Genomic DNA, 63,801 nt, shown 5'->3' on the forward strand with positions numbered 1-63,801 from the left:
TATTACCTGAAACATATCACACGACATTACCTGAAACATATCACACAACATTACCTGAAACATATCACACAACATTACCTGAAACATATCACACGACATTACCTGGAAACATATCACAACATTACTCTGAAACATATCACACAACATTACCTGAAACATATCACACAACATTACTTGAAAACATGTCACATGACATTACCTGAAAACATATCACACAACATTACCTGGAAACATATCACACAACATTACCTGGAAACATATCACACAACATTACCTGGAAACATATCACACAACATTACCTGGAAACATATCACAACATTACCTGAAACATATCACATGACATTACCTGAAACATATCACAACATTACCTGAAACATATCACTCAACATTACATATAAACATATCACAACATTACCTGAAAACATATCACACAACATTACCTGGAAACATATCTCACAACATTACCTGGAAACATATCACACAACATTACCTGAAAACATATCACATGACATAACTTGGAATCATATCACAACATTACCTGGAAACATATCACACAACATTGCCTGGAAACATACCACACAACATTACCTGAAACATATCACACGACATTACCTGGAAACATATCACAACATTACCTGGAAACATATCACACAACATTACCTGAAACATATCACACAACATTACCTGAAACATAGCACACAACATTACCTAGAAACATATCACACGACATTACCTGGAAACATATCACAACATTACATGATAACATATCACACAACATTACCTGGAAACATATCACACAACATTACCTTGAAACATATCACACGACATTACATGGAAACATATCACACAACATTACCTGGAAACATATCACACAACATTACCTGGAAACATATCACACAACATTACCTGGAAACATATCACACAACATTACCTGGAAACATATCACACAACATTACCTGGAAACATATCACAAAACATTACCTGGAAACATATCACACAACATTACCTGGAAACATATCACATGGCATTACCTGGAAACATATCACACAACATTACCTTGAAACATATCACACAACATTACCTGGAAACATATCACACAACATTACCTGGAAACATATCACACAACATTACCTGGAAACATATCACACGACATTACCTGGAAACATATCACACAACATTACCTGGAAACATATCAACCCAGATGAACTGGAATCATATCACACAACATTACCTTGAAACATATCACACGACATTACCTGGAAACATATCACACAACATTACATTGAAACATATCACACAACATTACCTGGAAACATATCACACAACATTACCTGGAAACATATCACACGACATTACCTGGAAACATATCACACAACATTACCTGGAAACATATCACACAACATTACCTGGAAACATATCACACGACATTACCTGGAAACATATCACACAACATTACCTGGAAACATATCACACAACATTACCATGAAACATATCACACAACATTACCTGGAAACATATCACACAACATTACCTGGAAACATATCACACAACATTACCTGGAAACATATCACACAACATTACCTGGAAACATATCACACAACATTACCTTGAAACATATCACACAACATTACCTGGAAACATATCACACAACATTACCTGGAAATATATCACACAACATTACCTGAAACATATCACAACATTACCTGGAAACATATCACACAACATTACCTGAAACATATCACAACATTACCTGGAAACATATCACACAACATTACCTGGAAACATATCACACAACATTACCTGAAACATATCACAACATTACCTGAAACATATCACACGACATTACCTGGAAACATATCACACAACATTACCTGGAAACATATCACACAACATTACCTGGAAACATATCACACAACATTACCTGGAAACATATCAGACAACATAACTTGGAAACATATCACACAACATTGCCTGGAAATATATCACACGACATTACCTTGAAACATATCACAGCATTACTTGGAAACATATCACACAACATTACCTGGAAACATATCACACGACATTACCTTGAAACATATCACAACATTACCTGATAACATATAACACAACAAAACCAGGAAACATATCACAAGACATTACCTGGAAAGGAAACATATCACACAACATTACCTGGAAACATATCACACAACATTACCTGGAAACATATCACACAACATTACCTGGAAACATATCACACAACATTACCTGGAAACATATCACACAACATTACATGAATCATATCACACAATATTACCTGGAAACATATCACAACATTACCTGAAACATATCACAGCATTACCTGGAAACATATCACACAACATTACCTGGAAACATATCACACGACATTACCTGGAAACATATCACACAACATTACCTGAAACATATCACACGACATTACCTGGAAACATATCACAACATTGCCTGGAAACATATCACACGACATTACCTGGAAACATATCACACGACATTACCTGGAAACATATCACACGACATTACCGGAAACATATCACACAACATTACCTGGAAACATATCACACAAAATTACCTGGAAACAAATCACTCGACATTACCTGAAACATATCACACAACATTACCTGGAAACATATCACAACATTACCTGGAAACATATCACACAACAGTACCTGGAAACATATCACACAACATTACATGAAACATATCACATGGCATTACCTGGAAACACATCACACAACATTACCTGGAAACATGTCACACGACATTACCTGGAAAAACATCACACGAAATTACCTTGAAACATATCACACGACATTACCTGAAACATATCACACAACATTACCTGGAAATATATCACAAAACATTACCTGGAAACATATCACACGACATTACCTGGAAACATACCACACGACATTACCTGGAAACATATCACACAACATTACATGGAAACATATCACACGACATTACCTGTGAACATATCACACAACATTACCTGGAAATATACCACACGACATTACCTGGAAACATTCCAGACGACGTTACCTGGAAACATATCACACAACATTACATGGAAACATTTCACACGACATTACCTGAGAACATATCACACAACATTACCTGGAAACAGATCACACGACATTACCTGGAAAAAGATCACACAACATTACCTGAAACATATCACACGACATTACCTGAAACATATCACAACATTACCTGAAACATATCACACGACATTACCTGGAAACATATCACACAACATTACCTGAAACATATCACACGACATTACCTGAAAAATATAACACTACATTACATGGAAACATATCACACGACATTACCTGGAAACATATCACACAACATTACCTGGAAACATATCACAACATTACCTGGATACATATCACACGACATTACCTGGAAACATATCACACAACATTACCTGAAACATATCACACGACATTACCTGGAAACATATCACACAACATTACCTGGAAACATATCACACAACATTACCTGAAACATATCACAACATTACCTGGAAACATATCACACGACATTACCTGAAACATATCACACAACATTACCTGGAAACATATCACACGACATTAACTTGAAACATATCACAGCATTACCTGGAAACATATCACTCAACATTACCTGGAAACATATCACACAACATTACCTGAAACATATCACACAACATTACCTTGAAACATATCACACAACATTACCTGGAAACATATCACACAACATTACCTGAAACATATCACACAACATTACCTGAAACATATCACACAACATTACCTGGAAACATATCACACGACATTACCTGATAACATATCACACAACATTACCTGGAAACATATCACACGACATTACCTGGAAACATATCACACAACATTACCTGGAAACATATCACACGACATTACCTGGAAACATATCACACAACATTACCTGGAAACATATCACACGACATTACCTGGAAACATATCACACAACATTACCTGATAACATATCACACAACATTACCTGGAAACATATCACACAACATTACCTGATAACATATCACACAACATTACCTGAAACATATCACACGACATTACCTGGAAACATATCACACAACATTACCTGAAACATATCACACGACATTACCTGAAACATATCACACAACATTACCTGGAAACATATCACACGACATTACCTGAAACATATCACACAACACTACCTGGAAACATATCACACGACATTACCTGGAAACATATCACAGCATTACCTGGAAACATATCACTAAACATTACCGGGAAACATATCACACGACATTACCTGGAACATATCACACAACATTACCTGGAAACATATCACACGACATTACCTGGAAACATATCACACAACATTACATGGAAACATATCAAGAAACATTACCTGGAAACAAATCAAAAAACATTACGTGGAAACATATCACACAACATTACCTGAAACATATCACACAACATTACCTGGAAACATATCACACAACATTACCTGGAAACATATCACACGACATTACCTGGAAACATATCACACAACATTACCTGGAAACATATCACACAACATTACCTTGAAACATATCACACAACATTACCTGGAAACATATCACACAACATTACCTGGAAACATATCACACAACATTACCTGGAAACATATCACACAACATTACCTGGAAACATATCACACAACATTACCTGGAAACATATCACACGACATTACCTGGAAACATATCACAGCATTACTTGGAAACATATCACACGACATTACCTGGAAACATATCACACAACATTACCTGGAAACATATCACACGACATTACCTGGAAACATATCACACAACATTACATGGAAACATATCACAACATTACCAGGAAACATATCACACAACATTACCTAGAAACATATCACACAACATTACCTGGAAACATATCACACAACATTACCTGGAAACATATCACACAACATTACCTTGAAACATATCACACAACATTACCTGGAAACATATCACACAACATTACCTGGAAACATATCACACAACATTACCTGGAAACATATCACACGACATTACCTGGAAACATATCACACAACATTACCTGGAAACATATCACACGACATTACCTGGAAACATATCACACAACATTACCTGGAAACAAATCACACGACATTACCTTAAATCATATCACAACATTATCTGAAACATATCACACGACATTACCTGGAAACATATCACACGACATTACCTGGAAACATATCACACGACATTACCTGGAAACATATCACACTACATTACCTGGAAACATATCACACGACATTACCTGGAAACATATCATACAACATTACCTGGAAACACATCACACAACATTACCTGGAAACATATCACACAACATTACCTGGAAACATATCACACGACATTACCTGAAACATATCACACAACATTACCTGAAACATATCACACAACATTACCTGGAAACATATCACACAACATTAGATGGAAACATATCACACAACATTACCTGAAACATATCACACAACATTACCTGAAACATATCACACGACATTACCTTGAAACATATCACACAACATTACCTGGAAACATATCACACAACATTACCTGGAAACATATCACACGACATTACCTGGAAACATATCACACAACATTACCTGGAAACATATCACACAACATTACCTGGAAACATATCACACGACATTACCTGGAAACATATCACACAACATTACCTGGAAACATATCACAACACAACCTGAAACATATCACACAACATTACCTGGAAACATATCACACGACATTACCTGAAACATATCACACAACATTACCTGTAAACATATCACACGACATTACCTGGAAACATATCACACAACATTACCTGTAAAAATATCACACTACATTACCTGGAAACATATCACACAACATTACCTTGAAACATATCACACGACATTACATGGAAACATATCACACAACATTACCTTGAAACATATCACACGACATTACCTGGAAACATATCACACGACATTACCTGGAAACATATCACACAACATTACCTGGAAACATATCACACGACATTACCTGGAAACATATCACACAACATTACCTGAAACATATCACACGACATTACCGTGAAACATATCACACAACATTACCTTGAAACATATCACACGACATTACCTGGAAACATATCACACGACATTACCTGGAAACATATCACACGACATTACCTGGAAACATATCACACAACATTACCTGGAAACATATCACACAACATTACCTGGAAACATATCACACGACATTACCTGTGTAAATATCACACAACATTACCTGGAAATATATCACACGACATTACCTGGAAACATATCACACAACATTACATGTAAAAATATCACACAACATTACCTGAAACATATCACACAACATTACCTGAAACATATCACACGACATTACCTGGAAACATATCACACGACATTACCTGATAACATATCACATAACATTAACTGGAAAAATATCACACGACATTACCTGGAAACATATCACACAACATTACCTGGAAACATATCACACGACATTACCTTGAAACATATCACACTACATTACCTGGAAACATATCTCAGGACATTACCTGAAACATATCACACAACATTACCTGGAAACATCACACGACATTACCTGAAACATATCACACAACATTACCTGGAAACATATCACACAACATTACCTGGAAACATATCACACGACATTACCTGGAAACATATCACACGACATTACCTGGAAACATATCACACGACATTACCTGGAAACATATCACACAACATAACCGGAAATCAAATCACACGACAATACATGGAAACATATCACACAACATTACCTGGAAACATATCACACGACATTACCTGGAAACAAATCACACAACATTACCTGGAAACATATCACACGACATTACCTGGAAACATATCACACGACATTACCTGGAAACATATCACACGACATTACCTGGAAACATATCACACGACATTACCTGAAACATATCACACGACAATACCTGGAAACATATCACACAACATTACCTGCAAACATATCACATTACATTACCTGGAAACATATCACACGACATTACCTGGAAACATATCACACAACATTACCTGAAAACATATCACATGAAATTACCTGGAAACATATTACACGACATTACCTGGAAACATATCACACGACATTACCTGAAAAGGAAACATATCACACGACATTACCTGGAAACATATCACACGACATTACCTGGAAACATATCACACGACATTACCTGGAAACATATCACACGACATTACCTGGAAACATATCACACGACATTACCTGGAAACATATCACACAACATTACCTGGAAACACATCACACGACATTACCTGGAAACATATCACACGACATTACCTGGAAACATATCACACGACATTACCTGGAAACATATCACACAACATTACCTGGAAACATATCACACGACATTACCTGGAAACATATCACACAACATTACCTGGAAACATATCACACGACATTACCTGGAAACATATCACACGACATTACCTGGAAACATATCACACAACATTACCTGGAAACATATCACACAACATTACCTGGAAACATATCACACAACATTACCTGGAAACATATCACACAACATTACCTGGAAACATATCACACGACATTACCTGATAACATATCACACGACATTACCTGGAAACATATCACACGACATTACCTGGAAACATATCACACGACATTACCTTGAAACATATCACACGACATTACCTGGAAACATATCACACGACATTACCTGGAAACATATCACACGACATTACCTGGAAACATATCACACGACATTACCTGGAAACATATCACACGACATTACCAGTAAACATATCACACGACATTACATGGAAACATATCACACGACATTACCTGGAAACATATCACACGACATTACCTTGAAACATATCACACAACATTACCTGGAAACATATCACACGACATTACCTGGAAACATATCACACGACATTACCTGGAAACATATCACACAACATTACCTTGAAACATATCACACGACATTACCTGGAAACATATCACACGACATTACCTGGAAACATATCACACAACATTACCTGGAAACATATCACACAACATTACCTGGAAACATATCACACGACATTACCTGGAAACATATCACACAACATTACCTGGAAACACATCACACGACATTACACTGAAACACATCACATGACATTACCTGGAAACATATCACACAACATTACCTGGAAACATATCACACAACATTACCTGGAAACATATCACACGACATTACCTGGAAACATATCACACGACATTACCTGGAAACATATCACACAACATTACCTGGAAACATATCACACAACATTACCTGGAAACATATCACACAACATTACCTGGAAACATATCACACAACATTACCTGAAAACATATCACACAACATTACCTGGAAACATATCACATGACATTACCTGGAAACATATCACACAACATTACCTGGAAACATATCACACAACATTACCTGGAAACATATCACACGACATTACCTGGAAACATATCACCAAACATTATCTGGAAACATATCACACGACATTACCTAGAAACATATCACACGACATTACCTGGAAACATATCACACGACACTACCTGAAACATATCACAACATTACCTGGAAACATATCACACGACATTACCTGGAAACATATCACACAACATTACCTGGAAACATATCACACAACATTACCTGGAAACATATCACAAGACATTACCTGACAACATATCACACGAATTTTCCTGGAAACATATCACTTAACATTACCTGGAAACACATCACACGACATTACCTGGAAACATATCACACAACATTACCTGGAAACATATCACACAACATTACCTGGAAACAAATCACACAACATTACCTGGAAACATATCACACGACATTACCTGGAAACATATCACACAACATTATCTGGAAACAAATCACACGACATTACCTGGAAACATATCACACAACATTACCTGTAAACATATCACACGACATTACCTGGAAACATATCACACAACATTACCTGGAAACATATCACACGACATTACCTGGAAACATATCACACGACATTACCTGGAAACATATCACACGACATTACCTGGAAACATATCACAACATTACCTGCAAACAAATCACACTACATTACCTGGAAATATATCACACACAATTACCTGGAAACAAATCACACGACATTACCTAGAAAAATATCACACAACATTACCTGGAAACATATCACACGACATTACCTGGAAACATATCACAACATTACCTGAAACATATCACACAACATTACCTGGAAACATATCACACAACATTACCTGGAAACATATCACACAACATTACCTGAAACATATCACACAACATTACCTGAAACATATCACACAACATTACCTGGAAACATATCACACGACATTACCTGGAAACATATCACACAACATTACCTGGAAACATATCACACGACATTACCTGGAAACAAATCACACGACATTACCTGGAAACAAATCACACAACATTACCTGGAAACATATCACACGACATTACCTGTAACATATCACAAAACATTACCTGGAAACATATCACACAACATTACCTGAAAACATATCACAAAACATTACCTGAAACATATCACACAACATTACCTGGAAACATATCACACGACATTACCTTGAAACATATCACACGACATTACCTGGAAACATATCACACAACATTACCTGGAAACATATCACACAACATTACCTGGAAACATATCACACAACATTACCTGAAACATATCACACGACATTACCTGAAACATATCACACAACATTACCTGCAACATATCACACAACATTACCTGGAAACATATCACACGACATTACCTGGAAACATATCACACAACATTACCTGGAAACATATCACACGACATTACCTGGAAACATATCACACAACATTACCTGGAAACATATCACACGACATTACCTGGAAACATATCACACAACATTACCCTGAAACATATCACACGACATTACAGGGAAACATATCACACGACATTACCTGGAAACATATCACACAACATTACCTGGAAACATATCACACAACATTACCTGGAAACATATCACACAACATTCCTTGAAACATATCACACGACATTACATGGAAACATATCACACAACATTACCTGGAAACATATCACACAACATTCCTTGAAACATATCACACAAATTTACCTGAAAACATATCACAAGACTTTATCTTTAAACATATGACAGCATTACCTGGAAACATATCACACAACATTACCTTGAAACATATCACACGACATTACCTTGAAACATATCACACGACATTACCTGGAAACATATCACACGACATTACCTGGAAACATATCACACAACATTACCTGGAAACATATCACACAACATTACCTGGAAACATATCACACAACATTACCTTGAAACATATCACACGACATTACCTGGAAACATATCACACAACATTACCTGGAAACATATCACACGACATTACCTGGAAACATATCACACGACATTACCTGGAAACATATCACACGACATTACCTGGAAACATATCACACGACATTACCTGGAAACATATCACACAACATTACCTGGAAACATATCACACGACATTACCTGGAAACATATCACACAACATTACCTGGAAACATATCACACGACATTACCTGGAAACATATCACACAACATTACCTGGAAACATATCACACGACATTACCTGGAAACATATCACACAACATTACCTTGAAACATATCACACGACATTACCTGGAAACATATCACACAACATTACCTGGAAACATATCACACAACATTACCTTGAAACATATCACACGACATTACCTGGAAACATATCACACAACATTACCTGGAAACATATCACACAACATTACCTGGAAACATATCACACAACATTACCTTGAAACATATCACACGACATTACCTGGAAACATATCACACAACATTACCTGGAAACATATCACACGACATTACCTGGAAACATATCACACAACATTACCTGGAAACACATCACACGACATTACCTGGAAACATATCACACAACATTACCTGGAAACATATCACACGACATTACCTGGAAACAAATCACACAACATTACCTGGAAACATATCACACGACATTACCTGGAAACATATCACACGACATTACCTTGAAACATATCACACGACATTACCTGGAAACATATCACACAACATTACCTGGAAACATATCACACGACATTACCTGGAAACATATCACACAACATTACCTGGAAACATATCACACGACATTACCTGGAAACATATCACACAACATTACCTTGAAACATATCACACGACATTACCTGGAAACATATCACACGACATTACCTGGAAACATATCACACAACATTACCTGAAAACATATCACACGACATTACCTGGAAACATATCACACAACATTACCTGGAAACATATCACACGACATTACCTGGAAACAAATCACACAACATTACCTTAAACATATCACACGACATTACCTGGAAACATATCACACGACATTACCTGGAAACATATCACACGACATTACCTGGAAACATATCACACGACATTACCTGGAAACATATCACACAACATTACCTGGAAACACATCACACGACATTACCTGGAAACATATCACACAACATTACCTGGAAACACATCACACGACATTACCTGGAAACATATCACACAACATTACCTGGAAACATATCACACGACATTACCTGGAAACATATCACACAACATTACCTGGAAACATATCACACGACATTACCTGGAAACATATCACACGACATTACCTGGAAACATATCACACGACATTACCTGGAAACATATCACACGACATTACCTGGAAACATATCACACAACATTACCTGGAAACACATCACACGACATTACCTGGAAACATATCACACAACATTACCTGGAAACATATCACACGACATTACCTGGAAACATATCACACAACATTACCTGGAAACACATCACACGACATTACCTGGAAACACATCACACGACATTACCTGGAAACATATCACACGACATTACCTGGAAACATATCACACGACATTACCTGGAAACATATCACACGACATTACCTGGAAACATATCACACGACATTACCTGGAAACATATCACACAACATTACCTGGAAACATATCACACGACATTACCTGGAAACATATCACACAACATTACCTGGAAACATATCACACGACATTACCTGGAAACATATCACACAACATTACCTGGAAACACATCACACGACATTACCTGGAAACACATCACACGACATTACCTGGAAACATATCACACGACATTACCTGGAAACATATCACACGACATTACCTGGAAACATATCACACAACATTACCTGGAAACATATCACACAACATTACCTGGAAACAAATCACACAACATTACCTGGAAACATATCACACGACATTACCTGGAAACACATCACACGACATTACCTGGAAACACATCACACGACATTACCTGGAAACATATCACACGACATTACCTGGAAACACATCACACGACATTACCTGGAAACACATCACACGACATTACCTGGAAACATATCACACGACATTACCTGGAAACACATCACACGACATTACCTGGAAACACATCACACGACATTACCTGGAAACATATCACACGACATTACCTGGAAACACATCACACGACATTACCTGGAAACATATCACACGACATTACCTGGAAACACATCACACGACATTACCTGGAAATATATCACACAACATTACCTGGAAACACATCACACGACATTACCTGGAAATATATCACACAACATTACCTGGAAACAAATCACACGACATTACCTGGAAACATATCACACAACATTACCTGGAAACAAATCACACAACATTACCTGGAAACATATCACACAACATTACCTGGAAACAAATCACACAACATTACCTGGAAACATATCACACGACATTACCTGGAAACATATCACACAACATTACCTGGAAACATATCACACAACATTACCTGGAAACAAATCACACAACATTACCTGGAAACATATCACACGACATTACCTGGAAACATATCACACAACATTACCTGGAAACATATCACACAACATTACCTGGAAACATATCACACGACATTACCTGGAAACATATCACACGACATTACCTGGAAACATATCACACAACATTACCTGGAAATATATCACACAACATTACCTGGAAACACATCACACGACATTACCTGGAAACATATCACACAACATTACCTGGAAACACATCACACGACATTACCTGGAAATATATCACACAACATTACCTGGAAACAAATCACACGACATTACCTGGGTACATATCACACAACATTACCTGGAAACATATCACACAACATTACCTGGAAACATATCACACGACATTACCTGGAAACATATCACACGACATTACCTGGAAATATATCACACGACATTACCTGGAGACAAATCACACAACATTACCTGGAAACACATCACACGACATTACCTGGAAACATATCACACAACATTACCTGGAAACACATCACACGACATTACCTGGAAACATATCACACAACATTACCTGGAAACACATCACACGACATTACCTGGAAACATATCACACAACATTACCTGGAAACATATCATACGACATTACCTGGAAAGGAAACATATCACACAACATTACCTGGAAAGATATCACACAACATTACCTGGAAACATATCACACAACATTACCTGGAAACATATCACACGAACATTACCTGGAAACATATCACAAAATATTACCAGGAAACATATCACTTAACATTACCAGGAAACATATCACACAACATTACCTGGAAACATATCACACGACATTACCTGGAAACATATCACACGACATTACCTGGAAACATATCACACGACATTACCTGGAAACATATCACACAACATTACCTGGAAACATATCACACGACATTACCTGGAAACATATCACACGACATTACCTGGAACATATCACACAACATTACCTGGAAACATATCACAGCATTACTAGGAAACACACTACATTACCTGGAAACATATCACACAGCATTACCTGGAAACATATCACTTAACATTACCAGGAAACATATCACACAACATTACCTGGAAACATATCACACGACATTACCTGGAACATATCACACAACATTACCTGGAAACATATCACAGCATTACTTGGAAACACACTACATTACCTGGAAACATATCACACGACATTACCTGGAAACATATCACTTAACATTACCAGGAAACATATCACACAACATTACCTGGAAACATATCACACGACATTACCTGGAAACATATCACAGCATTACTTGGAAACACACTACATTACCTGGAAACATATCACACGACATTACCTGGAAACATATCACACAACATTACCTGGAAACATATAACACAACATTACCTGGAAACATATCACACGACATTACCTGGAAACATATCACAGCATTACTTGGAAACACACTACATTACCTGGAAACATATCACACAGCATTACCTGGAAACATATCACACAACATTACCTGGAAACATATCACACAACATTACCTGGAAACATATCACACAACATTACCTGGAAACATATCACACAACATTACCTGGAAACATATCACACAACATTACCTGGAAACATATCACACAACATTACCTGGAAACATATCACACGACATTACCTGGAACATATCACAGCATTACTTGGAAACATATCACACGACATTACCTGGAAACATATCACACGACATTACCTGGAAACATATAACACAACATAACATGGAAACTTATCACACGACATTACACACACACACACACACACACACACACACACACACACACACACACACACACACACACACACACACACACACACACACACACACACACACACACACAGACAAACACACGGCATTTGTTTTGCATGTTCTAATCTAATAGACCGTTCCATTTCGCAAGGACTTTTTGAGTTGGTATGTGAGAGAAATTACTGTCTCCGTTCTTTTCTGTTCTCAAGTCGTTCAGGACTTATACTCACTGGCCGATGACTCTCTTGTTTTGTTTTGATGGAACTTAAAGCTTAACCAAGTTTACCGGGAGTCATTTCCAGGCTGCGCAATGCGTGAACGAAACTTTCTTTAAAACTGTGGCGATTTTACAAATTTACTCCTCGTCAGGTAAAACTATCGCTCCTTTTTGACGCAAAGAAATGTTATCACTAACCTTAACCTTCGCATTTTGTATTGGATTTTTTTTTTGTGCGTATTTTGTATTTGGTTTCGTTTTTTTTCATATATCTTAATCCTAATCTTTTGTATTTGATTTAGAGTTTTTTTTTTCTTTTTATCATTTTGTATTTTGTATGTTTTTTTTCTTTTTTTTCTTACATACATTCTTCAGTGGCCTTACTCCATAGCTGCCACGTCCCTCTCGCTCACCTCGTCAAAGTCATCCTCGCCTTCATCCTCCTTACTCAACAGGCCCAGGGTGGTGGGCTGGCGGGTCCGGAGGTGCGGAAACAACGCCTACCCCTGAACTGCCCCTCTACCACCTCCACCACCTCCCCACCTCTCCCGGCCCACTTCCACCCGGTCCACCTCCTCAAATCCATCCTCTTCTTCAATTTCCTCGGCAGGCAGCTCGGGATGGATGCCAAAGGCTCCCACCCCCAACTGCCCCTCCTCCACCGCCTCCATCACCTCCCTCCGATCCACGTCCCCAAACTCATCCTCGCCTTCACTCTCCTCCTCACCCCGAGGGTGGTTGACGGGCGGGTCAAGAGGGGGGACTAGGGCCCCCACCCTGAACTGCCAACCCACTGCCTCCACCACCACAACCACCTCCCTCAGTTCCACTTCTTCAAAGTCATCCTCTTCACCCACAGGGTCAAGATCAAGACCAGGGTCATCGTCAGGGTTGTCATCATCAGGGTTGTCATCGCCAGGGTTGTCATCGCCAGGGTTGTCATCGCCAGGGTTGTCATCGCCAGGGTTGTCATCGCCAGGGCTGTCATCGCCAGGGTTGTCATCGCCAGGGTTGTCATCGTCAGGGTTGTCATCGCCAGGGTTGTCATCGCCAGGGTTGTCATCGTTAGGGTTGTCTTTGTCGGGGGCGCTGGGCCCCGAGATGAAGCTCGCTAGGGTAGCGAGCAGCAACCCTTGCAAGACCCACCACCAGTAGGCGAGGGTGTCCAGGGCATCGGGGGTGTCCAGGGCCAGTCCGTGCAGCAGGGGCTGTGCCTGCAGGTCGTTAAGCACGCGGAGGGCGACTCGCGCGAGATCGTCACTATAGGTGACGTGAATGGCGAGCCACGTCCTGCGCAGGGAATCATGTCCGTGCGTCAGGAGGAGGACGAGCACGGAGCACAGCGCGACAATGCCCCGCAGGAGGTCACTCTGGCCCTGCTGATGGTAGGCGTAGGGTGGCCACGTGGCCGGCCAGCAGCAGGAGCAGCAGGAGGCCGGCCACGCACTTGTACGCGCAACGCATAACAGCCTTTCGTAGGCGTTGGCAAGGCGTTGATAAACGCGACTTTATTCCTTCGGTCGTTCCGTGTTTGGAGTTATTGTACCTCTGCTGATACTCTTCACCCTCAGTGCCAAGATCACTGTCAGGGTCATCGTCAGGGTTGTCGTCGTCGGGGCTGTAGTCATCAGGGGCGCTCGGCCCGAGATGAAGCTCGCCAGGGTAGCGAGCAGCAGCCCCTGTAGGACCCACCAACAGTAGGAGAGGGTGTGCATGGCGACGGGCGGCACTAGGACCAGGGAGTGCAGCAGTGGCTGTGCCTGCAGGTCGTATAGCACAGCGAGGGCCTCTCGCACGAGGTCGTCACTATAGGTGACGTGAACGGCGAGCCACGCCCACCGCATTAAGGAACTCCCGGATGGCCGGAGGAGGGCGAGGGGTGGCACGGCGAGCACGGAGCACAGCGCGGCAATGCCCCGCAGGAGGTCACTCTGGCCTTGCTGGTGGTAGGCGTAGGCCAGGGAAGACGTGGCCGGCCAGCAGCAGGAGCAGCAGCAGGCCGGCCACACACTTGTACGGGCGGCGCATAATAGCCTTGCATAGGCGTTGGCAAGGCGTTGATAAGCGCGACATAATGACTTCCATGGCTCCGTGTTTGTTGTTATCGTGTTTCTGAAGGAACACTTCACTTTGTGAGTTATCTTCGAGAGGTAATTCAACCGTTACGTGCATGTTGCTGTTAATGCACCTCTGCTGTCCATCCTCCACCGCCACCACCACCTCCCTCACTTCCACTTCTTCAAAGTCACCCACAGGGCGAGGATCACGGTCAGGGTCATCGCCAGGGTTGGCATCGTCAGGGTTGTCATCGCCAGGGTTGTCATCGTTAGGGTTGTCTTTGTCGGGGGCGCTGGGCCCCGAGATGAAGCTCGCTAGGGTGGCGAGCAGCAACCCTTGCAAGACCCACCACCAGTAGGCGAGGGTGTCCAGGGCATCGGGGGTGTCCAGGCCCAGTCCGTGCAGCAGGGGCTGTGCCTGCAGGTCGTTTAGCACGCGGAGGGCGCCTCGCGCGAAATCGTCACTATAGGTGACGTGAACGGCGAGCCACGCCCTGCGCAGGGAATCATGTCCGTGCGTCAGGAGGAGGACGAGCACGGAGCACAGCGCGACAATGCCCCGCAGGAAGTCACTCTGGCCCTGCTGATGGTAGGCGTAGGCCACGTGGCCGGCCAGCAGCAGGAGCAGCAGCAGGCCGGCCACACACTTGTACGCGCAGCGCACGTCCATGTTGCTTTTATTGTGTTTCTCAATGGTTGGTTGAGTCTGTGAGTTCTCTTCGAAGGGTATTTCTACCACTACGTGCATCCTGCATTTATTGTGTTTTGGAGTGTTCGTTTGAGTTTGTGAGTTTTCTTCGAGGGGTAATTCAACCCTCATGTTGCTTTTATTGTGTTTCTCAATGGTTGTTTGAGTCTGCGAGTTCTCTTCGAGGGGTATGTCTACCACAACGTGCATCCTGCTCTTATTGTGTTTTTTAGTGTTCGTTTGAGTTTGTGAGTTTTCTTGGAGGGGTAATTCCACCCTTACTTCCATGCAGCTTTGGTTTTGTTTTTGAGTGTTTGCTTGTTTTTGTGGGTTAGCTGCGTGAGGCAATCCAGGCGTTATGTTCATTTAGCTTTATTGTACTTTCGAATTAAGGTTATCTTGGCTCGGGAGCCGGCCACGGGATTTTGATTTCTAGAGATGGGGACACCCTTTTCCCTTTGCTTACCCTATATAGGGTCGAGATTTACCACATCACCTCGGTTTGAGATATTCCGTTTTAGGGACCTTGGAGTTGACATTGCATAGGGCGAAATCTAGAGCTAGTTGCACCTTTCGTAGTGAAGATCGCTACGGGAGCTGATTGGCTGGGTGGAGGGAGGGTGCTGTTGGCTCCATGAGCTGATTGGCTGGATGGAAGGAGGTCTTATTCTTAAAGGTATCGGCGCCTCGGTTCGCCTGTTTGAAAAGCCTCTCGTTGAAGTGGCTGGGGTTCTCGTGGACTGTTTTGTGATGCTGGTGATAGTTGTACACGCCTTCTGCACCCCGAATGGTAAAATCACCCGTGACAAACAGTTTACTCTTCTCTGTGGCCTTGGGAAACAGTCATAATGGAAGGCCGATACGTTTAAAAATATGGTCCTGAGGAGTAAGAAGTCAGCATTTCCTCTCGTCGGTAATTATTGAATCCCACTGTCTTAAAATATTATGCGAAACAGATGAATGATAATAATAACAGGTGGAGGAGGTTAATAGAAAGGGAAGGAGGAAAATTGGAGATATAAGTGCATGGAAGGAGAGAAGAAGTGGAGGGAAGAAATTGAAAGGGAAGGTTAAAAAGGAAAGCGCAAATGCGAGGAGGAAGAAAACTAAGGAATGGGAAAAAAAGGAAGAGGAAAAAAGTGGAAAAATTAAAGGGAAAATCAATGAAAAAAAATAATGTAACCACTGCAGTCTACGGTCCCGTGTTGCCACTTTTCACTCGCCCCGTCCACACCCGCGCCAGGCCCCCGTGATATGATGTTATGATAACTTATTCTTCCCTATTTCTTGCATACCACATCTTTTCCAGAAAACTCCTCATGGCTTCTATAATTCTATCATTTGCTTCAGCACTCAGTCCCAGCAGCAGCAACATCCATTCCCTCTCTGTTCTTGCAATCCTCCCATTCACCTTCCACCCCATCTAAATGAGAGAGAGAGAGAGAGAGAGAGAGAGAGAGAGAGAGAGAGAGAGAGAGAGAGAGAGAGAGAGAGAGAGAGAGAGAGAGAGAGAGAGAGAGAGAGAGAGAGAGAGAGAGAGAGAGAGAGAGAGAACTTAACCTAGCCTAACCACACCCCCAGTCGCCTACACCACCCGCGACGTGTTGTACTGCTGGAACACTGCCCACCAGGTGGTCACGGCGCCTGACCTAATCCTGTCCTAGTTTGACCTGATTGCCACGCCCTCAGGCTTCTAAAACACTACGCAACGGACCGGTGAGTGTTTTTTGTTTTGTTTTGTTTTTACGTCTTGGCCTATTGGGCCGGTAGGCTTCTTCCCGGTGGATCCTAATGGTCGGCCCAAGGCTTCTTCCCGGTGGGGCCTGTTGGTCGGCCCAGCCCGTTCTGGCGCAGGTGAGTGTTTATAGTGGCGCCATCTTGCATTGGCTCATGCTGCCCTCTGGGAGCTCATCTTTAATCCTAGAATCTAGAGTCCGGGTTGATAGGTGGTTTTTTGGACAGCATGTGGATAGTTTTAAGCCACTCGGCGGCGGCTGAAAAATCCCAGCTTGGTGGCACCGGGCGGGGATTCAACTCGCGTCGTCCTGAACGCGGGGTCGTCACGCTATCCATTCAGCCACCGCCTCCCCTGTGTGTGTGTGTGTGTGTGTGTGTGTGTGTGTGTGTGTGTGTGTGTGTGTGTGTGTGTTTACAGCTAAGGAGACAGTTCTAGGGCGTAAAGAAAATATTAAAATAAAGCCCGCTACTTACTGCTCCTGAATAGAGGTCAAAAGAGTGGCCAAAAAGAGAGGTCAATGTGTGGCCAAAAAGAGAGGTCAATGTGTGTGTGTGTGTGTGTGTGTGTGTGTGTGTGTGTACTTCATTCTCTCAACCCCCGGCGTCCCTCCCCCATCAAGTCCCTTCCCAAACCTTTAACACACACACACACACACACACACACACACACACACACACACACACACACACACACACACACATAAGAACATAAGAACATAAGAACGCAGGAGTCTACAAGAGGCCGGTAGGCCTGTACGAGGCAGCTCCTTTGACCCTAAGCTCCCGTGTATCTAACCCCACCTAATATCGCTGTCCATGAATTTATCTAGTCTATTTTTGAATGTGACAATTGTATTGGCACTCACCACATGACTGCTAAGCCTATTCCACTCATCCACCACCCTGTTAGTAAACCAATTTTTGCCTATGTCCCTGTTGAATCTGAATTTATCCAGTTTAAACCCGTTACTTCGTGTCCTGCCCGGTTCTCTTACCAACAAAACCTTATGAAAGTCTCCCTTATTAAAGCCCTTCATCGATTTATAAACCTCGATCATGTCTCCACGCACCCTTCGCCTTTCTAGAGAATGCAAGTTTAACTGTTTGAGTCTTCCCTCGTATGGCAAGTTTCTCACACACACACACACACACACACACACACACACACACACACACACACTCTTTACGTATATGGTAACTAAAAACGCACACAGCCTCAAAATATACGCACACAGCCTCAAAATATACGCACACAGTCTCAAAATATACGCACACAGCCTCAAAATATACACACACAGCCTCAAAATATACACACACAGCCTCAAAATATACACACACAGCCTCAAAATATACACACACAGCCTCAAAATATACACACACAGCCTCAAAATATACACACACAGCCTCAAAATATACACACACAGCCTCAAAATATACACACACAGCCTCAAAATATACACACACAGCCTCAAAATATACATACACAGCCTCAAAATATACGCACACAGCCTTAAAATATACACACACAGCCTCAAAATATACACACACAGCCTCAAAATATACGCACACAGCCTCAAAATATACGCACACAGCCTCAAAATATACACACACAGCCTCAAAATATACACACACAGCCTCAAAATATTCACACACAGCCTCAAAATATACGCACACAGCCTCAAAATATACACACACAGCCTCAAAATATACACACACAGCCTCAAAATATACACACACAGCCTCAAAATATACGCACACAGCCTCAAAATATACACACACACACAGCCTCAAAATATACACACACAGCCTCAAAATATACGCACACAGCCTCAAATGGTATTTGGGTAGGCGGTGGCTGAACGGATAGCAAGACGGCCCCGCGTTCAGAAGGACGCGAATTCAATCCCCGCCCGGTGCCACCAAGCTGGGATTTTTCAGCCGCCGCCGAGTGGCTTAAAACTACCCACATGCTGTCCAGAAGACCACCTATCAACCCGGACTCTAGATTCTAGGATTAAAGATGAGCTCCGGAAGAGCAACATGAGCCAATGCAAGATGGCGCCACTATAAACACTCGCCTGCGCCGGAACGGGCTGGGCTGACCATCAGGACCCACCGGGAAGAAGATTAGGAGACAGATGACAAAAGATGTGTTTTGCCGGACGCGTTACTTGGGTTCCGTGTCGCCGTCAGGAGACTCCGTGGGAGGGAGATATGTAAACACTTTGCACAGCTTCTGTAGTTTAATATTCTTCCTTAGTAGTACACTTCACTCTGACACTTACCACTAGCTTACTATGACTGGGACTAGGACTCTCTCGCCCTCTTCTCCTATATATATCCAGAACAGTACAGTCTAGAATGTTACAGTATATTTTAGATCATACAAGAACATGTGGCAAAAATATATGCGAGTTGGCAACACTTACCGCCTGGCGTCTGGCCGCGCCAGTGCAGGTTGTCTACATTATAACTGCAATGATAACCCTCTAAGGCCTAAGCAGAATATCGAATAATATTAGACATAGATGTACTAATGCCACCAAATTGTCAACTTATGTGAATGAGCTTAATCCGTCCCTGTCTCAACACCCAGTATGTGTGACAAATTTATGTATTCCTGATTTCCACCGTGAGGCATTTACTCGACTCAGATTGATGTCACATAATCTCAAAGCAGAGACTGGTAGGTGGAATCGTGTTTCACGTCATTAAAGAGTTTGCTCATGTGATGAAGTGTCAGTCCAGACAGAGAGTCTGTAGCGATTCACTGTCCCATCACTGAATCACACAGACATCAATACCCTACGCTGAATTTTACTGATATTAACACTCTGTTAGATGAAAACACTTATATAAGCGAGTTATGCAAATACATTTTTGATGTTTTAGTTTTCATGCTTTTCGGGATAATGTTCGTAAGATTTTATGGTTTCAGTGAATTTTACTTGTTATATATAATATATATATATATATATATATATATATATATATATATATATATATATATATATATATATATATATATATATATATATATATATATATATATATATATATATATATATATATATATATATATATATATATATATATATATATATATATATATATATATATATATATATATATATATATATATATAATAATAATAATAATAATAATAATAATAATAATAATAATAATAATAATAATAATAATAATAATAATAATAATAATAATAATAATAATAATAATAATAATAATAATAATAATAATAATAATAATAATAATAATAATAATAATAATAATAATAATAATAATAATAATAATAATAATAATAATAATAATAATAATAATAATAATAATAATAATAATAATAATAATAATAATAATAATAATAATAATAATAATAATAATAATAATAATAATAATAATAATAATAAAAAAAATAATAATAATAATAATAATAATAATAATAATAATAATAATAATAATAATAATAATAATAATAATAATAATAATAATAATAATAATAATAATAATAATAATAATAATAATAATAATAATAATAATAATAATAATAATAATAATAATAATAATAATAATAGTAATAATAAAAAGAACAATAATAGTAATAATAATAATAATAACAATAATAATCATAATAATATTAATAATAATAACAATAATAATACACACCCACACACACACACACACACACATATTATTATTATTATTATTATTATTATTATTATTATTATTAATAATAATAATAATAATAATAATAATAAAAATAATAATAATAATAAAAACAATAATAATAATAACAATAATAATAATAATAATAATAATAATAATAATAATACCTTATTAGGGTAGGCGGTGGCCGAACTGGTAGCGTGCTGGGCCCACATTCACCGCGTGATGGACGACGCGGGTTCAGTCACCGCCGAGTGGCTTAAAACTACCCACATGCTGTCCTGAAGACCATCCATCAACCCGGACTCTAGAAGAAGCCGTCCAAGCGAATCAAGAACGAGTTCCGGGGGGCAACATGAGCCAATACAAGATGGCGCAACTATAAACACTCGCCTACGCCAGAACGGGCTGGGCCGACCATGAGGCCCCACCGCGAAGAAGACTTGGGCCGACCATCAGGCCCCACCGGGAAGAAGCCTACCGGCGCAATAGGCCGCAACATAAAAACACACACACACACACACACACACACACACACACACACACACACACACACACACACACACCACACAGTAGCTCACTCCGTGAGTGCGCTGCCACGCATCAAGGCCTGACAGGCGGCAGTTCGAGCCCCGCTCAGGCCGGAATCTTTCCGCTGACGAGGAGTGGTTACTTTCCCCCCTTGAGCAAGGGGGATGAAATGTGTGGTGTGAGAGTTCATAACAGTACCCAGAGATCGACTAGCTATAATGAGCATCAGCTAGGGCCCTGATGAGCATACGCTTGCTCGTATGTCGACTGGTTGGCGATTGCGAGTCCAACTCGTGATCAAGCCGTGGTGAATTACACACACACACACACACACACACACACACACACACACACACACACACACACACACACACACCGTTCCAGTAGCTCAGTGGATAAAGCTCTGCCCTGGCAGGCTGAAGTTCGAGCCTCGTTCAGATCGGGATTTTTCCGCTGACAAGGAGCGGTTAATTACTGTCCCCTTGAGCAAGGGGTGTGTGGTGTGTGAAGGTCCCGTCAGTACCCAGCGCGTGACTATGAACCTTGCTATAATCGGGAAGGCAGCAAGAGATGAAATATAAAAGTTCCCAGTTAAGTTTCCTGAGTTCTGGAAAGACATAATATTTAGTGTAGAAGAAAGGGAAATATATCAGTGTTGTCAAAGAATAGGAGCCGGGTAGGTGTTTGGGAGGTTATTATAATTGTGTCGAGGTGGCATTGATTTTTTGGAGATAATAAAGGACACCAAGCTCCTTGTGCCCATTCAACAATGACATCAAGGTCAGAGTTAAGCGTCCTGTAGCGTCCAGCCTTGAGTCATGTTCCCATTGGAAGTGTCTTGTGTTAAATGATGTTGATCGGGTAGTGCAGCGTCGAGTCATCGGCGTAGGGGTGAATATAGTTCAGGCAGTGAACCCTACAAAATCCGGAAACTTGCCCCAGCCCTGTCATTAAGCCTCGAATTTTGGAAAATAAACCGCTTTGGTGCGAATCGCAATAACTCCATTATGTCTTGGCTACAGAAATGTTTTTCTTATCAATCGACGGAAAAATGAAAGGGATACATTTTGTAGTAAGCGACTGAGCTCAAAACAGACTCGAAAGGGTAAAAATCGAATACATTCGCGAAACACGTCTCTGAAAAAAAAATTTGAGTTCCCAACCTTGAAACCTGCTCATTTTTTGAGAATTTCAAAAAACTTATTTAACAAATACTTTAGCCCTACCAATGTGCTTTCCAATATGATGCATAACATTTCCCGACTCCCAGTAGTTTCGTCGCTAGAGCTCGAAATGTAAACCCTTTTGAGAGCGATTTTGACGAAATCCAGACTCTTTGCCGTTTTTGTCTAGTGTGGCCTTGTTAATGCCTCTAGAAGGCTGTAACTTGGCATGTAGCCCTCTTGGCAATGTACTTTGACCAGTTCGAAGGATTTTTGATAGCTCGATTCCAAGTTTGTCGTCGAGCCGTCACATACAAATATACATTCATATTTGGAATCAAAAGAAAGCAAATTAAATGTATTATTCATAAATGGGAAGAAATAGGGTTGGATGCTAAAAAAAAAAATAACACGTATAATAAGGCTTAATATAGGTTGATTTATATAGTGAAATGATTATATATAAAAAGTAGCTTTTCATATAGATATCTTAAAATGGCCTTAATACAAGATAGTCAACATATTGAAGTGTTCATGTATGAATGTTTATGCAGATGTATTAATTTTTGTGGCGACAGGAAGTTGTTTCGTCGCGGCGCGTGAAATGAGTCAGATTCGGCGAATTTTCGTCGCGACTTCTGGTCAAGCTCGAGCAAAAATACTGAAACTAGGAAAGCGTGCTTGGTGGCAAATTAAAGCTCTATTAATACAGATTAATAATCAGAAAATAAATTTAAAAGCACTAAATCAATAAAAAAAAGTTATAAGCAAAGGCCTAGAACATGTCCAAATCGCGGCAAAAGGCCGAAAAGCAGGCTATTTTGTGACGGCTCGACGACAAACTTGGAATCGAGTTATCAAAATATGCTTCGAGCTGGTCAAACTACATTGCCACGAGGGGTTACATGTCAAAGTAAAGCCTTCTAGAGGCAATAGCAATGCCACACTAGACAAAAACGGCAAAGTGTCTGGAGTTCGTCAAAATCGCTCTCAAAAGGGTTTACGTTTTGAGCTCTAGCGACGAAACTACTGGGAGTAGGGAAATGTTATGCATCATATTGGAAAGCACATTGGTAGGGCTAAACTATTTGTTAAATAGGTTATTTTGAAATTCTCAAAAAATGAGTGGGTTTCAACGATGGGAACTCAAAACAGTTTTTTCAGAGCCGTTTTTTGCGAATTTATTCGATTTATTTCGAGTCTGTTTTTGAGCCCGGTCGCTTACTACAAAATATAGCCCTTTCATTTTGCCGTCGATTGATACCAAAAACATTTCTGTAGCCCCAGAAATATAGTCCAGTAAAAGTAGGGTTTGACCCACCACTAATTGCAAAAGAAATGAAACTGCCTGCATTTAGTGTGTTTTTGTGATAGAAATAACATATTAAAAATCCCACTTAATCCAAGCATTGGAAAATTATGATTTTTCACACTGTAGATTGAAGGTTTAGGAAGAAAAATATAGCAACCTTTTTAGTATATATCTGAGAATAAATCATTATTTTTTTTACAATAGGAACCTATTATTTTGTTTCCTTGATCATTTCATGTTAATCTTCCAGAAATATGGATTTTAGGGGTTTACGGCCCAATTCGGGAGAATACTACCCCTTTTAGCCCAAAAATATAATAATTATATTAAAATGCAATAAAGTAGAATAGATTACTTATGTTACTAACTAAGGTTGTTTGCAATTTATGCGTTGGCCTATGATTTAATATCAGTCTAATACATAGCTAAATGTCATCAGTCTCATCATCTACTTCTTCCTTATTTTCACAAATGCCTTTGCATTCTCCACATGCTGCCGTGCAAGGAATAGTCAATTTCTTGCATCCACAATGTCTTGTGCTGCAACCGGCTCTACAATTGCACCTTACAACTTGGAGCAATCCCTTTGGTGTCCTTAGCAGTCACAGTTACCCTCTTAATAACAGATGCACTTGCTACCTTGGGAGTGATGTTTGCGAGTGTACCCATTCCATGAAAAGTACCACTGCCATCTAATGTGCGAATGTTGTGGTCAACGTTGTCAGCAGCATACTGTATGAAATGACCTGGTATATAACCAGGGATATCTGTTCCGCTTTGAGTGGCAGCACTTCTCTGGTAATTCTGAATTTCAGAATAGGAACAGCAAAATCCATGTTTGTACAAACAATCAACAAGAAAACGAGAAGCAAAGTGTGAATGCATCTGCACCCCTAAGCCTAGCTGCAAAGGGGCTAACAGAACCTTGGGCCTAGTTGCTTGCATGAGAGCCTGTCCTATGGATGACACTTTGAGTGCTTTGACATCTTTATTTTTTCCAACAAACAGACAGTCCAAGAAATGTCGCAAAGTGTTTGGCAAAAAGGCAGACGTTTCCTGAACAGAGTTCATTTCTAAAGTGGTTGGGTAGAGATCTTTACTCTGAACAATGGACTTAATGTCAGATTTAATTAACTTAACAGTTGCCTCAATTAACCGAAGCTTCTCAGCTTCTAGATCTGTTCCCCTAGGCTGACTGTAAAAGTCGCTAATAATTGATGAAGCTTTCTGCCTAAATGTTACAACATTTTTCTTTCCATTCACTTCTGCAATCACAATTTTGTCCCCGAAATGTTGCCTGAGGATTTCTTTCATGTGTGTTACGCCATATGCTTCGCTTTCAGATTCAGATTCCTGTAACCTGTCTGCCATCTGCAGAATAAGGTCCTGGACGGTTGTGAGTTCTTCATCGTTAGCCTCAAGATCATCAACGACTTTCAGAAATGCCTCCTCTCTGTCAGTACCTACAGGTCTCCCTCTTTTTCGTTTTTTCACACTAGAGTTGCTATCACAGTTACGCTGAAAGCACACAGGAGTCTGTTTTAATGTTCTAAAGTTCACATTGCATAGCTGATGATAAACCGCATCAGCGGCATGTAGGTCATGGACACAGCTAATTCTCATCAATACAGTTTCTGACCACTTATCACCACGGTCATCACATATTTTTTTCACAGTTTCCTGGAAAATTATTGTTCGAACAGGAATGAGCAAGTGATCTTTTTGCTTTCCTTGATATTTGTCCCCAAACCCACAAAACAGGCACTGTCCTTTAAAGCAAAATGTTGGTTCGCTCGATCGAAGACTCTGGTGTTTTTCCACTATTAATGGACGTTTACGTCTCCCACCATCTCTGTCATAATCTCTCCGACATTTTGTATGCACGAATTGCCCTGATTGAACTTGTACATCATCGTTGTTCAAAGCACTGGTCTTGATAATTCCTGCGACCCCTTTGTCTCCTAATTTGGTCACCTGGGATCCATTGGAAAGGGGCTCACTACAGAATGCACATTCACCTTCCATCCCTGCTGTTACCTGAAAAGAAAAATGCTGAGTGAGATAATAAAAATGATTGAGTAATCTTAATATTTTTACCAACGTAGGTGAAATTTTTCCACCCAGACCGTCCATCTTCAACCCTAAAATTGACAATGTTCCAATGCTTGGATTGAGGGATTTTGGATATGTTATTTCCACGATCAAAAGACACAAAATACAAGTGGTTTCATTTCTTTTGCAATTAGTGGTGGGTTTGGCCAATTTTGCTCCAGATTTACTGGACTAATAAGGGAGTTATGGCGATTCGCAAAAAAAGCGGTTGATTTTCCAAAATTCGCGGCTTAATAACGAGGGCGCCGCAAACTGAAAAGAGTCCGCCGTCCATTACTTGAGATGTCACTGGTTCAGGCTGTTGGGGAAAGATCATATTGAACAATAGAAGGGTAGTGGGAGATAGAACAGATCGAGCCTAGCATAACACCATGCACTGCTGAAAGGATTTGGGGTAGAAGTGACCATCTACTACAGCACAGATCAACACACACACACACACACACACACACACACACACACACACACACACACACACACACACACACACACACACCTGTCCTCATAAAATTACAGTGATCATTTAAGGCCCTGCTGGGCTATTCACAAAATAGGCTGTGCGCCACTTTGCTGCTACTTTTCTACGGGATCTTTTTTGTCGTGTGAGCACACTTGTGTAGATACCTATCTCGTATATAGGGTGTCAATTAACTGGTCAGAGAATTATATTAGACCGACTTTCACCCCGCTGCACACACAAGCGGTCACAGCCTTGGTAACTGCACCCTCATAGTAGCAGCACACGTGCACACCCTCGCCTCAGCGCGGCTCTTTAGGGCGTCAGCGTACGAATGATTAGATACATGAAAAGATTTAACTGTGCCTCACGCTGGCCACTCGTGAGCCGCGATGGCAGTGACGCGGCTCGCGGCAGCCATTCACGGCGCTCCCCCCCAAGGCTGCGCCGCGGCCCCTAGTGTCAGTGCGGGGCAGTGGCGTGAGTACTGAGCAGCGTTTAGGTATATGCAGGGTGCCGGCCAGGAGTGTAGCACGTTAACCCTTGGGGCCAGCCAGCAGGAGGAACAGTGCCCACCGAGCAGAGAGTACCGCAGCGGCTCAACACGTATTGGAAAGATAATACAGAATGAAAGGGGAATTTGACATTAAGAAAAATCTTAATTGTGTATTTTTGATTTGTACTTATCTGCTGACCTTGGTATGAGTTTCCAAGCAGATGCCTTTAGCTGTGTCGACCGTGCCAGTGTTGAGGCGTGCGTCAGGCGGCGGCAGCCAGGGCAAGGCTATAGTGCGTGGCATAATAATAATAATAATAATAATAATAATAATAATAATAATAATAATAATAATAAATGGCTTATTCATTTGTAGGCAGCCATAAGGCTGAAAATACACAAAAATACCATACAATGAGTTTCATGTGGTGAGTATTGGGGGATGTGGGGACGGGTGTTGTGTGTGTGTGTGTGTGTGTGTGTGTGTGTGTGTGTGTTGGATGGAATGGAGGGGTCATGTGATCATGGAGGTGTTAATGACCTCACAGTGTCGGTATCGCACTAAGCCGATATCTGTCAGTGCGAGTTTTGACCGGGACGAGAATATTGTGGTGTCTTGTGGGTCTAGTGGGGAGGGAGGCGGTGGGAGTAGGTCTCTATGACGGGGGTTATGGAGGAGGAGGACTTGCTGAATTTGGTTAGGTTAGGTTAGGTTAGGCGCACCGTGTGTTAGGGCTGTCCCGAAGCACGTTAGCCGAGTGATAATAATAATAATAATAATATATAGTGTTGCTGTCTCCAAAGCACAACTCTCGAAAAGTTCATTTGTTCTTGATACAGAAGTACAGAAGTAAAGTATACTTGCCACAACTTATCCAGCATATACATATGTCACCAACAGTGACAAACGAAACGTCTTAAGGACTAGCTCCCTCACAGACCGCTCTGGAGTTCACCGCCTCTGTAACTAAGATAGGTCTTTAATTTAGTTTACATCTGGAGGCATTCAATAGAATGTAAATTGTTTCATTAACAGCGGCAGTCTGTTTTGCAGCATTTGGAGCCATACAGGAAAACTACTTCATCTCTCTCTCTCTCTCATGTTCCCACGCTTACACAGAACTGCCTCTATGTACTTAAGATTAATTACGTCCCTAACTTCTCTTCTCTCATCGTCCTCTGCCCAACTCAGAATATCTTTTCAATTTCGATGGACTGTTTTTATTATTGCCAACATTTGCTTTCAGCTTTCTTAATTCTTATTTACCCTGTTAAATTCCTTCACAATCCTTTTCAGCACCCTCTCACTCTCTGCCAGTAACACTGAATATTACATCTCCAAATAGGTCTGCCAACGACTGTTCCGTGCTTCTCACTCGCAGCATTTGGACTGACTCCCTACTCAGGCTTTCATCTCCTCAACAACCATCCTCATAAACATTAAACAGCCTTAATTGGTGACGTAATTAACACACCTCTCACACCCACAACGAAGAGCTTTATAGTTTCACATCAGGTGATATTACTGTTAGGAACATTAGAAGGCATAAAAAGATTCAAAGACATTATATGCAAGAATATAAATACAGCAAGTAGGCCTACCTGATAGCAATTGCATGTAGGACGGCTTGCTAGTCTGCCGTAAATCAATTAAGACTGAATAGACGACTTCAAACCTTTTACCTCGCCAAGATGCATATCAGCTACTATTATCTTGGTTTGCTCTTAAGGTACGAAAATGATTAGTACCTAAAGGTTAATTGGGCGCATACGCTTTAGCTACGCTTTGCCTCAGTGCTCAACTCGATCCGTTCCATTAGGCTTTGGGCTTGACTATAATGATGTTTGAGTAGTACAGAGAGAGAGTCATCGGCGGGGGTGAGCATAAGTCAGTCTGTATGGATATATATATATATATATATATATATATATATATATATATATATATATATATATATATATATATATATATATATATATATATATATATATATATATATATATATATATATATATATATATATATATATATCAAGGAACTGTCTTTAACTGACAGAAATATATATATATATATATATATATATATATATATATATATATATATATATATATATATATATATATATATATATATATATATATATATATATATATATATATGGTATTGTGTCGTCTGGGATTGATTAAAATCTTTCCGACTGCCCCGAGCGTGAGCGGGACTTCTTTACCTTTCATTCCTCGTAAGAGGGTGGGGGCGTCAGGTTGGCTGCTTAAATGCAACCTCTGGCGTGAAGTCTTTTAGCTCATCAGGTGGCATGGTTGGTATGCGCCTTGATTTCTATTCAGAAAGTACGGGCTCGATTCCTGGCACAAGTGGTTTGTTGATATATATACATAGCTGGGCGTTATCGCGATACTTTATCGCTGATAACAAAATCGGATTATCGACCGTCCGCTACTTATTTAAATATATATCGGTATCTTCGTTACTTTTGTAACCAAACTAGCGATAATCGCTACTTTTTTTCCGCCTCTCAGAAAAAAACGTTGTCTCCCTACTGCGCATGCGTGGCCCGGTGTTGTATGAAAAAACTTCGGGATATGAAATATCTTCGGTGATGAGATTTCATGCTTAGATCATGAAAATTAAAACACTAGGTTATTTTTTTTTATGCTACTCAAAAATCAATACATCATAGAGAAAAATCATTTTACTTTGCCCCAAAAATGATTATTCACTGCCTCAAATTTGATATTCCATATTCGTTTGTGACCATGCCATGATACTGAAGGCACCCGGTGTTGTGTTATTTGGTGTCCCATCGTCAAAAGCTGGCGCTTTTGTTTACAAACACTGGTCTCTCGTGAACTGCGCATGCTCAGGCCATTAAGTGTAGACCTGTTCAGTCTCACAATGCTTTTTTAACCCATTAAGAGTTGCTGGAAAGCTGAATCAAACATACAGTACCACCATCCTCGCTGTTTCTAGAACGACGTACAGACGTCAAAAAAAGTATCGGTGCACAGGGGGTGCGATGCCTACAGCAAACATTCGAGCATCCGCTGATATTGTGGGAGGGTTGGCGTGCCTGACTGTGGCTTGTTAGTAAGATTCGAACCACACAGCGATTGTTTCATAACTCAGATCCAGAAACATTTCAAAGACTGACAGGAAGTTTACGTGGTTATCTTCGTATTATGGTCATGCCAATTAACATGGAAACATCACAGGAGACACGAGGGGCTGTCGTAGCCCTCCATGCTAAGGGTGTCACCATTACTGATATTGCCCGTCAGCTTCATATTCACCGGAACACAGCAGCACGGTGGACTCGGCGGCATGCAGACACAGGTGCTACAGACGATGTTGTAATACAATGATATCCTGTGTTACTGTTCACCAAACACCACACCATAAGGATTGTGTGTTTGTGGTTTTATATCTAGGCCATAAATAACGCCATCGATGATGACCCATTCACACCTGCTGTCGACATTCGCCGTGACCAGGGTCTGCAGTGCAGCACGCAAACCATACGCAACAGGCTTCACAGCAGGGATTACCGAGGTCGCAGGCCAGCCGCAAAGCAGAAACTAAGCGAGCGTAACATGGAGCCGCCCATAGAGTATGCGCTCGAGTATGCTGACATGCCAGCAGAGTTTTGGGAGCGTGTAGTCTTTTGTGATGAAAAGACTTTCTACTCGGATGGCACATCAGCAGCACAATATGTTTTGCGAACATGTGGTACCAGGGTAGTCTCTCTCTCTCTCTCTCTCATGGATACGTAAACAAGTTGGTGGTTACTACAGGTGCCTGCATCCACCCCCACAGATTTGTGTTATCTGTCTTCTGTCTACTGCTAGTTAGAGTAATTACAGTTATGCTTGCATGGCTATAATTACACTAACTTTGAATATCAAGGACAAGACATAGACTTGGTAGGCTGCAATACACCTTTCAATATCAGTTACAGAGGAGGTTTTATGTGACTACTACATAAATGGTTATAATGTTTCAGATACGACATTAAAAATGTAATTGCTACCAGCAGGGGCGGGCGTTGGGAGTTGGCTGATGTTGGACCGGGATATTTAACAGGTGATAAGTATGTTGAAATCCTGGAGGAGGTCCTTCTTCCCACGGTAGAGACATTGCTGTTCCCCGAGGGAAAGCCTTTCTACATTCTCCAGGATAACAGCCCAATCCACACATGCCGGGTTGTTAGAGTGGTTTGGCCGACATCCAAACGTCACTCTGGTGCCACATCCACCCAAATCGCCAGACCTCAACCCTATCGAGCACGTCTGGGCAGCAATGGTCCGACATATGCCTGAGCGGGACCAGGGACGGAACCGTGCTGCTGTCGTCAGAAGTGCACTGCAAGCATGGGAGCACCTCCGTCGTCCACTTGGGTAAGAAATGACTAGTGCGTTGGTGGCATCCATGCCTAAACGGCTGGATGCTGTCCTAGCAGCAGGTGGTGCCTATACGGCTTATTAATATATTAATAAAAAAATGAAACACGCGTTTTTTTCTCCTAAAAGTAGTATTATAACAGCAAACATATTACTACGTAGTTGTATTATAACAGCATAATTATGACTGAGTAATAACAGCTATAATATATGCATGACCCGTATTCGATTACCATGTTGTAAAGTTCACATACCCCATTTCATAGGTGAAGTGCAGTTATGTTTTTTTTCCACACGTAAAGTGTTACGGTAAAAACCACGTGACAGTGTTATGTTGCATTATCGACGCACGCAGATAGGCCGTTACACGTAACCACATATGTGAATCTGTATGTAATATCACGCTGGCTGGTGATTTATGGCATCCACCTCACAGCAGGGCTACCAACGTGTATCAAGTCGGCCACTTTTTCATCGTCCTTCGTTCAGTGGTGTCAGAATGATTCGTACTTATAGTGCATCGATACTTTTTTTGACGTCTGTACACTCTGTACATATAAATACAACTCGTACAGAGTGTCGTTCTAAAAACATCGAGGATGATGGTAGTGGTACTATATGTCTGATTCAGCCTTCCAGCAACTCTTAATTACGGTTTAAAAGCTTTGTGAGACTGTACAGGTCTACGCTTGCTGGTCTGAGCATGCACCGTTCACGAGAGACCAGTGTTTGTAAACAATTTTTGACGGTGGGGACGCCAAACAACACAACACCGATTCAGGCATTTTTAGTATTACCGTCCATATGTACGTGTCAATGTGTGGTTTTAAGGTTTTGTAAGTTTCCTAAAATACGGATAATGAAAATTTGAATTCATCAACGTTGTTCTATCTGAAATATCAATATAGTATCGTTTTCGCCTATCGGACTTATCGCTAGCTAGTATCGGAATTGTGGATTTATATTGGGTATCGGTTATCGGTTATCGCCTATATTTGTGTCTCTAGTTAACGAATATCGGTTATCGCCGTTAAGGTTTTTCATTATCAGTTATCGGTTATCGGGAATAAGGTTTTCTGTTATCGTGCCCAGCTATATATATATATATATATATATATATATATATATATATATATATATATATATATATATATATATATATATATATATATATATATATATATATATATATATATATATATATATATATAGTTTCAGTTGCTTCATTCACACTTTCTATTACTCTCAAAATCATGCTTGAAATGAGATATGAAACTATAGTACCAAGTATTTCGATATCTTTTGTTTGCACTAAGGCAGTACACGCACACAACCCACGAAGAACAAGAAGAATAAGTTGCAAGGGAAAAGTGGCAGGGCTCCCCTCCTCACTGCCAGTGTATGACAACAGAACGAGGAGAGAAGGGGGCTTGCAGAGTGCAGAATGCACTGCAGAGTCAGACTTCCAAGGCGACTCAGTACTGTACGACCATGCTCGTAGTTGTCTCTACTTTTCTTGTGTTTTTATACTTGGTAATATAGTTTCATATCTCATTTCAAGCATGATTTAGAGTGTAATAGAAAGTGTGAATGAAGCTGGGGAGCCCTGGCAGGACGGCTCGCTCTCCCTGCGTGGTAACACTGCAGCAGAAAATGCATAACTGGCAGCTTAGGCCCCCGAACCAGGCGGGACCAACATTCCGTAAGAGTGCCACACACAGCTGGGTAGGCGGTGACACCCTTGCCTACTTATCAGAGGCGGGTGTGACTGTTGATGGCAGCGAGTGTTCTGAGTGCTAATTGGTTTACGGGTACAGAAACTCATATCCGCCAGGGTTACTTTATTTCGACAAACATTATTATCATTATTATTATTATTATCATTATCATTAGGACAAGCATAGCACATAGAATAGGTGTTTGTGTGTGTATGCGTGTGTGTGAATGTTGTCAAGCGTGGATAACATTTACGTGTTGGTGTGTGTGGAACAATGTGTAGAAGTGGACAACAAGAGGACATGGACGGACAGTCAGAGATAAGCGAGTAACAGGAAGAGTTAACAATGAAGATACACAAGACGCGGACAACAGGGCACGCGACGAGAAACACGAACAATTGGATGGCGCTCAAAACACTCGCTACCACCAACAATTGGTGACCCCGGAGTGACAAGGACAAGGGTAGACGAAAACATTTCACATGAATACACTTATTAAGTCTATGCTTGCAGCGTCACGCTGTCACTGCTCCTTAGTGTGTGGCAGCTAGAGATTACTATTATCTTATGTCCTTGGTCTTTTGTCCTTTCTCTCATCATGTTCTGCTGTGTCATGGTGAGGCCCCAACCCTGGCACTGTTTGACACCTCTTGCTTTAAAAGGTTGGCATCCTGATACTGTTGGTCATGGCCGCACATTTCGTTTTGTCGTCCACAACCCCCGCAGCGCCTCATCTCATCGGGAAAATTTCTCTGTCTTGTTAATCACATGTAGCAGACAAGTGAAGTAAGTGATCTTGATGCAATCGATGACACTCCAGCAATGCCTCGTGACTCCTCATTGTCTTCCTTTGCAGAGTGCCTTGAGGAGGTGCGGCGTGACCTTCTGTTCTGTTGTGGACTTTTCTCCCTGACACCATGTTAAGGTAAAGCTGTTGTTTACAAGCTTGTGTTTCATGTTCTTGTATGGTATATTTTTTTATTAAATTGGCATGTTTGGGATTTATATAAGAAGGTGTGAGGTTTTTTTTCATTCATAAACATTACTGAAAACATTGCTTGAACATTTATCAAAACAGTTAACTTTCACCCAATCATGACCTAACAATGTGCATGTGCCACTTCTCTCAAAACTTGTGGATGGATAGCTGAAATGAAACAACTGGTTTTTTTTTATACTACTACTACTACTAGCTACTACTATTACTACTGTTACTATTCCTACTTTCTGTTTACATACTCATAACAGAAAGCACTAACTATTTAATGTCAGCTGATGTTCAGATGTAAATTCACTTCAGTTTTTTATTTGATTCCATAACGGAGTATTATTTCAGTGCGTGTCATGCAGCCTTGTCTCCTGCGTCACAAACCACCATCACAGTTGCTCCTTTCTAAGTATTGCTCATGTGTATCTTCTGACACATCTCTCTCAGTCTCTGCTTTACTGGGGCAGGGTGTTGAAGGCATTTTATATTTTGTAGTTTACTGTGCCCATGACCCGCCTGAAATTGGCACTATCATCCTACAAATGACAGCACCTCCCTTTCCTGTCCCCCGCAGCCAAGGCAACATAAGTTCTGCAGGGAATTGTGAGCGGCGCAACGCCATCCCTGTCATCTACACCAGCGGAACATACTACGAAGTGGGCTTTGATGTGGTGAGTGGCATCCAGGCACTGGTAGCTGTGTGGCTCTAGTGTTGACACTTTGGTGAGTGCCAGCAGAGAGGCAGGCCATTTGTCCCTTATACTGGTAAACTCGGCAATCTCTTTTCCTTGTCTCTCTTTCCTCCTTTCTTGAACTTGAATTCAAAAGAGGAATATCAAAACAGCTTTCAAACCAAGATTATTGTTCTTTGTCTTGTGGCATCTTCCTCTAACTACTTGTTATTGGGGCAGCAAGTTGTGGGCATTTACAAGTAATATTGTTGCACCCTTGGCTGCCCCCCATGCGTTGAAGAAAGTTAAATGATTACCTCCCTTGCAGGCTCCGTCCTCCCCGCCTGAATGACCCACCTCCCGCCACCCTTGTGCTCGGCTCCTCCACAGGGACGCACCTTCCGGGGCCTCATCCAGGATTATCTGGCGTCGTCCGTGTGGCTCCGGGAAACACTTCTTCCAGCTTATGAGACAGAGGCTGGGCGGGCCGCCTATGACGAAACCCTTCCAGTCTTGAAGGAGAACTTTCCACAGTACCTCAGGGAGCTGCAGGGCACGGCAGATGGGGCTCAAGTTCCCTTCCTCCACGTAAGTGTTGCTGCAGCATTCTGGCGGGGGAAGCCATCCGCAGCACAGCCCTCCTTCACTAGTCTGGCTGTGCCCCATCCATAAGTCTCCTTGACCTCTTAACCTCTAACTGCATGTCTCCACCCCTACCATAGCCCCGCTGCGTTCGACTTTTTACTCTAGCTCATCCCTATGCTGTCCAAATCCCTTATGCAAGAGTTGACCAGCAGCTTCATTCTTTTACCCCTTTCAGTGGTAAACTCTGGAACAGCTGTATTCTCTCCTGCCTACGAGTTGAACTTTGTCAAGAGGGGAGTATTAAGACACCCTTCCATCTGAGATTGACCTCTCCTCTGGCCACTCATCTCTACATTCTTTTGCAGGAGCAGCGCATAGCGACCTTTTTTGTTTTTCTTTAAGTTTGCCCTTGAGCTGCTTCCTTTACAGTAATAAACAAAATTTTCATGCTGTTTGAGAGCCTGACCCCAGGGCTATGTTTGTGTCTCCAGCAAATACTTATACTGTTTGGGAGCTTCAGCCCACTGTGGTGTTTGTGAGGCTGCACCACAGCACCCCGCAGCCACAGAATGGGAGAGTGTGGCCACCTTCATCAGAGGCGCCACATTGTTACCAAAGGAGCCACATGAAATACAAAGTGATGCCGATACAGCAGTTTCTTTTGAGCTCTAGGTACTACTTCTTCAAGACTGTGATGACACCTAGAGCACAGTAAAGGGCACTATTGTATCACTGTGTATTTGAATTTCACATGGCTTTTGTGATAGCATGGCGCCTGTGATGAAGATGGCCACTCTCTCCTCTTCTATGGCTCTGCAGCGGCTTCGAGTGAAGTCTTGCCTGTCCCCAGCTGGTCCTGCTGCACATGGACAGGATCATGACCATGGCGGGCCAGGTGGAGCAGCAGCCGTGCAGCAGTGACCTCAACGGCTGTTCCGACCTCAGCATCAACAGGGAAGACCAGGTGAGTTAACTGAAACATTACACTGGGTTAAAAAGTGTAAGTTGTCTAAGCTTTTTCAACTGATTTAGGACAAATTTGCACCGCTGAATCCGAAAATGACATCAGTTTCTTTTGATCAGGTCAGGTCTTTGTGCTAAGTCGATTTTTAAAAAAATCCTATCTTATAACTAAATTGATTACATTTTTGTGACATTCTCGGTTGATTTTTGTTAATATTTTTCATCTGAAATAGGCTTTTAAGGTAAAAAAAATAATTTTCTAACACGATTCATTAATTAAATGTTACAAAAATTGAAAGTGTATATTGAATAGTAGACATTGCTAAAGGTAAGTACATGTAAATTAGATATTAGGTCATCATTGTTCAAAATTCAGGGCATGAACTTAAGTTTCTTAGAACTCCTAGAATGCTCAGCGGTAGGGATGTCTCTCCACAGAGTCCAACAGTAATCAGCCATCATGACTGCATCCCAGCGTCCCTGATACCTGGTCTCCATCTCTTTCATGTCCTGATGGAATCTCTCCCCCTGCTCGTCGCTCATTGATCCCAGATTCTCAGGAAACCGATCCATGTGTGAGAATAAGTAATGCATTTTGATGCTCATGTTGCATTCGAGGTTTCTGAAAGCAGTCAGCATATTGGTGACAAGTTCTGCGTAGTTCCTGGCCTTCTTGTTGCCAATAAAGTTCTTCATGACAAGAACAAAAGCCTTCCACGCTTCCAGTTCCAATTCGTTCATTGAGTTTTCAAACTCTGGATCTCTGATGAGCTGACGGAGTTGAGGACCGTCAAATATGCCAGCTTTCAACTTCTCCATGGCTAATCCTTGAAAAGCGTGGCACAAGTAAGTGAAGCAGCCACCATCCTTGTGCAGAGCTTTGGTGAACTGTTTGATCAAGCCGAGCTTGATGTGCTGCGGTGGGAAGAGTATCCCGTCTCTGTCCACCAGAGGGTTGTTTATGACGTTCCTTACGCTGCATGGCACCAACTACTCCCGTACAGGCCTGTCCTTCTTCGTGTAATGCTGAGCTTTGTCCCTACTGTCCCACATGCACAGAAAGCACGGGTACTTGGTGACCCCAGACTGTTGTCCCAACAAAAAGTTCACCTTCTTCAGGTCAACACAAATGAACCACTCATGCTTATCATAACGAACTCTCTCCAGCATGTACTTCACCGCTTCATACTTCTACTTCAGTGTAGTCAAGTGAGCGAGGGGTACAGAGGCAAACTGGTTGCCGTTGTGCAGCAGAACACATTTCAGCAATCGCTTGCTGCTGTCAGTGAACAGTCTCCAATCTTCGCGTTGGTACTGTGCCACCCAAGCTTGTGCAGAAGCTGCGCAATATATGTACAGTACACCAAGTCCTTCTCTTCAGAAAAAATGAGGGTACTCTTGATGTCTGTTGCGGTAGAAAGTGATGCGAGCATTGTCAGAGAGGAATTTTCTTTCCTTCAATCTGGATGCCAACAGTTCGGCAGAGGGCTTTGACAAGCCGAGATCGCGAACTAGATCATTTAGCTCCTTTTGGGATGAGGGATGTGGTGCATCATCGTCATGTAAATAGAAAATACCCGTACGTCTAAAAACAAACGTAAAAAACATCATGTGGCGATCGATTAAAAAGTTGATCTGATTGAGTAAAACCAGTGTGAATTTTGGATTCAGCACATCAAAATTGTCCTAAATCAGCTAAAAAAAAACTTAGACGATAACTTTGTTGTTGGCCAGTGTTATTTTCAATTTTCATCCAAATTACATTCTTCACAAAATCACAGTAATCTGATTTTTTGAAGGCAGAATATTATAATGTGAAAATAGTAATTTCTGCTGCTCCTCCTACTACTACTACTGCTACTACTACTACTACTACTACTACTACTACTACTACTACTACTACTACTACTACTACTACTACTACTACTACTACTACTACTACTACTACTACTACTATTGCTACTACTACTACTACTACTACTACTACTACTACTACTACTACTACTACACCCACCCACCCCTTTCACCACCAACACTGCTACTTTACAATTACTACTACTACAACTATTCCTCCTCCTCCTCCTCCTTCCACTACTACTACTACTACTACTACTACTACTACTACTACTACTACTACTGTACTACTACTACTACTACTACTACTACTACTACTACTACTACTACTACTAATAATAATAATAATAATAATAATAATAATAATAATAATAATAATAATAATAATAGTAATGATGATGATGATGATGATGATAATAATACTTTTCTTGTGGCATGAGTCTGATGCCCACTCCACTCCCTCATACCCTTGACTGGGCCACTGACTCTCACATGTGTAGTGACACACACAACACCCTTCTCCAGGTGTTGCTGGGCCACACAGAAGACACATTCGAAGAGATGATGAACTACCTGTACCTCGTGTCCGCCACCATCAGCGAGGAGGCGCCGGAGGGGAGGTTGGGCACGCGGACAGAGAGCTTCACGGCACTCTGCTACTCCGGACACCTGCCGGGAGTCTGCCTCGGCTACAACCGCCACGGCCTGGTCTCCGCCATCAATGATATCGTCCCTCTGAAGGTCTTCCCCGCCAGGACCCGTGAGTGTGGCTGCCTGGGCACATGTTTCTCCATTGTTACTGGTTTGAGCGCAGCTCCCAGCCTGGCAGAGCCGCACAGTCTTGGCCGCCAGGCTGAGGGATTCTTTTTCTTCTCCAAGTTGTGGTTTCCCACAACTCGGCTTTTACGGTACCCATGAAGTTATAAAGTTTGGAGAAAAGTAAGGATAAAATGAGTTAACCGTCAACTTCATTGTCTGGTCCCATTCACCGTGGCTCAGCCTGATCCGTGTGGCCTTCCAGGGACCCAAGTACTTTCAAGGGGAAGCCTCAACACATCCCCCAAACTAAGCTGACATTATTTTTCTGACGTTTTTATCCCGTGATGAGATAAGTAACACTGCATAAATCAGTGGTGAGAGTGTGTGCTCCTGGCAGTAACCTTCCCCCCTTGGCCAGCGCCTCATTTCCTTTGCCGGGCGCTGCTGAGCGCCACGTCCGTGGAGGCGGCGCACGACATCCTGAGGGACCGCGGGACTGGAGGAGCCGACGGCTTTGGCGTCAACATGATCTTCATGAGGCCGGATGGTGGTCACGTCTTCCAGAACGTGGAGGTGGGGACGGCCGGGGCTGGGGATGAGAACCCGCTGTCCATTGTGACGCTGAGTGTCGGCGAACACTACTTCCACGCCAACAGGTGAGCCGCGCCTCTTTGCCACACTTAAGTTAACCCTTTAATCATAGTTTGTTTCTGTGGGAGGCCCAGAGGCTGGAGTTACTCTCTTGAATCATGGATTGGAACTGTGTGATGTCCTCGTCTTATACGTGGGACGACCGTGTACTCTAAGTGGACTGTGGGCCGTAGTGTCTGGTGATGGAGCAGGGAAGAACTGCCTCCTGGCCAGCACACTTGCCTGCTGCTGCAAGGAGAGGACAAGCTGCATGCATGCCTTCCTTTCCTCTACAATTCAACACTTTTGTCTTCAATAGATTCATTTCTGTGTCCTAGCTGTGATTAGAGTGTCCTCAAACTTTGTCTTCTCCCTAGTCCATGGTGCGCATTTCTTGCCTACATTTTATACTCAACATCTCTCTCTCTCTCCATTCCATTGGTGCACGTCCCAGCTTTTATCTGCGTCTTTTGTGAGGCGGCCATGTCTTCATTGGCACCCAAACGACACCAACAAGAATAAAGTCAAGGGATAGGGTCTTGGTTGTTCTGGGTTCTGTGAGAGGCACCAAGTGTCTGAGCCAGGGCTACCAGACAACAAGCACACAACTTTCTCTTCTAGGAGGGGAGAAGGGTGAGCTCGTGATATTACTGTGTTTATCAAGTGCCTATCCCCGTTTTTCTTTTTTTGATTTTATGAGGCATTGTTTACTCTATCTGTGTGTTCCTCTGCTGTCTCAAAGGTTTAATTTCTGATCATCGTTTGTTGTCCTGCCTAAGCCCAACTACGAATCTGCTGGCCTGGGTTTGAATCCTGGCCTGGGCAGTCGGCATGCAGCCCACCCAGCTGTTCATCCTTCCTCTTGGGCTAGCCGATAAATGGTTACCTGGGGAAACCTGAGGAAGGTAAACTGTGATAACCCAGAGGTTGCACTGGCCCTGCGTCCTGGGGTGATAGGTTCACACCCACCACAGCTTCAAGGGTCAGTGGTACGGAGATGATCACCGAGGCCACGTGCAGCTATAGTGTATGCTCCAAACTTTTACTCTACGTACCTTACCAAATGATTATTGAACATTAGAGATTATGAACTATATTCTTGATTAACTGTTTCCTGCTTGGCGTGGCGCAGGTACCTTCACCTGACAGGCATCCCGGAGAAGAGTGGTCCTCCCGAGGCCAGCAGCGAGCACCGAGAGGTCCGCGCAAGCCAGTTCCCGGCCCCCCAAAACCTGGCGGATCTGCTGGAGGTGCTATCAGACACCAAAGACCCTGTGTTCCCCATCTTCAAGGAGAAACCCCAACTGACCCCCAGCTCGACCCTGGCCCTTGGTTAGTACACTGAGAGAGAGAGAGAGAGAGAGAGAGAGAGAGAGAGAGAGAGAGAGAGAGAGAGAGAGAGAGAGAGAGAGAGAGAGAGAGAGAGAGAGAGAGAGAGAGAGAGAGAGAGAGAGAGAGAGAGAGAGTTAGGTCAGGTTAGGTTGGCTTTATAACCTCCGCCAACGAAGTTGGGAGGAGGTTATATTTTCGGTCCGGTCAGTTTTTTTTTATTTGTTTGTTTGTTTGTGAGCAGTCTCCTGTACACACTTTTTGCGGATATCTCAACCAATTTTTTTCAGGGAAGCTTCGTGTCCATCCAGAATAGAACCCATTAAATTTTTTATGTCAAACGTCAAAGGTCAAGGTCAAGGTCGCACAAAACATCTGATTGACCATAACTTCGGTTCTCTTCATCGTAGAGACTTCATATTTGGTTCATATTTTAGCTCATGGAAATATGCACCTTGCCTGACCTTGACCTTTGACCTTGACCTCGAAAAGTTCGCCCAAGGTCAAAGTTTCCCAAAAAATTGAATTTCATCAAATTTCAAAACAAATGCTTCCATATTATGATGCGTGTCCATCCATAATAGAACCCATTAATTCTTTTTATGTCAAAAGTCAATGGTCAGGGTCGCAGAAAACGTCTGATTGGCCATAACTTCGGTTCCTGTCATCGTAGAGATTTCAGACTTGGTTCATATTTTAGCTCATGGAAAGACGCACCTTGCATGGCCTTGACCTTGACCTTTGACCTTGACCTCGAAAAGTTCGCCCAAGGTCAAAGTTTCCAAAAAAATGAATTTCATCAAATTTCAAAACAAATGCTTCCATATTATGATGCGTGTCCATCCATAATAGAACCCATTATTTTTTTTTATGTCAAAGGTCAATGGTCAGGGTCGCAGAAAACGTCTGATTGGCCATAACTTCGGTTCTCATCATCGTAGAGATTTCAGACCTGGTTCATATTTTAGCTCATGGAAAGACGCACCTTGCATGGCCTTGACCTTGACCTTTGACCTTGACCTCGAAAACTTCGCCCAAGGTCAGTTTCCAAAAAAATAGAATTTCATCAAATTTCAAAACAAATGCTTCCATATGATACACATTGCATGGCCTTGACCTTTGACCTTGACCTGAAAAAGTTCGCCCAAGGTCGAAGTTTAAAAAAAATAGAATTTCATGAAATTTCGAAACAAATGCTTCCATATGATGCATAGGATCACAGTTGATGCCCATACCAATTTTCAGGACGATCTTTGGCAGAGGTGCGCACTCTCAGAGAGCTATGCGTCTAGTTTAGATTAGGTTAGGTTTTGAATAACTTCCCTCTGTGAGATAAAAAATGGATATTGAAGAGTCCCTCCAGCTAAGTACTGGCCAGGACCACACAGCTCTGCCAGGGTTACAAGACAGTGCTGCCTTGCTCACCAACAAGCCACCGTGAGGTCAGCTGTAAGCCATACACCGCACCCCTGCCAGCCCCGTTCTGAAAAGACTTCATCTGTCATCACTGTTCTCATCTGTCAGTTGCAGTATATGTAATTTTTCATCCAGCTCAGTGTGTGTTCATTGTCAGGTGCTGCTGCCAACCTGTTGATGGTCACTTTGCAGGTGTGTTTGATTTGGTCAAGAAGACGTTGGCTGTATGGATGAAGAACCCTCGGAAGGCTGGGCCCGTCATGGAGATTCCCCTACACTTCAACTGAACCACCTGAGCTCAGCCATTCCTCTAATATAGACAGAAAACACAGCTGACGACAATTTGACAAACAACAAAACATTAATTTCCACAAGAATGCACTACGTGACAGGGTTTGACTCAAAGCTGAAAAGTCTATTTCAGAGACACTGGCTTTTCATTTATGGATCAGGTCATGTAAATATATATATATATATATATATATATATATATATATATATATATATATATATATATATATATATATATATATATATATATATATATATATATATATATTTTTTTTTTTTTTCATAATGTCAGTCTATTTCCATGTATTAATCCGGACCCAGTTAACGCCGCATCCAATTTCAAAGAGCCATTTTTTCAAAGATAATATATATGTAATTCCAGTCTGTCTCCATGTATACTTAGCCACACTCAGTTAATTTCTGCACCTGTATTACGTTTAGGAGAGCCAGATTTTAAAGGAATACCTGCATACATAACGTCGGTCTGCCTCAGTTCAGTAAACCACCACAAATGTAAAAGAAGTATATAAACGGGCATCGTATTGTTCCACGCCCAGTTAACGTCGTCTCCAGTTCCAAAGAGTCACAATTTTTATGTAATATAAATCTACACGTCAGGCAATTTTGTCTCCTTGTATAATTTCACGCCCAGTCAATACCCCCGTCCACATCCCGTTTACGTGCGCCAAGCTTTAAAGGAAGACCTATACATGCATAACCTTGGTCTACTTCAGTTCAACAATCCACCACAAATGTAAGCCACGAGTAAGGGCGTCTCGCAACTCTGTCCCTGTTCATTAATATATACGCCGAAAAGCTCTGACAGGCGTCCCCGAATGTTGAACGAACCTCCTCTTCTGCTGCTGCTGCTGTATACCGAAACGCCACATTATTCACGAGGTCAGGCGGGGGAATGGGTTTAGTCATTTGTGCGGGAAAGGAGAGAGAAATAGAGTGGAGTAAAGAGAGAGGGAGAGTAAGAAATGAGGATTCCATGGGTCAAACATTACGAAGCACTACGAAACGCTACGATATGCTACGATTATCCTCAGACTTGAATCCAATTGGTTACGGTGAGATACGATTTGATCACGATCACTTACCCACCCTCCCCTCGCCCTCTCTACCGCTCCCCCCTTCACGCCTCAGCACCCCAGCACGACCCAGCCCCGTCGCCTCCCCGCCCCTCTCAGCCTTGTCCTCTTCCCCTTCCTCCTCCTTCTCCTATCCCCCCTCCTCCCCCCTCTCTTCTCCCCCCTCCCCCTCCTCCCGCTGCCTCTCTCCCATCTCACGAGGGGCCTTCCTCGTCGTCGTCCCCGGACACTCTACCTTCCTCTCCTTCCTCCTCCGTCCAGACTCCCTCCCCTTCCCCCTCTTCCTCTTCCTTCTCTCCTTCCGCCTCCGCGCGCTCGTCTGGCTTGCCCCCACACATTTCTTTCTCTTCTCATTCTCCCCTGGCCCCCTACCCCTTCCTCCTCTCCCTCATCATCCTCTTCGTTCTCCTCCTCCTCCTTGAATGTGTCTCGAGAGTTCGTAGCAGGTGGTCACGTTTGGTTTCCTCTCCGTGGCAGTCAGGTCAATATGCCGTACGCTCAGCGCTACGATTTATTTTTTTTTTTTTTTTTTTGTTTTTTTTTTACGTCGCGGCCTATAGCACCGGTAGGCTTTGGGGCCTGATGATCGGCCCAAGGCTTTTTCCCGGTGGGTCCTGATGGTCGGCCCAGCCCGTTCTGGCGCTGGCGAGTGTTTATAGTGGCGCCATCTTGCATTGGCTCATGCTGCCCTCCCGGAGCTCATCTTTAATCCTAGAACCTAGAGTCCGGGTTGATAGGTGGTCTTCTGGACAGCATGTGGGTAGTTTTAAGCCACTCGACGGCGGCTGAAAAATCCCAGCTTGGTGGCACCGGGCGGGGATTGAACTGGCGTCCTCCTGAACGCGGTGGTGTTACTCTGTCGATTCAGCCACCGCCTCCCCCTAGTTTGCGTGTCTTGCAGGAGGGAGTTTACGAAGGACTTCCTCAACAAGGAAAACGGTGAATATACTGTGTTTCTTCTGTGAAACTGAACACAACGTAAGTGTTAATTTAGAAGCGCTTGATAGCAAGCTACAGTTTCTAGAGGGTGTGTTTGGATTAGATGGAGCGAGTGTCGGTGAGGGTGAGTTGAAGGTTGTTGAGAAGGTAGAAAGGCTGGAAGATAGAGTAGATGAGGTAGAAAAGAAGGTAGATACCTTAGATTCCTTCCAGCAGTTTAAAAAAAAAGGGAGTAAGGCTGAAGCGGCAGATGTTAGCTACAGTGGTGTCGTGACGAGGAACAAGTTCCAGGTGTTAGGAGACCAAGTTGAGAGCGATCCTAGCATCGTTCTTGTAGGTGATAGTTTAGTTAGACAGCAGGACCAGGAGTTTTGTAGGAAGGGAGCAAGGCGTAGGCATGTAGTATTTCCTGGGCGTAGAATTGAGCATGTAGCTGAGAAGGTTGACGACTTAGTCGTCACTACCTCAGAGGAGACAGTGTTTGTTTATCTGGTCGGAACAAACAATGTAGGGAAAGGTAGGTCAGAGGAGGTTCTAGGCAAGTATAGGAAGTTTATCGGGAAGCTGAGGGACAGCAGGCGGCGTTCAGTTGTGTGTGTTTTGCTCCCTCGGCACGATGTTAGTTCCCTTATTCTCAGTAGAATGCTGGGGATTAACGAACGTGTCAGGGATTTGTGTAGTAGTGAGGGAGTCATGTTTGTGGACGTCTGGGATAATTTTATTCATTTTATTTTATTTTTATGACAGGAGCCTGTTTGCTAACAATGGACTTCACCTAAATTGTGTAGGCAAGGCGAGGCTGGGCCGAGTGTTGGATGAGGAAGTTTTGAAAGAGTTGAAGAGAAGTCAGGTGCAGCGGGAGCGAGGTGTGGAAACTTCCTCCGGTTTGGCTGGGAGTGGGAGGAGTCATCACCAAGACGGTGAGGTCCACGTAGGTAGGAGTGTCAGGTCTCAGGTGAGGGGGGAAGTAGAGGTGTGTAGTGCTGAGGAGGACGTCAGGTCATCAAACCCCCAGGTGGGGGATACTGAGGTAGCGGTCAGGTCAACAGCCTCACAGGTGAGGGGCACTGAGGTAGCGGTCAGGTCACCAGACCCCCAACAAGTGAGGGGCTTTGAGGGAGCGGCCAGGTCAACAGCCACACAGGTGGGTGGTGAGGTAGAGGTAGTTGTAGTTAGTCGGGTCTGCCGCACTATTCCAGTAAAACGACAGTTGATATATGGCGCACACTCGGCGAATAAATTAAACATCTTCTATGGAGAGGCGGTGGCTGAACGGATAGCGAGACGGCCCCGCGTTCAGGAAGACGCGAGTTCAATCCCCGACCGGTGCTACCAAGCTGGGATTTTTCAGCCGCCGCCGAGTGGCTTAAAACTACCCACATGCTGTCCAGAAGACCACCTATCAACCCGGACTCTAGATTCTAGGATCAAAGATGAGCTCTGGGAGGGCAGCATGAGCCAATGAAAGATGGCGCCACTTTAAACACTCGCCTGCGCCAGAACTGGCTGGGCCGACCATCAGGACCCACCGGAAAGAAGCTTTGGACCGACCATCAGGATCCACCGGGAAGAAGCCTACCGCCGCAATAGGCCGCGACGTAAAAAAAAAAAAAGGAATTGGCCGTGGCATTATTCAGAAGCGTAGCCACTTGTTAATTCATGCAATTACTGAAAAACCCGACTTCATTTTGATCACAGAAACATGGCTGAATATACGTGACAAGCCTCAGTTAAGTGAAGTAGCTATCAATGGTTACAATGCGTTTGCTAAGTGTCGTCTACACAAAAAAAAGGTGGAGGTGTAATAATATATGCTAAAGGTAATTTAGATGTCATTCAGCTTAACACAACCGAAACAGAGGCTTATGATTCATTGTATGTACAAGCGACGATCAATAATGAAAAGTATGTTCTGGGCGTAGTTTGCCGACCTCCTAAATCAAATGAAGACATTGATGGAAATCTCTACGCAGAGTTAAATAAAATTATCAGAAACAGAAATGCAATAATATGCGGCGACTTCAATAACCCCTCTGTTAACTGGTCTGCACTATCTGCCGACAGGGAAGGAGATAGATTAATAAATTTTGCGCAAGATACATTTCTTTATCAAACAGTTACCGCGCCGACGCGAGGAAATAACACTCTGGATTTAGTCTTCACGACCGACAGCCACCTCATAACCGCCTGTGAGGTTGGCGAGCCATTTGCAAGCAGTGATCACAACATAATCAGATGCGTTTTGAATATTGAAACAAAAGCAAGGTAAAATTCACTCTTAATACTTAACTATAGTAGAGCAAAGTTTACGGACCTAAGAAGAGAATTGGCTTCAGTAAATTGGAATCATTTGCGCAATAACGTCGTCGTTCAAGAAATGTATAATCGTTTTACTGCACAAATCACAGCGAGCGTAAATAACTTCATCCCACTCAAGCCACAAAGGACACAGAATCAAAAGCCGTTGTGGATGACTAATTACCTGCGGAAAATCATCGTCGAAAAGAGAAAAATGTATAAGAAATTTAAACTGTCACACACTTCACAGGATCATACTAATTATATCAATATCAAGAGAGAGTGCGAAAGGAAAATCAGAAAACAGAAACGCGAATATGAGATGAAAATATCACTTGATGCGAAGAAAAATCCCAGATTATTTTTCAGTTACATAAGAAGCAAAAAAACTTTAAAAAATAATATCGGCCCACTATTAGTAAATGGCGATACGATTAATGATGATAAAGGCATGGCGTCGGTCCTAAATTCAACCTTTAGTAGCGTATTCACAAAAGAGAACATGACATCGATCCCAGCCCCGGGGACTATTTTTCAAGGCCCTGAAGATCATAAGCTTGCGTTGACCGAAATCGATATCAATGAAGTGCGTGCGTACCTGCAAAAAGTAGATTCAAATATATCTCCGGGCCCCGACAATTTATCTCCTCGCGCGTTAAGAGAATGTAGTCAACAGCTAGAATCACCCATGACGTTAATGTTCAATAAGTCATTAGCACAGGCGAGTCTGCCTCTCGAGTGGAAAAAGGCCAATGTTACCCCGATATTTAAAAAAGGAGATAAAAAACAAGCCAGTAATTATCGTCCTATCAGCCTTACGTCTATCCTAATTAAATTATTCGAAAAATAATCAGGGATAAAATGATCACTTTCCTCGAAACAAATGATTTGATAACTGATAATCAGCATGGATTTCGTAGTAATCGATCTTGCCTAACCAACTTATTAACTTTTTTCAACGACGTTTATTCAAGTTGGGACGCCCGAGCCCCATATGACGTAATTTTCCTAGATTTTAAGAAAGCGTTTGACAAAGTTCCCCACGTTAGGCTTATTTAAAAAATGCGTTCCCACGGTATTAGTGACCATCTATTCATAATTTACGTGAACGATTTAGAGACTGATATCCTGTCAAAAGTAGCCAAATTCCCCGACGACACCAAATTAGGAGGTACGGTAACGAACAGTAAAAATTGCGAGAACATTCAATCAGACTTAATAAGACTTGCTGACTGGAACGAAAATGTTAAATGTGTTTCAACGTAGATAAATGTAAAGTAATGCACATAGGTGGAAAGAATCCTAACTTTAAATATCAGCTTCAAGGACGTGAGCTCAGCGAAGTAAAACAAGAAAAAAGATCTTGGTGCCATTATCAGTAACACTCTTAACCCAGTAGCAACGACGGGCCAAATTTGTGGCTTTACCATGTACCAGCGACGGACCATTTTTTTTTTTTTTTCATGATAAAGACCCCCCAAAATAGATGATGAATAAATTGATCACTAATGCGTTGATATATATTATGAAATGGTTTGTGTGAGCGATGATTTTTTTCTCATTAATTCGCTTATAGGGGTCTTTAAGAAACATGATCCCCGCAGCTACCTGGTTGAAATGAGTGATCAATGTTCTGCGGCGAGTAAAAAGCCAATATGATGTTGGGATTAATCTCAAGAAACTTTGATTATAAATCACCCGAACTTATGAAGAGATTATATTTAGCATTTGTAAGACCACACCTAGAATACGCCGTTCAGTTCTGGTCACCGAATTATATCAGAGATCAAGTTTTGCTAGAAAGGATACAGCGACGAGCAACCAAACAAATTCCAGCGCTCCGTAACTTGACGTATGACGAGCGTCGAAAATTCTTTTGTGACACCTTTAGCTGCATTTTATAAATAAAGATAATACCATATATTATTATAATGAATAAAAAAAAAGATCGATGGTTAATTTACTGTTTTGACGAGAACTTTGTTTAGCGTTAGTAGAGGCCGAAGCTCTTCTTTTGTGACACATTTTGCTGTATTTTAATAATCTGCAGCTGATGAGCCTTTCCTCACAAGTAATTATAAAACTTGAAACAAAAGAAACGAACCGACACAGCAGCGGCAGTCAGTCGCGCCGCACCGTTGTCAGATTATCAGAGCCGCGTATTTACCGGTTTCTGGCCCATAACTGTTGCCAAGAAGCACCAATAATTAACCATTTAAACGACAATCATATGAAGGCAGTTATTTGGGTGATGAAAGCAGTTTTTGGGTCGGAAATCGGCAAACACAAGAGGCAGAGTACGACAATCTGGCAACGTTGAACTGTCACGGATCAGCCTCGACGCGGCCACAGAGGCGAGGCGGCGCGTCGTCGCGTGTTTGACAAGACATTCGTAGGTATATATTCAACATATAATTTAAGACACTTCCACGGGTAGTTTTATTTCCAGGGTAAGCAAGGCGCGTCCACACACAAAAAAAGGAATTGGAAACAAGCATCAAAATAGCCTATACATGTTACTGTTGCTTATGGCCATCGCATTATTTGTTTTTTGACCCATAAATTATAAGGAAAGGTCGATGGTTCATGGTTTTGATAGAAGGGGGGTCGAGGGGGGTGAAGCCCCCCCCCGTTAGGTAGGTGTCTCTTCTTTAAATTATCAATACCCAGAACACACCTCTACTATAGTGTAAGTTGGGTGTTTTAACAGAAAGTCACCCATGACCCCACCCCAACCCCCCCCCTCACACACACACACCCTTCCCCCACAGCCCCAGGCACACGATTTTCTCTAAACTATAACAATGTCAGGTCTCCCTTGTACACTATATGCCTCATCTGGGCTCTTTAACATAGCCAGTCATAACCATTTCTTTCCTCCTATGGGCTCTTTGATATGACCAGTCTTGAGTCCATATTCTAAAACATATATCGGCGCCTCAGTTCGCCTTTTCGAATAGCCTCTCGTAGAAGTTGCTGGGATTGCCATGGATTGTTTTGCGATGTTAGTGATAGTTTTAATATGGCTTCTGCATCTTGAATGGGAAAACTCACCCATGAAAACCTGGTTAGTTTTCTCTGTGGCCTTGGGTAAAAGTTGTTATGGGAGTCTGATATGTTTAAGAATATGGACCTGTAAGCGCCTCAGTTTGTCTGTTGTTTAGGTTGTTGGGATTGCCGTGGATTATTTTGTGATGCTACTCATAGTTTGAACACGGATTCTGCATCTTGAACAGGAAAAATCACCCATGACAACCCGGTTAATCTTCTCTGTGGCTTTGGGAAATAGTTGTAATGGGAGCAGGATACATTTAAGGATATGGACCCTAACCTCCTCCTCCTCCTTCCCCCCACAGCCCCAGGCCAGCATGATGAGTGGATGGCCGAGGCAGTGGGCGGCGGACAAGGGTGAAAGTCCCTGCACACAGCGGGAGGCCCTCACCCACTGGACTGACCCCGCTGACCCCTGTGCCGCCAGCCAGAGGGTCATGCAGGACTTTGTGTCGTGCCAGGTGTTCCCCGCCTAGACGCAAGGGGGCGGACAGGTGCTGCTGGGACAACTGGAACAGGTACTAGAGCCCAACACCATTGTTTCTCCCTAGTCATAAATCATGCCTAACTCCTGTTTTGTTTTTAAATCTCCACAGTGCAGTGGTTAGCGTCTCTGACTACAAATCTGTGGGTCTGGGTTCGAATCCCAGCCTGGGCACTTGGCGTGCAGCCCACCCAGCTGTTCATCCTTCCTTTCTGGCTGGTTAATAAATGGGTACCTGGGGACACCTGGGGAAGGTAAACTGTGGTAACCTGGATTTTGCAATGGCTCTGTGTCGGGTTAACCCCTTGACAATGGATTTCCTACAAGAAGACCTCACCAAGCTACAGGAATGGAACAAAAAGTGGCTGCTACAATTCAATAAAGAAAAATGTAGTCATGCACTTTGAGAGGGGAAATCCAGCATACCAATACCACAAGGGAAACACTCCACTATCCACCACAGAGGCAGAGAAAGACCTGGGACTGTATGTTACCAGGCTACCAGTGAAGGCCAAATCCATGCCAATCGCAGCAGAGGGGTTAGGGTGCCCTCTCACCACTGGCTCAAAGAGCCAACGGGACGGAGTTGAGCGCCGCTGCTGCTATAGTGCATGCCCCCAACTTTACCTGTACCTTTACCTGCCTGTCTTCCATTTCTCGCTCCCTGGCTGCCAGTGTTCCCAGCCTTTTTTCTGGCCAGTGCCTCCATTTCACCATGTCAGAATGTCTGTTCCCTTTCCAAGACTGTCTGATGCAAAAAGTTCAATCCAAATCATACACATGATATTATATTGAAAATCGTTGACTTTTTCCATGTTTGAACTTGTACATTTACTTGATTATTTTCCTAGTGGAGTTTTATGAGTTTAATAGCAATGGAGAATGTTGATTAACTTTTAGAACTATTAATAAAAGCAAAGTAGTTATTTTTTTATATATTTAGAACAAATTACTGAACAGAGTAAACAAAAAATTGAGTATAATGCCTGGGTGCTGTACTGTGATTCACTGTGTTCTGGTGAAGGTTAGAGTCAGTGGGAAAACAGTGATAGCATTTTCTTCGCCAGTTCTGAGACACGCGGAGGAGGGCTTGAGAGGGCACAGTGCAGCTTATTTTCAACCTCCAATTTTGTTTCTTTTCTTCACATTTTCATTTGCCAGAGTTGACAAGCCTTACTCACAAAGATATATTGATACAAGTGGAAGCAATGCATGGATAGATCTTAATTCTAGTTTAGGGTAGGAGTTAACTGATTCCTCAGTGAACATCTCTTGCTCTGGAATAAGTCTCCAGCTCCATAAATTCATCATGACAGGCATCAAGAACTTTTTTTAGCTGATAAATTGAATGGGTTTTGCACTAAATCCAACTCATCGTCACTGAGGTCAAGAAAACATTGGCTGAATTCTTTTCCCGGTGCTGTCAAATGCCACACAATTTTATTTCTTGCAAATTGTTAAAGCCTTTGATCTTCACCATCATCAGCAAGAAATGATCTCAAACATTACAACAATTTTTATATTGCTGCTAATTTTCCAGCTTGCTCCTGAAAGCTTTCAAGGAAGCCATGACTTTATTATGTTTGTATTCCTTCCTTGCATCTGAAGCTTCAGTTTATTCAGCTGCTCAAAGATGTCAGCCAAATAGGCGAGGTGCATGACCCATTCCTTACATCCAGCCGGGCAAATAATTCCATCTTACCATCTACTTAGAAAGAACAATTTGAGTTCATCTCTAAGCTCAAATGCTCACTCAGTTACATTTCCTTTTGAAAACCAGCAAACATATGAACAGTGAACATGAAACAGCTCTCCTGGAGCGGGGGGTGCAGCAGTCACTACACTGGAGGGGAGGGGGTGGGGGTACTCATGGCAGGAGGCCTTGGGAGAGTGTAAGTGTGGCGGCCCTGTCAATGGTTAAGCTGTTTTGAGCCTCATGGTTGAGGGGCTTGTTGGGCCTGATAGGCTGCTGCAGCAGGTAACAGATTCTCACTGCAATATGTGCTGCCCCGGGGAGCTGGAAGGCAATGACAGATCAATACTCCAGATGTCTGATCTGTGATGCAAATCCCCCTGTGACACCCTGAAATTCCTCCTCCTTGGGAGAATTTCCCTGGCTGAGAACCCCTGCTGTAGGGTGTGCCACTAGTTATAGACCTTAATGAGTTTTGATAGGTCAGACAATCTCCCTAGTCCTAAAGCCCTGACTCATCATTCCTATATATATATATATATATATATATATATATATATATATATATATATATATATATATATATATATATATATATATATATATATATATATATATATATATATATATATATATATCACTCATCAGGCTGTAGCATGGCCTCTAACTCCCTCCACTTGTTTATTAGTCATTATATATGCCCACCCGCCTTCTGCAGACTCCTTTTGTTCTTATGTTCAGTTCCTCTTTACTGATGAACTGTTGTTCTTTATGCATGCTGTAGTGCGTCTCGTTCTCAAGCCACACACAGCCACTCTTATCCATCGCCACATTCCCCCCCAGGCCGTAGCATCCATGTCTCCCGGAATAACAAGCATTCTGGAGCTGCTGAAGGAGTACGTCAGGCACTATCGCCCACTGGACGAGGAGGAGGAGGACAAACACCAACATCCTCAGCAGCACACCCACGCCCAGAGGGTGGCCACCACTGTGAAGGTCTACGCCCTGCTCTTCGCCTTCCCCTCCAGAGTGCTGTTGAAGGAGGAGGAGGCTGGGGGGGCGGGGCAGGGGCAGGGGGAGGGTTTGACTGCTCTGCGTTTGTGAAGGGACTCACCTACCTGTTCGATGTAAGTGGTTATGAGTGTTGCTTGTGGCTCTGACTAGTTTGGGGCCAGTTATTTATTTCACTTATTTATTTATTCATTTATTTATTCAGTAAGATTTATTCATTGCTTGTTTTTGTTCTGTTAGAACAACCATAGCTTGTTAATAGTTGCTGACTGGTTTTCTTTATATTTTGTTGCCCTTCATTTTTGCTTGGCTCATTTTGGTAGATTTCCTTACTTCTGTTGAATTCTGCCCTCCTCCTCCTCCTCCTCCTCCTCCACTCCCTTCCCTCCACCCAGCAGCTTCTCTACTCCTTTCCCTCCACCCACATGCTTCTCCACTCTCTTTCTTCCCTCCCCTACCAAACTCTTATTCTATGGCTCCCCCACTAACCCTGTCTCTCCCTTCCCTCCCCTACCAAACTCTTATTCTATGGCTCCCCCACTAACCCTGTCCCTCCCTTCCCTGCCCTGCCAAACTCTTATTCTATGGCTCCCCCACTAACCCTGTCCCTCCCTTCCCTGCCCTGCCAAACTCTTATTCGATGGCTCCCCCACTAACCCTGTCCCTCCCTTCCCTGCCCTGCCAAACTCTTATTATATGGCTCCCCCACTAACCCTGTCCCATTGTCTCTGGAATTCTACCCAGAATCAGCGCTTACGCCGGCTTCAACAGCAAAGCGAGCAACATCAATACTAGTCTGAAGGAAATTTGTGACGACGAAGGCGTGGCGTTTACAAATGCCTGGCACCACTTCTTTGAGCGCCCAGACTTGTTTTGGAACGATGGACTACACCTGAATGAGGGGTCGGCGCGTTTCGGGAGGCTTCTGGACGAGGCAGTGAAAAGCTTTTCGAAAAGCCTTTCAAAAAACGGCGGGCGAGGACGGGGCAAAGGCAGCCCTTGATCAACCAACCCGTAGCGTCAGTGCGACTCACAAGAAACTGTGTAACTAACGACGCCTCCGACAAACGAACTGGTACAACTCGTCACGGCCACATTTCTATCATGTACACAAATGCACGTAGTTTAATACCCAAAAAGGACGAAATTAGGGCGTATATTGCAACAGAGAAACCAGATGTGGTAGCCATCACAGAGACTTGGGCCAACTCTACTCATCTAGAATCCGAACTGTCATTCCCTGGGTACGAAAGCTTCTACAAAAGTCGAAAGCACAAGAAAGGAGGAGGAGTAGTTTGCTACGTAAAAAGTACACTCCCTGCCATAAAAATAGACAAACAGGACGCAGAGAAATACGATTCTGTCTACGTGGAAATAACCGCAAATAACAAGAAACTAACACTTGCAACCGTATACAGGCCTCCGAAACAACAGGCAGCCGATGACACTGCCCTTTACGAAGAGATTCACTTTGTAACACAAAGCAAGGAAGCAATTATAATTGGGGACTTTAACTGCCCTAACATTGACTGGGGACTGATGACTGGAAATCAAGAGGGTAACAGGCTTATAGAAATGGTGGAGGATTTGTTCCTCACTCAAGTTGTAACTCAACCAACAAGAGAAAACAATCTGCTGGATCTGGTATTAGTAAGCGACCCCGACCTCATTCGCGACTGTACAGTTGGTGAGAAACTTAATGGGTGCGATCACCACTTAATCCGTTTTAATATCAACATATGTCACAAACTCGTAGATAATCCGTCAGTGATACCAGATTACAAAAAAGGAAATTTCAACTTAGCCCGTGCGCTGCTTCCTCCTACGACCTGGGACCAACTTGGCATCACCGACAATACAATCGACAACGCGTGGAACGTCTTCAAAGATAAGCTGTTGCAAGTAGAGCAGGCTACAGTGCCTACGAAATCCAGGCGAGTAAATAGGGCCGTAGATCCACCGTGGATGACCAGAGAAATAAAAGGGCAGTAAACCTAAAAAAAAGGAATTATAATTTGATGAAAGAGAATGCTACGGTCGAAGCCAGCACACAGTACCACAACAGCCTCAGAGCTTGTCGCAGCCTTATTCGGAGTAGCAAACGCAACTATGAAAAGCAAATAGCGCGCGAAATCAAAACTAACTCCAAGAAATTCTTCACGTACATAAGATCGAAAAAGAAAGTAAAATCCAATATTGGTCCCCTGACAGACGAGACTGGATCTGTAACTTAGGACAGTAAACAGATGGCCAGAATCCTCAACAGTAACTTCGCATCCGTATTCACAGTCGAGGACATCGAAACCATTCCCGAGGGTCCTGACCCGCCGAGTGAGATCACGCCGCTGGAAATTGACTCAATATGCGACCAAGAAGTAAAAAAGTACTTGGACAAACTCGACACGAACAAGTCAACGGGACCCGACAGTTTGTCCCCGCGATTATTAAAAGAGCTTAAACAACAAATACTTCAACCACTCACTAACATATTCAACCGGTCAGTTCAACTAAACAAGGTACCGGAAGACTGGAAGATGGCGAACGTTACACCGATTTTCAAAAAAGGAGACAAAAGCGTTGCATTAAACTACAGGCCCATAAGTTTGACATCAGTGGCAGGAAAAATACTCGAAAAGATTATTAGAGATAAACTTGTTAAGTTTCAAAACAATAATATAATCTCCGACACCCAGCATGGCTTCAGAAACAAGCGCTCCTGCCTAACGAATTTGTTAGACTTCTTCCAAGGTATATATAAGAACTGGGATGCCCACATCCCCAGTGATGTTATATACCTGGACTTTCAGAAAGCCTTCGACAAGGTACCGCACGAGCGACTCCTTAAGAAACTGCACTCGGCGGGCATCGGAGCCAATCTGATCGCGTGGATAAGAGATTGGCTCACCGACAGAAAACAACGAGTACTACTCAACGGACAGCCTTCCGATTGGCTTCCAGTCACTAGTGGAGTGCCTCAAGGGTCAGTGCTGGGACCCATCCTCTTTATCATATATATCAATGACCTAGAATCAGGGCTGAAATCCACAATATCGAAATTTGCAGATGACACCAAGGTGGGTGGAGATGCCCTCACAACGGCCGACTGCGAAATCATTCAGAAAGACCTCAATCACATTATCGAATGGTCGGAAAAATGGCAAATGTCTTTTAATGTTAACAAATGCAAAGTCATGCACATTGGGTCCCAAAATAGTAACCATACATACATCATGAATGGGAGACCTCTGCAAGCGATGCAGGAGAAAAAGGATCTTGAGTCACTATCAGCAGTGACCTGAAACACGCGAATCACTGTAAAAAAGCATACAACAAGGCCAACATTATGCTCGGGTTCATAGCGAGGAACTTCGAGTGTAAAACACCAGACGTGATGCTATCCTTGTATAATTCCATGGTAAGACCGCACCTCGAGTATGCAGTGCAGTTCTGGTCTCCCAATTACAGAAAGGACATTGCTCTACTGGAAAGGATTCAACGACGCGCCACAAAGATGATTCCAACCTTAAGGGCTCAACCGTACGAGGAACGACTCAAGCGACTCAATCTCTTTACATTGGAGAAAAGACGCCTACGAGGGGATATGATTCAAGTCTTCAAGTATCTAAAAAAGTTCAATAACGTCGATTACTCCAAATTCTTTGAACTGCAAACCAACTCAAGAACTAGAAATAACGGTTTACCCATTCAGTCGAGTCGATGTAACACAGACATTGGAAGGAGTTTCTTTTCAAACCGAGTCATCCGCCACTGGAACAATCTTCCCTCAGAAGTAGTAAATGCGAATACCATCAACTCCTTCATATATAGGATCGATCGTCATTTCGCTGCGTCGGGAGTAAACTGAATAACGAGGGCTTCCATCTGCTCCTCAATATCGAGGTGCTTTCATCTGCTCACCAAGCCCCAAGTGGCGGTCGAGCAGATTAAATCACCCAAGCGGGCGACCTCGTAATGAGCCAATAGGCTTTCTGTTGCCTGCATTTCCATGTTTCCATGTTTCCATGTTTCCCTGCCCTGCCGAACTCTTATTCTATGGCTCCCCTACTAACCCTGTCCCTCCCATCCCTGCCTTGCCAAACTCTTATTATATGCGTCCCCTATTAACTTGTTCTCTCTTTTCCCACTCCAGCTTCTCCTCAGCTACCGTCGGAAGGCAGTCGTGGCACAGGCCGGGCTGCTGGTGGCGTCACAGCTGCGGGTGGTGGTGGACAAGGGCAACTTTGGCGGTGATGACAACAACGGTAATGAACAGCAGAGGGGGCGGTATGCTATGAACCACCGCCACTCCGTCCTCAAGGATCTCAACGAACTCCTTAGCAACCTCAGTGTTGGGGTGCGCACAGGACTCAGGCGACAGTGCTCCACCCTCTTGTAAGGACCTTGGATGGCTGGTGTGGCTGGGTGGGTGTGGCTAGATGTGGATTGTTTGGTGTGGTTGGCTGGGTGTGGCTGGATGGACATGGATGGATGGGTGTGAAAGGGTGGCTGTGGCTGGCTGGGTGTGACTGACTGGGTGGGGCTGGGTGTGAATCTTCGTTGCCAAATTATCGTATTAACCACATATCGTATCTACCATTTTTATGCCTGAAACTCTCGTACCTACACAAGTAACGTGAGAAGATCAAAGTTAGTGGTAAAACTGTTGAATATTGATGTTTTTCGTTCTTTGTTGTCATAGTTATCGGTCAGCAACTACGAAAATGAAATGCGATGAGTACGATAATTTGGCAACGCTGGTGTGAATGGGTGTGACTGACTGGCTGGGTGTGAATGGGTGGCTGTGGCTGGCTGGGTAGGTGTCTCTGGCTGGGTGTGGTCGGGTGTGGTTGGCTGGATGGCTGACCGGCTGGGTGTGGCTGGATGGCTGGCTGGGTGAATGAATATGTTTGTAGTTTTGTGTATTTAGCAATTTGTTTTATTTATCTTTTTAGTTGTCCAGGCAATGATGGCCTGCCATTCCCTTTGGCTGGCTGATTGGCTGGTTTTGTTGTAATACTTATTTATGCGTTAATTTATATAGCACTTGGAGTCATGCCATTGATTGAAGAGGAGAAAATATTGCCCATTGCATCTTACTTTTACATGATGAACAAACTTAGATCAGAATCATTGGTGTTAGCTGCAACATCATTACATTTACTAAACATTCACCCTTTGCTGTGAGTTCTAACACCAACACAGTTTCCCCCACTCAACACACACATATACATTTATTGAACATACAGCCATACCTCGGTTTACGAGTTTAACCCTTTCCATCCGTGACGCAGACGTCGGCGTCATAGTATGGAAAGGGTCAAGGTGAAATGGCAGAGGATTAATCTTCTTCTAAACCTCTCAATCCTCCTCTAAATTCCTCTTAATTCATTCCAAAATTTTGCTCGCACACCAAAACACTTGTAAACCAAAAGGAATTTCACCAATTGAAATTAATGTGAATCCCATTAATGCGTCCCATATCTCAAAAAAATATTTATATATTAATAATTTTACATGTTATTTTATACAGAATTAAAGTAATTTTACCAATAAATAGCAATAAAAAAATAATATAAAACACAAACCATTGATAGGGATGTACCGATACCCGGCACCGATACCGATACCCGAATATTTGACCGATACCGATACCGATACCGATACCTGTGCACCGATTTCTTTTATACAACAATTCCAGCAGCTAAAGGGCAATATCAAATGTTAGGAAGAAAAAAAAAAGACCCACTACTCGTTGTTCCACCATGAAGGGAAGAAAGCGAGGGAGCTTTAACTTAATTGCCGTACATTTAGACTGTGAAGAAATCCCCAGACCCTGGCAGCGTTCCCCGTTGCGGGGCGACCGTCTGACTGACTGAGGCAGGCAAATGAGGCGAGTGGAAGGGCTCCGCCAATCCCGCGCCGAAGCTACTAAACCTGTATTGTACGCGTCCGCGGTACCAAAGGCTGTACTGTATACTAAGTATTATATATTTGCATTCAAAGTAATATGAATCTTATCGTTTAAAGTGATGAGAATTAAATCGCAGGAAATTCCAAACTATTAAGTATCATGATACTAGATAATTACACTTTTCTAATACTTTTTCAACAATTTAGAAAATCCAATTTCTATTGAACAAAATTATTTGCAACGAGTGACATGCGACGTACAAAACTCCTTCAGGTATCGGTAGTATCGGCAGAAAATCAGCCGATATCGATACCGATACTCTTTAAAATGTGCCGATACCACCGATACCGATACCGATACATCGGTACATCCCTACTACAAACCAATGTGTTACGGTTGTTATGGAGACTCCCGCAACTGCTAACTACACTCGAGGTGTAGGCTTCGCACCAGGGTTTAGCAGCCGCAGTTTCCCTATTCTCGAGGCACCGGAACTCCGTTCGACCATCAACGTGAAGTTAACCCAATGTATCGTCCGAGATGGAGGGTGAACGGGTGTCAGTCACGTCCAGGAGGGCATACGAGCTGCCGAGGCTCGCCCCACGTTCCTATTATGAGCATAGTATCCACCGTTCCTGTTTTCTTCTTTGCAGCACCATCCCCTTTAACCATCTTTGTGGGGTACATTGTTAAAGCACAATTAACGCAAACTGTACTGATGAAAACACAAAGATCGCACACCAAAGCACAAATGCAATCAGACACGAGCGCACGGGTGCTATCTCTACTAGTTTCCAACACGGACTGAGACTAGGGTTGCCAACTTGCCACCCTTTTTATAAAATACGGAATGCCATTTGTTCCGTATTTGTTTGTCTGAATGGTTAAGGGGAGCTGCCGGTTTTTACCCTTTTTCTTTATTCAATGGGTTTATTGTCATGATTTGTATACCAGACACAAAGGACACCATACGCATAAGATTTAGCCCCCCAAAAAACAATATCACCTTTCCATTTTTAACCAATGACTATTTTTTTGAAAATTTGAAGTTTTTTTTTAAAGGCTATTTCTGCTATGATAATTGCTCTACATGGGAACAATTACTAAAGTACAAGAACCATGTTTAGGCTAATGAAAATATAGCGAAATATTGTACGTGTTAATAATCATTAGTTTGCGGAATATAAATTTTCAAACTTTCATGCGCATAATTTCCCCCTAAAAAAATTCAGACATAAATACACCATAACTCACTCACTTCATATATGAGAAAAAAAAACTCACTATAGTTTGATTCTTACAAGTCTAGGCATGGTTTTGGCGTTGGTTTCATTGAAATCGGTTGAAAAATGATGGAGAAATTGAAATGCAATGGTATATAACTTACATTTTGAGATACGGCAAGGTAAGGTTTTGAAAGCGTAACATTCAAACATGGTGAAGTGATATCATGGCATTTATCCTTTCATTTATTTGTAATTATATATGAAAAGATACATCTTCATGTTCAGTCATATAATTTGATGTCCAGGCATAAAATATTCTGTCTGTAAGGCTCTTGGTCCTCCCCCGCCTCAAGCCCGCCTCACCTTTTGGCGGGGTAGTAGCTCACAAAGGAGGGGTGTCATAACTGCCAAGCTACTCATTGTTGCCAGGTTTGTTTCAGAATGCTCCTGGAGCATATGTCACCTCTTTCTTTTTCTCTTTGATGTTCTTGGATCTTTTCTTCTTCCTCATGCCTTTCCTTTAAGTATCTTTTTCTTGAATTTTGAGTGAGTAGTTGAGGGCTGTTGATTTTATTCCAAGATGTTGCAAGAAATTTACTTTGTTGTATCTAAAATTATGGTGAAGGATGGTGATTTGAGAAACAAAATGGACTCTTGATGCTCCAAACCTGACTTTCTGACACCGCCAGATCTTTGAATGGAAGCTTTCATTTGCGTTCTGAGTGAGCCCCTGAACGCATTGCTCCAGTAGATCTTTAGTTGCCAGGGACTCATAAACTTGTCTGACCTTTTTCTCACTTTCTGCATCAAGATCTATTACTAAAGATGACCTTTTGAATTTGATCTCTCTTCTACTTTTGTGAGTGCAGCTTGGAGCAGCACCATGAGTGTTCTCCTGCTGGCAAAGTCCATGGCGTGGACGTGTCTTGGTGCTGAACACGTGATGGAATGTGGCCATGATTGCTTTCTGTATTTCCACAAATGGTTTATTTATATTGTTTCTT

General features: G+C 42.4%; 1 protein-coding gene and 1 long non-coding RNA gene across 3 annotated transcripts; both read left to right on the forward strand.

The window, feature by feature from the left end:
- Positions 1 to 19,531: 19,531 nt before the first annotated feature.
- Positions 19,532 to 45,141, forward strand: LOC126990244 (uncharacterized). Of its 2 annotated transcripts, XM_050848794.1 has the most exons (9): positions 19,532 to 19,697; positions 36,461 to 36,529; positions 37,167 to 37,263; positions 37,654 to 37,851; positions 38,699 to 38,812; positions 41,191 to 41,425; positions 41,843 to 42,080; positions 43,187 to 43,386; positions 44,992 to 45,138. In XM_050848794.1, the coding sequence occupies exons 2-9, from the start codon at positions 36,522 to 36,524 to the stop codon at positions 45,084 to 45,086; spliced, it is 1,185 nt and encodes a 394-aa protein (XP_050704751.1). In that variant the 5' UTR covers positions 19,532 to 19,697; positions 36,461 to 36,521; the 3' UTR covers positions 45,087 to 45,138. The 2 variants fall into 2 exon arrangements, with proteins under 2 accessions (XP_050704751.1, XP_050704753.1); XM_050848796.1 differs by lacking the exon at positions 19,532 to 19,697 and having other exon boundaries at positions 36,482 to 36,529; positions 37,592 to 37,851; positions 44,992 to 45,141.
- Positions 45,142 to 52,242: 7,101 nt separating this feature from the next.
- On the forward strand, positions 52,243 to 60,875 carry LOC126990243 (uncharacterized). Its single transcript, XR_007744155.1, has 3 exons — positions 52,243 to 52,990; positions 55,493 to 55,776; positions 59,811 to 60,875. It is a non-coding gene; the product is annotated as an uncharacterized LOC126990243 (long non-coding RNA).
- Positions 60,876 to 63,801: the final 2,926 nt, after the last annotated feature.

The sequence above is a fragment of the Eriocheir sinensis genome, unplaced genomic scaffold, assembly GCF_024679095.1.
Source record: "Eriocheir sinensis breed Jianghai 21 unplaced genomic scaffold, ASM2467909v1 Scaffold1504, whole genome shotgun sequence".
NCBI classification, from domain to species: Eukaryota; Metazoa; Arthropoda; class Malacostraca; order Decapoda; family Varunidae; genus Eriocheir; species Eriocheir sinensis.

Bases quoted from the DNA above. Each gene is read 5' to 3' on its own strand.
- LOC126990244 (XM_050848794.1), top strand. The intron at 37,852-38,698 runs GTAAGTGTTGCT...GCCTGTCCCCAG, and splicing joins CTCAAGTTCCCTTCCTCCAC to CTGGTCCTGCTGCACATGGA. The intron at 41,426-41,842 runs GTGAGTGTGGCT...CCCCTTGGCCAG, and splicing joins GGTCTTCCCCGCCAGGACCC to CGCCTCATTTCCTTTGCCGG.